Source organism: Pteronotus mesoamericanus, unplaced genomic scaffold (genome assembly GCF_021234165.1).
Source record: "Pteronotus mesoamericanus isolate MK-2021 breed Mesoamerican mustached bat unplaced genomic scaffold, CSHL_Meso_final contig_73, whole genome shotgun sequence".
In the NCBI taxonomy this organism is placed as follows: Eukaryota; Metazoa; Chordata; class Mammalia; order Chiroptera; family Mormoopidae; genus Pteronotus; species Pteronotus mesoamericanus.
This window is the reverse complement of record NW_026555245.1, coordinates 19169977-19242065: the sequence shown is the minus strand read 5'-3', so window position 1 is coordinate 19242065 and position 72089 is coordinate 19169977. Positions and strand designations below refer to the sequence as shown.

At 41.2% G+C, this 72089-nt stretch overlaps 1 protein-coding gene across 2 annotated transcripts; it reads right to left on the bottom strand.

Annotated features, from left to right (window-relative positions):
• Nucleotides 1-22704: 22704 nt before the first annotated feature.
• On the bottom strand, nucleotides 22705-54891 carry VLDLR (very low density lipoprotein receptor). Of its 2 annotated transcripts, XM_054583069.1 has the most exons (20): nucleotides 54839-54891; nucleotides 54245-54368; nucleotides 42649-42768; nucleotides 38667-38789; nucleotides 37180-37302; nucleotides 35131-35502; nucleotides 34907-35029; nucleotides 34698-34820; nucleotides 33965-34084; nucleotides 33735-33860; nucleotides 33060-33231; nucleotides 32255-32473; nucleotides 30992-31110; nucleotides 30260-30399; nucleotides 29768-29909; nucleotides 26911-27057; nucleotides 25908-25991; nucleotides 25449-25529; nucleotides 24430-24599; nucleotides 22705-23548 (listed from the first exon to the last, which is right to left on the bottom strand). In XM_054583069.1, the coding sequence occupies exons 2-20, from the start codon at nucleotides 54324-54326 to the stop codon at nucleotides 23513-23515; spliced, it is 2622 nt and encodes an 873-aa protein (XP_054439044.1). In that variant the 5' UTR covers nucleotides 54327-54368; nucleotides 54839-54891; the 3' UTR covers nucleotides 22705-23512. The 2 variants fall into 2 exon arrangements, with proteins under 2 accessions (XP_054439044.1, XP_054439045.1); XM_054583070.1 differs by lacking the exon at nucleotides 25908-25991.
• Between the last annotated feature and the right edge of the window lie 17198 nt (nucleotides 54892-72089).

Genomic DNA, 72089 nt, shown 5'->3' with positions numbered 1-72089 from the left:
ATTACACATTTCTTTTGTTTTTTTATAGTACTTTATAAACAAACTGCATATTATATGTAATGTTCTTCTCTGAGGTTTTTCTGATAGGGTTTCCTGGTGGTTATTTGATATTAGTTTGCAGAGTTACATCTTTTATTTTATTGGTCACATGATGTTCAGGCACATGCTGTGATATGTTGAGGAACATGAAGATTGTTTCTGAATTTTGTCTTCTGAAAGTAATGTACATTTGTGCACTTCTGTGATTGTGTCTATAGAGTAAATTCACAAAGGAGTAGCCAGAACTAACAATTCAGCATAAATAGTAAAGTTTCCAAGGAGAGATTTGGCCATTTTCATTATAGTTCATTATAGGTTATGTCCAGATCACACTAAAGCCCTGGGTGGTTCTGAAACTTTTTAGAGTTACCTGTTAATAACAGTGAGAGAGGGTGTGGCCTAAACTTTTAGGTACAGATATTACTTAACTACCAATGTGCACAGAAGAAGGGGAAAGTGTACACAATGGACCCATCCCTTGGAGGATTCTGAAGGCTCCAAACGAACCTTAGGGGTGCAGATCAGAGGCTACCTTACCACCTCCAGGGGGTTATTAGCACTGCACAGAGCTGGAGACTAGAGAACGATGGGGTTTGGGATGGGATATGGAAAAAAAAAGTTTGAACTTTCATGGTTTACAAAGAGATCTCCAAAAAAGATTATAAACTAATTATAAATTAAATTTTATTTTAATGGCATATAGATGTCACCTAAATGAATCTTATAGTGGATCATTTCATAGAGTACATAGTTCCCTGTAAAGTGATTTGTTTTGTAGTAAATCATATTTTTAGGTTGGTATATGAGAAGTTGTATTTACACCTATAAAAAACTTTTTCTCCCAGGTTAATTGGTGCCACAAAAAGTGCGAACTACAGATAATCCAAAATCAGTTTATCCCTGGCCCAGCAAATGGCTTAATCACTCCTAGTTTCTGTTTCCTCACCTCTAAAATGAGAAGGTTGAGATATTTTCTCTCTATGGTCCCTTCTAGTTTCAGGGCTATGCAAAATATGAACAATCAAGAAATGCCCAATAGATTATGAGTTCTGTGAGGGCAGGAACTGTGTCTATTTTTTCTTATTATGATATTTAGAATAGTATATTACATATAGTGGGTACCCAGGAAACATTTATTAAATGAGTGAAAAATGAATGTATCAAATGTCCATATTGCAAAAACTTTTGCAATTGTTGAAGACTCCTCCTTCCTCCTTTGTAACAGAACGCTGTCAATGTTTACATGTCTACCCTTCTCTGTGTTGCCATAAGTTTTAAAAAACATGATCTTCAGACCCAGTGCTAAAAGATGACATTGTACCCAGGATTATAGGTGATCATAGTGATTCATTTCTCTTGTATGTGATTGGTTTAAGCATGGTCATGTGATGTAATTCTGGCCAGTGATGTACCAGTGGGAAACTGCTGCAGGGATCTTGGAAAGTTTCTCCACTAATAAGAAGAGACTACTTGAATAAAGCACTCTGCCTGTTGTTGCCCTATCTACTTGACTCCTGGAATTACTGCAGCCGTCTTACAGTCATGAGAGCTAGTTGAGGACAAGCTGAGAAGCCCAGGGTTGCAGAGCAGAAATATGGAAAGAATCTGAGTCCATGATAACAGTTTTGAAGCCCTGAGGAAACCAGCCCTGGAGAAGCCCTTGTGGATTTTGTATTAAATAAAATGATAATTTTTTTTATCATTTAGACAGTCAAGATTTTTTTGTTGCTTGCAGCCAAAATCATTCTAATATTTCATTTTTATAGTTATTATGCAGATGACTTTGGTGAAAATTAAAGTCTTCATTGCTTGTAACTTGATAGGTAGAAAATAAAGAAGAATTTTTCTTTCTCATGCTATGGAAAACTGTAAGCAAAAATTGCTAAAATAGGAAAGAATCTAACATGAATTTTTAAAAAGGCCTATTCATTGAAATTTTACAAACCATGTAGAAATATTACAGATATGGACACTTAAAAATATGATTTGTGGGAATAGATGTAGAAGAATATTTCTACTTTAAAATGGGGTAGAATTTGTAATTGTATCAATAGATTTTTTTTGGCTTTGATTTTTTTTAAGGTTGTAGGCAAAAGCAATTCCATATTTTATGTGAAATTCATGGCAAAAACAAGATGCTGGCATTAATAATTGAGTCAATAAAATATAGGCAAAGCACACAGAGCTGTGTCAGTATCTTTAAAATAGAGACATGTCAGTTCAGTATCTTGGTGTCCCACTCTCAGCAGGAAGCTGGATGCGGAGGCAAGCTTGCTAGGAGTCCAGGCCTCCTGATAATTAGCTATAGTATTATGGGAGCAAATGACAGGATTTGCTGAGGATAAACTATTATTAGACCTGTCAATATTTGTTAATTGTTGGATAATACATACATCTCATCTTTTCTTCAACACAACAGCTCCTTCTCTCTCTTTTGAGCCACCCCCCACCCCTGCTATGGGAAACCTGTTGGACTCTGAATTCCAAGAGTTTATTTTGCTTTTTCTTTTCACACTTCATATCTTCTCCCCTACGTACTTGCCCCACCTCCCTTTCTTGTAAGTTTGAGGAGGTGGAAATTTCATCTTACAAGATCTAGGGTAGAATTCAGATCCAAGGCTGGTATGTTTTCTGTTAGAGCTCATATTTCCTTCGGTTTGGGACCTTAACACAGTGCCCTCCACTTCAGTGCCTGCAGGGGCGCCAATAGTATAAGAGTCTGGATTAGAGAATGTTAAATGTGTAGCCTTAGTCTCCCCTCAAGGTAAGAAGGCACAGGCAGACCCACTGAAGTTTGGCTGAAGGGTCATTGGCAGGTCTGGGCAAAGAAGTCAGGCTATGGCTTTTAAGGCAGGGGGTGTCTGAGATTAAGTGCCCCAGAAGACCAATAGAAAGTCTACTGAAGCCCATCTAAAAGTGAGAGACGACTAAGAATAGAGTAGGATGTGCATGGGTCAAGAAACAGGTAAACACAGGTACAGAGTAGGAAGATAGGAATAAAGATTGCAAAGAAGGAGAAGGATTCAGGACCTTCTTCATAATCAGGGTAACTGAATAAATAACCTAATAAATAATCTCTGGCTGCAGGGTGTGTGCATAAACTAGTCACCCTCATTAAATGTGCACAGTTGGCACAACGAGCAACTTGCAAGTGGGCCCAACTGCTATAACTGATGATCACCTTTACAGTACACCGATTCCTTGCCCCCTTAGGGAACTTTCTACTTCCTTTCAAATCTTAGCATGCGTTTTCACTTCTTGTGTCCTAAGGCTCTTCAAAGGGAAGGTACCACTTAACATTTGTGTTATAAACATTCTTCTGAGGATAGCCTGTCTTTAAAATTAATTTAAAGACTTACTTGTTGAAACTAACTGCCTGAGAACATTTTACTATGTTGGTACCATGAAGAATGTCATTGTTTTAGAAGAATCAGAATAGAGAGAATTTGCATTTAGGGAAAAGTTAGATGGCAGAAAGAAGAAGAAAAAGGAGCCTCGGAAACCACATTCCAGCTTCTTTCTGGGCTAGAGGGCAAATCTAATGCATAATTTCGAGCAGTGTCATGTGGGTTAACCTGTTTCCATTTGTTTTGCGGGGCTTAATTTCCAGGCAAGTTGTTTGGTAATAGAACACGGTGTTCCAACTTAGGCAGTCCTGGCTTGCTTTTGGTAGAAGGATCAATGTTGGTAACGTTACCAAACAAGTGGGTCTGCCCACTTGACATGCAGCAGAGCCGAGCACTGAACAGCAAGTTTTGCAGTGGAGAAATTAAAGCAATTGATTGGTAGGATGCTAAGCCAGGAAAATGGTAAGCTAGTGCTCAAAATCCAAACTCCCTGATGTTTTGAAATTTTTTAATTGAATTTATGGGGGTGACATTGGCTAATAAAATTATATAGATTTTAAGTGTACGATTCTATAATACACCATCTGTGCACTGTATTGTGTGCTCACCACTCCAAGTCACGTCTCCTTCCATCACCATTATCCCCCCCCTTGACCCTCTTCTACCTCCCTTATCTCCCTATCCCTCTGGTAATCACCACACTGTTGTCTGTCTAAGAGACACACACTTCTTTAAGGTCATTTTTCAGTGTCAATAACCATTGCGATCTGGGTTCCGACCTGGAAATACTAAAGTTCACTGAATTATAGGAACCCCATTAAAGGGTCAAGGAGCCCCTGTGCTGCGTTGCCCACACACCAGCTGGGGCTGCACTCATCCAAGGCTTGCTTTTGGGTTGCTGCCAGTTACTGAACTGTAACCCATGCTTTTTGGGAAAAACCTAATACTCTACTTTGCAATGTCACTGATGCTTTTCAAGTTATTTCAGAGCAAGAAAGACATGGCTCTTTATATATAAAATAGTTTGCACATTCAGCAGTGTACTATATCTAGTGATGCCAGAATGTTTTTAAAAATTTAAAAAATAATGTTCGAGGCTGTGCCTTTACATGGAGCAATGTTGCAAAAGGACACATTCTCCTATTTGTTAGAGACTGGAAACTTCCTTTAGAATCTCAATGGACTTTGAGTCCAGCAGAAAATAGTACTTGTCGTGTACTAGGTAGTTCAGTAGAACTGCTTGGGGGAATCTAAACTTTCAGATATCATGATGAAAGGATCCAGACACCCTCAGAACTTGCTCCTGAAAATGGGGCTAATCAAGTGAGAGCTGCCATTGCTGAGAACTAGTGCTCTTGCTTCATCCTCTTGCTTATTTCTCTTCCTTCTTTCCTGCTTTCACCAATTCCTTAGGATGGTGTTTGCGTGCGTGCGTGTGAGGTAATCACTCTCCTCCTTCTGAAGGGGTCTTATATTTTCAGAAGGGCCATGTTTCCCATCATTTCACTCATATTTATGAATTGCATTCTTGAGTGATTAACATTCCTTATCTTTTCTTGTCCTATAAAAATCGTTCTTGTGATTTGGAACTGTTTTGATAAACTTGGGTCAGAAAAACCAAAAGGTGAAATGGAAGCTTAATGAAGGCAGACTTTTTTGTTTTATTAACTGAAGTATCCCAAGCACTTAGAACAATGTCAGGCACAGAATAAGTGCTCAAAATACTTGTTGAATAGTAACTGAATGAATGAATGAACGAAGATACAAGTGTGTTGGTCATTAATTAAGCAGTTCTGGAGAGTAGAAGGAGCTATTGAAAAAGCAAGCTTTCCTCTGTTCTTCTGTCGTGGGTTGAAGCAGTTTGAAGTATGGAGTGGTGGTAGAGAATTGGCTGAGGAGAGGTTTGAGAAAACTTGGAACTTTGAGAGAACAAGGTCAAAGGAGAAGAAAAGGCTTAAAAATAAATAAGCAGTATACATCCTAAAGGATTGAAAGCAGGGGTTTGAACAGATACTTGGGCACCAATGTTTATAGTAGCATTTTTACAGTAGCCAAAAGATGGAAGCAACTCAAATGTCCATTAACAGATGAATGAATAAACAAAATTATCTCATATATACAATGGAAAATTATTTGGCCTTTAAAAAATGAATTTCTGATATATGTCATAACATGGGTGAACCTTGAAAACATTATCTAAGTGAAATGTGCTATAAACAAAACAGCATATGATTCCACTTACATGAGGTAGAGAAATTCATAGAGAAAGAAAGGAAAAATAGAGGTCCCTGGGGGCTGGGGAAAGAGAAGTGGGGGATTGTTTGATGAGTACAATTTCTATTTGGGATGTGAAAAACTTCCCATGGAAATGGATAGTGGTGATGTTTGGACAACATTGTATAATGCATTTACTGCCACTATTTTGTACGCATAGAGATGGTGAAAATGGTAAATTTGTGTTATGTATATTTTGCCATAATTTAAAAGATAAGCAACCACAATACCCCACATTTTAATGTACTCGGGAATCAAATGAAACTCCTTTTTTCTCTCATTTCCTCTGCCAGGGTACAGAGGACTTTGGTATTGGACAGAAATGGCTGAATCTAAGCCCCTCTGCTCACTAAGGTGATAGTCTTGGTCAAAGCAGTTGACCTCTGAGTTCCAGTTCTCTCTTTAGTAAAATGGAGATAATAGAAATAGCAGATTATTATGATGTGAGAATAACTGTTATTGTCTATGTGAAATGCTTTTGCACACTGCCTGACACAAAGAAGACAGGCGATAAAAGGTCAATTCACATCTCTTCTACTCTCTCTCTCTCATTTTTATATTCTCACCCCTGTTCCAAGCATCCTTTTCCATCTCTTTCCATTTTTACCCCATTTTGCAAAATTTGGTGTCCTGATCCAGGGCGTAAATCTCTAACAGATGGCTTTCTTCCTGGCTGGGCTCAGGGAAGGGTTCCCAAAGAGAAAGCAGTTCCTGGTCCAGTATGTGTTTTGAAAACTTCCTGTGCAGCTCTTTCAGCAAGGGATCATGTTCCTTTTGTTGTGCTTTGGCATTGCTGACACAGCCCACACGTTCCTCAGTGAATCATGGAATTCGGAGTCCAACCAGTTTCTCGGAACGTCATCTTATTTTCCTTACACCAAAGCATGAAGGAACTTCCTCAACCCTATGGATCGATGCCATTGAAGCCCTTGCTTTGCTCTATATTTTACAGTTATTTTTATTACAAGATTATATAGGCATAGTTTTAAAAGTAAAAAAGCTCTACTATGAAAAGTGCTTTCCTCCCTCACCCCTGATCCCAACCACGCAGAGACAGGTACCGTTAACTGTTATTGCTCGTACTGCTAATCCTTCACTGCACTTTCCAAATGATAAAACTTTATTGTTATAGCTTTTCCTTGAGCTAGATATTATCCATTGACTTATTACAGTAAAAGGTAAAAATTTTACTCACTTAAAAATCTTTTCCAACTCTTTATCTCCATATCTTCCCTCCCTGAATGCTTTCATTACATGATTTTGGATTATGTTAACTGTTGGTGTTTATATTTTCAGAATCATGTCCATTTTATTTTGAGCTATAGTACCTATTATTTTTCTTGTAGAACTACTTTTTATTTCCTTGGGAATAACAATCATCTAACTTCTTGCTGGGTAAATCTTTTTTTTTAAATTAAAATATTTGCATTAAAGTACAGGTGACATCATATTGTTAGTTTCAGTTGTACAACATACTAATCCTACAGTTGTATGATGTGATCACCACAGTATGTCTAGTAGCCATCTGTCATTGTGCAAAGTTATTACGATATTATTGACTATATTCCCTGTGCTGTACATTACACCACTATGACTTATTTATTTTATAACTGGAAGTTTGTACTTCCTATTTCCCTTCGCCTTTTTCACCCATCTCGGCACCATATTCCCTCTAGCAACCATCAGTTAGTTCTCTAAGAGTCTGTTTCTGGTTTGTTTCATTTGTTCATTTGTTTTATTTATTTATTTATTTATTTATATTCCACATATAAGTGAAATCACATGGTATTTGTCTTTCTCTATCTAACTAATATCACCTAGTATAAACTCTCTAGGTTCACCCATGTTAAGTGGGAAGATTTTATTCTTCTTTATTGCTGAATAATATTTCAGTGTATATATACTACACCTTCTTTATCATTTCATCCTGGTAAATCTTTTTAAGACTGTGCATGCCTGAAAATGTGTTTATTTTATTCCCACATTTGATTAGTAGCATAAGTATAGGATTCTAGGTTAAACTAATATTTTTTTCAGAATATTAAAGCCATTATTACATTTTATATTAGTGTTTGGCATTACTGTTGAGAAGTCCAGTAATACTCTGATGTTAGATCGTTTATTTGTGAACTACTTTTTTTTCTGAAAGTATTCATGATCTTTACTTTGGCCATAGTTTTCTAAAGTGTTGTCGGAGGGTGGGGTGTGCGTGTGTGTGCGTGCGCACGCACGCTGACAGGAGAATCATTCTGGGAACTAACAGGCTCCAAATTCTTAAAATGCACAATGTTAACTCCCAAACTGATTATACTATTTACATCTAAAGTCTTTCTGGGTTATTCCTTCAAGAGTGTAAACTTGCAGATTTTTATCAGGATAAGGGAGAAACTCATCTGGGATATGAGGAAAATCTGTGGGTTTCATATTTGTTGTATGGGTGGAAGGTCATAGGAATATTCTTTAAAATGCCAAGTGTAGAAAAATTGGAGATTAAGTAAATGCTCATCAATAGGAACAAGATTAAGTAAACTGTGGCACAACCCTATCTTAACATACTATATAGCCTATAAAGTGGTGATTTAAACAAGCACTTTACACAGGTAAATGGTCATAAAGTATGGCTAAGTGAAAAAATGCAGGTTATAAGATAGGTGTAATATGATAGTGTTTTTATTAAAACAAAGCCAGAAACTTCCTCACTCTATACTCTCTATCTCTAAATATTTCAGCAGTAAGACAAGGGATGTGTTAAGTTAATCCATGAAATAGAGCTCTTTAAAAATAAGACTAAAAAGTTGCCTTTTCAAGAAGTTTTTGTCCCATCTGATAGAGTGGTAAGGAAATAATTTTCTAATTCATTTTGGCTATTATCTTCTACTTCTAATTTTTAAATCTGCATGGCTTACACAAACTTTGGCGTGACTCTTTGGCCACATTAGGAAGTGGGGTACAAGGCCTGTGACACCAGTTATCTGGTGCTCGGTAGCAACCGTCTCTAACCGGGCCAGGAGGCATATTAAATGAAGAAAGAAAATGGGCAGCTACAGACATATTTGGGGAAAAACAACGTTTTTGTTTTGTTTCTGACCTTAGAAAGAATGCTCCTCTCATCATTAAGTATAAAAATGGCTATTGGTTCAAGACCGCTATATATTTTTATTATTTTAAAGAAGTATCTTTCAAATCCTGGTTTTCAAAGAATTTTTATTTAAAATAATGCTTAATGAATTATTTATTGAATTTTCCAAAGTTTACATTTTTTCAATGACAGTTCATATTTAATATTACTTTGTATTAGTTTCAAGTCTACAGCATAGTGGTGAGACAATCATGTGCTTTACAAAGTATTTCTTCCAGTATTTCTAGTACCCACCTGGCACCATACATAGTTCTTACAATATTAGTGACTGTATTCCTTATGCTGTTCTTTACATCCCCATGACTATTTGGTAACCACCAATCTGCACTTCTTGATCCCATCACTTTTTTCACTTAGTACCTCCAACCCCCCTCCCCTCTGCCAACCATTAGTCTCTTCTCTGACCTATGAGTCTGTTTCTGTTTTGTTTGTTTGTTTATATTGTTTTTCAGATTCCACATATAAGTGAAATCATATGGTATCTGTCTTTCTCTGACTATTTCATTCAAGCTAATATCTTGTAGGTCCATCCACACTGTCACAAATGGTAAGATTTTGTTCTTTTTTATGGCAGAATAATATTCTATGGTATAGATGTACCACCACTTTATAAAAAAATTTTACTAATTTATTTTTAGAGGGGGGGAAGATAGGGAGGAATAGAGGGTGAGAAACATCAATGTGAGAGAGAAAAAAAATTGATCAGTTGCTTCTCATACATGCCCCAACCAGGGACCAAACCTGCAACCCAGGCATGTGCTCTGACTAGGAATCAACTCTGCAACCATTTGCTTTGTGGGATGAAGCCCAACCAACTGAGCCACACCAGTTAGGGCTGTACCACTGTTTTTTTTAATTCACTCACCCGTTGATAGGCATTGGGGTTGCTTCCATATCTTGGCTATTGTAAATAATGCTGCAATGAATTTAAGGTGAATATATTCTTTCAAATTAGCATTTTGGGTTTCTTTACATATATCAGAAATGGAGTCACTAGGTCATAAGGCAGTTTAATTTTAATTTTTTTGAGGAACCTCCATACTGGTTTCCATAAGGACTGTACCAATCTGCATTCCTACCAAAAGTGCATGAGGGTTATCTTTTCTCCACATCCTTGCCAACATTTGCTGTTTGTAGATTTATTGCTAATAGACATTCTGACAGGTGTGTGGTGATTTCTCATTGTGGTTTTAAACTGCATCTCTCTGATGATTAGTGACATTGAGCATCTTTTCACATACCTATTGGTCATCTGTATGTCCTCTTTGGAGAAACCTATTCCAGTTCTTTGCCCATTTAAATTTTTTTTGATTTTTGATGTTGAGTTCTATAAGTTTTTTATACATTTTTGGACATGACCCCTTATCTGGTGTATCATTGGCAAATATCTTCTTTCATTTGGTGAGTTGTCCTTTCATTTTGTTGATGGTTTCCTTTGCTGTGCAAAAGCTTTTGTTTGATGTAGTCTCATTTGTTTATTTTTTCTTTTGTTTCCCTTGCACAAGGAGTTGTATCAGAGTAAATATTGCTAATAGAAATGCTGAAGATTTTACTGACTATGTTTCCTTCTAAGAGTTCTATAGTTTTGAGTATTACATTAGTCTTTAATACATTTTGAGTTTATTCCTGCATATAGTAAAAAAAGGTGGTCTAGTTTCATTTATTTTTACATGTACCTGTCCAATTAAAAATGCATAATGAATTTTACAAAATGCTTTTTGGATGTTATTTATTATAAGACTTGTCTTATTTGATCCATTGACAAGCCATACTCAATTACTTAATCTTAAATTATTCTAACATAGCTTGAGAGTTATGACTTGGTCATGGTTGGTTATGTTCTTTATGAAATTATTGAATTTGATTTACTAGCACTTAATTTGGGATTTTAAAATTTGCATTCCTAAGCGATGATGATAGGGGTGTGTGTGATTGTGTATTTGTGTGCGTGCATACAAATCATCATTGTTCAGTGTAGAACAGGATTATTCTCACTGAAAGCAAAGCATCAAATACACAGACAGAAACAGATACAACTGCAAGAAACAATAGATATATCCATATTTATAGCTCTAGCTTTCAATACCTCTCTCTCAATCATGATAAAACAAGCAAACAGAAAATCTGCAAGGATGTAGGTAATATAAACAGTAGTATCAACCAGTTTGACCTTGCTGATATTATGGAACACTCCACCTAAGAGCAGCAGAATACAAATTCTTTTTAAGTGCACATAAGACATTTATTGAGTTAGACAATGTTCTTGAAATTAGGTCTTCTTACCTCTTGTCAGATTTGTTCCTTAGTATTCATATTTTTGATGATATAAAAAGTCTTGTTAAATTTGAATTTCCAAATGTTGCTAGCATATAGGAAGACAATCATTGTATATTGCATCTGTATTCTGCAACCTTCTAACCACACTTAGTAATTTTAGTAGGTTCTGGGGGTAGACTTTATAGAAATTTGGACACAGATGATCATGTTACCTGTGAATAAAGTTTACTTCTTTCCTTCCCATATTGATGCATTTCATTCATTTTTTTCTTGCCTTATTTCACTGGCTAAAATATCCAATACAATGATGAATAGAAATAGTAAGAGAAAATATCTTGTTTTGTTACTGATTTAGGGGAAAATATTCAGTCTTTCATTATTAAGTATTATGTTAGCTATAAGCATTTTGAGAATGTTCTTTGTGAGGTTTAGGAAATTCCTTTTTTTCCCTACTTTGCTGAGATTTTTTTTCAGGAATAAATGTTGTGTTTTATCAAATGCTATTTCTGTGTCTATTGAGATGATCATGTATTTACAAAACCTCTTACTATCATAAATTCTGTTGATTTATTTTCAAATGGGAAACCAACTTTGCATCTTTAAAATAAACCCCATGTACTCATGATATATTATTCTTTTTTATATATTATTGGGTTTATTTTGCTTATATTTTGTTAAGAACTTTTGCATCAATGTTCATGAGGAGGGGCATTGATTTATTTCATGTAATATCTTTGCCTGGTTTTGGTATCACTATTTTGAAATGAGTTGGAAAATGTTTCTTCCTTTTAAATTTTCTTGAAGACAGTAGGTAGAAATGGCATTTTTTTTTTAAATGTATAGTAGAATTCACTAGAAAATCCATCTGGAGGGCCTTGAACACCAGGCTCAGGCGCTTGGCCTTTGCTCTGAAACGTCCATTGGTTCCCATGGTGGAAAGATGTCTGCGGAGTGTGTTTTGGGACGATGCATCTGGCAGCTGGGGGAGGGTTGTATTGACAGTGAAGGCTTAGCTATAAACACCAAGAAAAACATTACATTTTAATTTCCACAATTTCTACAGATAAAACCTCATTCAATCTTTCACAGGCTTGAAGGAATTACCCCCACCGAAAGGAAAGTGACCCGGTTTGATGAAAACCACACATAGGCTGGAAGAGGCTTTTTCTTTATGGAGAGGCTGTGAGGGGGCTGCAACTATCGTCATGAAAAACTGCTCTTGGTGCCCAGGGTTTCCAGTTCAGCTAAATCAATCCAGCCCGGTTTGACACTTGCTTTATGAAGTGCCAAGACCAGAGTTAGATTGCAGCATTTTTAAAGTGACTGAAATTTTATTTAAAGGAAAGTTTATTACTTGAGGTTTTCTTTTCTATACAGGTTAAAGAATCATAAAACAAACACAAATCTTTAGGACTTGTTCATAACATAACTCTATAAATTTGCTGCCTCCCCACAACACTGAAGAGTTGTCATTTTTATAAGCACCGTCTCCTGCTCTGGACATGGTATTCTTCATATTTCCTTCTACGTGGTTTATTATTTTTTAGGAACAATATTGCAATTTGATCATCTGATTGCAGCAGCTACTTTGAATGAGTTTCACTTCATTGCATCAGCTTTCAGGATAGAATAGGCCCGTGCAAATCAAAAAGCTTAGTAATTCTAACTGCAAAAATCACAATGTGGATTTGTTTTCAAACTGAAACCACCACATATTACAAGCCTGTTTCAGCTCATGAGTGAAAATATTTCCAAAAATACAAGTTTTATGAGAATATCTTTTGGCATTTTCTTCTGTGCTGCAACTCAACGCCTGTGCATTAGTAAAGCAAGCACACCTTTCTAATGATAAAGTGCTGTTAGAGGGAGGAACAATTGACATCAATGGAAAGTACAACAGATTAGGGAATGGCTTTCCCTTGGCACCGGTGTGAATGACTTGGCAATGTCAGCATGAGTGGCATTATTTTAAACACAGAATAACCTGCACAGTGGTTGTCATTGTAAACCAAAAGTCTATGATGTCAAAGTGACTGGGTAATGGTGGTCTTGATTCAGAGCCTAAGGAACTTAGCTTTCCTCCTGTGGGCAACAAGGAGTCATCTAAGACAGGGAGTGACACAGGTACATTTGCACTTTGAAAAGATGATTCTGTCAAATGTTCGGAAATAGTCAAAGTAAAATGGATGAATCACTGAAGTAGTAACTGGAAAAAAACTTGTGCACACACACCAAGAAAACCGTTTGTAAACTGGGAGCACTCAAACCAAAACATGGATGAGACTCTGGGGTATGCTGTTCTTATATAGGGAGAAAGCAGTGTCTTCACAGTGATTGGTAATTAAGCTAAATTCATGACTAAACCGATGTAGTGTGCTCAGGGAAGCCTCAAGGCTGGCCTCTGTTTGCTTTTGATTTTAGCAACGCCACAGTTTGAAATACTCCCAGTCCCTGGAGTTCATTGCTATAATACGTTCTGTACACTGACTAATTAGCAAAATGCTGGGTTCATACCATCTAAAAACCACCAGATTCTACCTAATAAATTTAATAATTTGCGATACCACCTGGAGACTCCTGCCCCTTAAGCTCTGGACAATCAAGGCTTGAATTTCCAATCCCACAGCCTGCAGAAAGTCTATTGGCCCAGCTAAAGAGTCCTGAGTCCTGGGGTGCTTGTGCTTTCTGCATCTAAGCTCTGGCAGCTACTGTGTTAGTTCAGTTCAGTTAATGGATTATTCTTAAGTCCCTTCCCTGTTCTGCTGCCACGTCAACCCAGGTCTAGGACTGGGCTTCTTTCTATAGCTTTCATCAAAAGCCACTCACGTAAGGTGTCCATGTGTGCCATACACTTTACTGAAGGACTGGGGGTGGGATGGGGAAGTGGTGAAAAGGTTTACAGTGAAGAAAATGTAAACAGTCCAGAATTGCACATTGGATGCTCCTGTTGCCTTCGGGCGCAAGCTCCACGCACAGCCCCATCTGCCCACGCACACCATGCGCCCCACAGGCTGCGCCCTCTCGCTGCCTCACAGGGCCACCCCCCGCCTGCCCCTGAGCCCTCGCCTCACAGAATGCAGAGGATTTAGCGATTGGTAGCCCACTCCCCAAACTCAGTCCCAGACCTCCTTTGGCAAATCCAAAGATCTTTCCTTCTCTTATGGCAGTATACAAATTTTATTTCTCTGGGCATTCCCTAGCTCTCCTGCCAAGGGAAAAATTAAAAAAAAAAAAAAAAAAAACCAACGAAAAAAACCCCATCTATGGTAAGCTTTGGTTTTAAATACTCTTTTTCCACTCAGATTCCCTGGATTTCTGAGAGAACTTGAGATTCTGTACAAACTGATGTGCCACTTTTGGTGAGTTGGCACTATTAATGAGGGGCACTGAAATGTTACCTGCCTCAGGGTGCCGGGTCACGGAGTGCCGGGAACCCGGTGCCTGCCGCCGGGGAGCAGAGGCCAGAGGCAGCAGCACGTACATAGTCTCTGTTCTCGGCCTTGTCTCTGGAGGTTACAGGATCCTGTGACACAGGAGGTTTGTTTTCTTTCCTGAATGGAAACAGGTACTGGGGCTAACAGCAGGAAAGAGGCTGCTTTCTGTTTCAAAGCTGTTTGTCAATATTTGGCTTCTATTCTATGACCTGCATGGATACCCTTCAGAGACTTACCTCACTTCTTAGGGCAGTAAAAAAAGAATCCTTTCCTGAAATTTTGGGTCCTAGGAGGTTCTTGTTTTCAAAAACAGTGTCCTTCTCTGTTTTTTCTTTTTTTAAACTTTTTCAATTTTATTTACTCTTTATTGTATTTTTCCATTACCTTTTAGTCCCCTTACCTCCCCCCCCCCAAAAAATCACCACACTGTTGTCCGTGTCCATGAGTCCTTTTTCCTTTTTGCTCAGTTCCTCCACCCTCTAACCTCCCCTCATAGCTGCTTTTTTTCTCATACTAAAGGCTCATTGACTGTTGTTGAATTTCTAGGCTTTTTATGAGAGTAATTGTTAATCTGTGGGTAACTTAAGGCATTGTCTAATGAATTGGGTCTTCTTACTGAGTAACTTTAGGCAGATAGTTCTTGCTTCCCCAACTGGGGCCTGTTATCAACTCTACCAGGCAAGTACTGAGTGATCTTGAGGTTCATTTTAACTCAGAAATACCAGGATCCTAAAAATTTCTTGGGTAAAGAACTCTTGATGATTCTCCAATGCCTCTTGGGCACCAGACACCTAATGGAAAATATACAGAGGTTGGATAGATGGAAAATGCTAGGTACTGTCTAAAGCCATTACATTAAAGAAAAAAAAGTGCCATCCATAGAAAACATGCTTTTAGAAGATATTACTCAAGGGCTAGCACAGAACTCTGTACCCAAATGTCTCTTCCAAGAGATGTACCTGGAAGGGCTTTATCTTGACTACAGGAAAGGACTCCGTTTGAATGGGTGAAACACTTGCACTTCTGTGGACTGGCTTTATGCTCCAGGCTCTTCGGGATTCAGCCTTCCTTTGCCAGGGAGAAGGCTTTCCTTCTAGCTTTCATGCAGCCTTGTTGAGTTTCCCCACCAATGTTGGGCTTGTGCCTGTCATCCCGGCCCAGTCTGGGCACAGCCAAACAGATATCCCACAGGCAAAGGGCACAGCTGAGCGAGGAACCAGCTAGATTTCCCCAGATGAGGGGACCATCTATCATGACACAGACTGTGCACAAAGCCCCTTTCCTATAATGGGCTGGATGTGGAGTAGAGCTTCCTTCCATCTCCGCCAGTCCAGCCTAAGCCAGGACCATTTACTTGCCCTGCTTCCACAGTCTCCTAAAATAGCCCCTGTTTCCACCCCTGCCACCCTGCAGTCTGGTCTCAACAAATGAGCCAGCATGATCCTTTAAAAATGGGATGTCACTCTGCTGTCCCCAAGCCTTCCTGAGTTGTCCCATCACTTAGAAGAAAACCCTAAATTCCAAACACAGCCCTCGAAGTCCACATTTTTTGGTCTTTGCTGCTCCCTTCTCTTCTCCCTCTTTGCCTTGGCCACCTCCAGCTATATGGCTGCTTTTCTGTTGTTGAATCAAGCACGCTCCTGCCTTAGGACTCCTGCCTTTGCTATGAACTCAATGGGCTCACTCCACACACCCTTAAGTTTCTCTGCTCAAGTCACCTCCTTGGAGGGTACCTTGACTACTGTTTCTAAAATAACACATTCTATCATTCTCTATTGTCTACTTTGTTTTGCTTTTCTTTGCAGCACTTATCACTACCTGACATGCTAAATGCCTGTTTTGTGTCTGACTCTCAGCTAGAATGAGCCCATGAAGGAGGGAGCTTTGGCCTGTCTTGTTCTCCACTGGTTTCCCAAAATCCAGAACAAAGTTTGGTACATCGTTGTTGAACAAATGAATGAAATAAGTGTGTGCGTGTGTGTAGGGGAGGTACCTTTTGAAGGAACTGATCCATATATATCCTTCTTCTATTTTGTTAAAAGCTCAGAACTTTTTGCATTTTCCCAAACTTATCATGTTCATGTCAGTTATATGCCAATTATAAAACTATCCTAGAACCTTTTGGAAACTGCCATTTTAGAAACTGAGTTTAGAAACTGAGAAGCAATGCCAACTCTCATCTAATATCAGACTCCAGCATTTATAGGCCCCTCTCAGGAAATCACAATGCTGTTTGCTTGGGGTCAAGTAACAAGGCAAATTTGTTTTTAGTTTTAAAGAACTAATCCTCAGCAAATTTCACATGTAAATAGATGAGTTTAAGGAAAAGTAAATGACTATGGACTTAAAGCATACTCTGTCCTTAATTAACCAATAGGCAAGAAATACCTCTGAACTAGAGACTCCAGGATTTATTAACTGTTCTGAACCAAAATTTAACATTCTTCAACATTTCCTAGGCTATGGGTCCATCAGTTTGCACAGCACAGTAAACTTAAAGAGAGTGCTAACTTTGCCTGCTTTAGTGGCTTCTTCCCCCACTGATTAAATAGATTTCTCTGTATAATTGGTGAACTTAAATCAGCCACCTGTGCTCTTTAATTAGCACAGGGTCATGCACACGAGGCTTTTCCTAAACTTAAGTTGCAGGATGATGAATCTTGATTTCTCGGAGTAAAAAAATATTGTCACATGCTAGTATTTCAAGGGGAGACCCAAAAAGGAACACTTGCAGATGGGATTTCATGAATGCAACCAAAATCAGATCTCCAAATGAACACAAGTAAAGAATTTTCACAATTTTTTAAATGAATCATACTTTTTTTTTGGCCCTAGAGAGGGAAATAGCAGCTATCATTTGAGTAAAACGCTTTGTATGTGTTGCTTTTCTCTCTTATGAGACACCTACATGGGTAGGTGTTATAATTTTTGGAGGAGGACCAAAGCTGGATGGTAAGCAACTTACCTGTGGCCACAGTTAGTTAAATGGTACAGAAAACATCCCAACTTATATCCAATTCACTGCAAAGCTGGTATTCATGCAACATTTTACTCATTAAGTGAATCCTTAAATTCATGAAGAGCCAACCATTAAACCTTTGAAGATTTTTTTTGACAGTTTCTCTTGTCCTCAATTTACTTATTTTTCTCCAACTACTTTTCTGGATTTGCTGAGCCAATTTCAAGGTTTAGCATCCAATATAATTCAAATAATTGGGGGCCATTGACTGGAAAAAGTTTCACATGGAGTATCTCTTAAGGGTCTCAAAAATTCAGCCTTATTGTAAATGAATTGCAATACAGACTACTTAAAAGCTGATGAGGGGACAGTATTGACATGACTTTACTTGCTTGTCAAGGCCTGTCTTGTCCTGCCACTGTGGGGCATAGTCCCTTCACCAGGTACCACGTGTTCTCAATCACTCAAGGGAGGACGCTCTAGCCTAAGCTTCCTTGGTCATAGTAGCTTTGATGTTCATTTATTTCATGGAAGGAATGAAAAGGGAGTGTTTGAGAGAGAAGCACAGTGGCTGCCTATCGTAAGGCACAATACTTCCAAGAATGGCAAGAAAGGGGACATCTCTCAGTCCTTCAACTTGATGAGTCCAGAACTGGGTGGTCCTAGTCCTTGGACAGAGTGGGATGACTGAGCCATCTTCAGTGGTTCAGTTGAGAAAAGGACAAAGATCTAAGTAAACACTTTTTAGAAATAGACCTGCAACAATTATCTCAAAAATAAACTTTTATTTAAGTTTAATGCACAGTTCATTAATAAAAGGAAAATGTTTATCTACAGGTCAGCAGGACTGGATGTGTTCCAACACATACCTCTAGAGTTCTGAAGATCCTGAGCATGCTAATTCAGTTGCATGCACTGGACTCCTAAGGCATTACATACTCTTAAATCACATTTTGGTATCAAGTGGAATTTTTAAAAGGGCAAGAGAGTTTTTCCAAAGCCACTCATTTTCTTCAAAGAATTCCTTCCTCCTGGCGCACACTGAGAAATATTGAGGTCTCTGGGGGTAGATTCCATAATATCTAATACGCAATCCAGGAGTTACAGCATCATCACTCAGCTGACACAAGTCACAGTTCTTCCTGTCTTCTTGGGCAAGTCTTTCTTTATGAAAGTCTTACCGTTTAAGACTTGCCGCATTACAGCATGTTTTCCCCAATATCTTTATACACAGGAATGATGTTGCATGCCTTTCAATTCCTTTAGGGAATCTTTACTTCCTACTTTGCAATCTAGTATTCTATTTCTGCTTCACACAGATGGCAAAGGAAAATGATGCAGGAACCTCTAGCCTTTTGTAAGCATGACATGTAACCACACAAGTTACCCTGTGCTCACCTGATGTAGCATGCTGGCCTTGTACTCGCGGCGCACAGCCACGGTGGAAGCCAGCCACTATGGCACTGAGACACCTGAGGAGCTGCTGAAGCACCCCATGGTTAGCAGTAAAGGGGACTCAGCAAACAGACAATGTGACATCCAACTTAACCTTGACACAGCACTGCCTCTCTTTCTGAGAGGAGATGGCAGTAAGCACATAAGGTGTGAAATCACATGTTATTCATAGTCTCAGTTTTCACATTCGAGATAAATACTTACCTATTCGGGTTCTTGTGAAGATGAAATAAAATACATGAAAGCATTTATTTAGTACATAATTAAACATAATGTAAGAAGTGAAGGGAGACTGAGGAGACCCCCAAATATTTGTTTCCATGCCTCAGGCAGTAAAGTCAAAAGGCTGAGGCAGGACCATGGCACCTTTGTCTCTGTGGTTTAAACCATGCAATCCTTTCAGCCTTTTTAACTATTGGCAGGTGACAGCGCTACTTGAATTTCAGACTTAGATCTCATCAGACAGGTGTAGTGGCAAACACTTGGGACAAGGTCTAATGCATGTTACCCACAGTAATGAGTCAAGTGACCTGTATGTCTCACTGGCAAGGTTGCTTATCAGTTTCTAGGCTATGACACAATAAATACAAAGAGCCGTATCACCGACAGTGACATGTAGCAGTGACATTTGCCTTGCACCTACTGAACGCCAGGCTCTGTGCCGAGCATTTTATCCTCACCATGTCACAGAAGACAGCCCTCATCATCTCCATTTAGAACGAAGATTAGTAACTTGACAAGGCCCCACATGCAAGACCGATGCAGAAGTCAGTGCTGTTAATCTCCTTGCTGCCAACCTCACCTTTTTCTTAAGCACAGTGAAGAAAAAAAGCTGTTTATGATGTGCCACAGGGTCGCCTGCAGAGGCGGCATCCCTACCCTCAGCGCATCTTATCCCGTCTCGGTGGGCATGGATGGAAAGAGAATTACAGGGGACGGTCAGCCAGTTCGTACTTGATCTCTGATGAACCAGCCTCAAAGATGCTGAACAGATTCAGGAGACACAGTAGAGAGATGGGACATTGCTGTAACCTGTTCTTTAGTAGCTGATCTCTAGACCCCCAGATTTCACATTCAGGACCTCCCTGCAAACTCACATTCAGCTTTTCACATGTGAGAGCGCACGGGGATGGGCAATGCGCAGAGGCCAGTGGCCCTTCCCGTGATGCTATTTTGAGCTGGAAAGCTTCCGTGCCTGATTTGAGAGAAATGAGTCCAAAGAATAAGCCATTGTCTCATCTTCATATTCATTCCCTCTGTATTTGGAAACAAGATTAGCAGGTTGTACTTCATTCTTGGACGTAATTTGTGTGGCAAAAGTGTATATGGTTGCTTTTGTTTGTCTGGCAAGTTTCCTCACCATTAAAAGCAAAGCAAGGATTCTAGTTTCTGTTTGGGTACAAAATAATAAACTGCTTCCCTAGGTTAAGAATTCTGGGAAATTATTGCAATTAAACTACCTGATACACGGGTACACCCCACTAGAATTTTTTGGTTGTGGGTGAAGGGAGTTTAAAAAAATTAAGCTTTAGTTAAGTTTCACATTTCTAAGTATTAACTGAAGAGTTAGTCCTTTAAATGTCCTATCACTCTGTTATTTGAGAAGGGGTATCTGGCTTAGATATAAGGAATAGAAGTGAGAGCCAAAGTATAAGCCATTATTATTATTGTTATTATTATTATTATTATTTTGCCCTGTGTTCATCAAGAATAGAAAAACAGAGGCTTGGAAATGATGCCAAAACTTTAAAATGGCTACAAGAATGTTTTAAGGGAGCTTGTTGAACAACTGGGGCTATTTCTCACCAAAGAGATAGCTTGCAAAGGCCAATTAAAAATTTGGACTCAGACACTTGGCTGCATTTTTTTTTACCGGGGCCACACATTTGCTCATTCCTATCATCAGTCTTAGTTGCAATTCCTGAAGTCTCTGGAGCACCCACTTTCAGTGATTTTTGTGTGATAGGAGTCAAACGAACTTTATTGTTAAATAAGCTTCATATTTTACCTCTTAATTCTCATCTCCTACAGTAAACTCCAGACACACAGCAAACTTATGCCAGTATGTTTCACACAGGATTCTTGAAGTTCTTGTTTGCATACTGAAGCCCAAGGTTCTAGTCCCTCATGAACTACTATTGCATGCTGAATTGCCTAGCTATATACTTTCTCTAATTTCAATATATCTAGTTATTTTATTTCTTTACATAAAGTTTGTTCCTCTTAAGGTAGAGTTTCTGTCCTTGGCTACTTACTGGGGTGGGCAAGGTAAGAAGGAGATGGTTTAGATTCTTTGAAGGATGGAAATTGGGACCTAGAACTGCAAGGAACACACTAGGGGCTGGAATCCAAGAGAAGATAATGGAGAATAATACTTGATTTTGTTCCTAAAAAATGACTTTGGATCTTTTAGTGGGCTACTACTATATAATACTTGTAATACTGGTATCATTAAGCTTCCTAGGAGATAATTTGTATTGCTCCAATTAAAAAAAATAAACCAGGGGGTTTCATACCACAGCAGGGTCAAAGTACCAGTCAACCAAATGGTCTTCACAGTTAAGATATGATGAATGCTAACCGGCTAATCAAATAGGCACTTCAGATGCCTCATGTCAACAGGCCACATCATGTGTAGTGTAATGACTATTCGAAGAGGAAACAGCAGGTGGCCAGCATAGAGTCCTACCTGCCTCGACCATAGCCTTTTCCTTCCTTACACTTGGCTTCGACACCTCCCACAAAAGAAAAGGTCCATGCCTATTCTTTCACTTCCATCTATGTGATCAAAAACACAAGAGGTATGTTTTAGACAAGATGATAGAAGTAACTTCTTTGTCTAGGGTTATTGATCTCTTTGCCTAAGCCATAAGCAAGATGTCAACTGTCTTATTTATATTCCAGGTCCAAGTGGAATAGGACTCAACCACCAATCCATTTAGCCACTCAGGACAGCTTCTCTTCATCCTTTTGTTACTGCATTTGTCATTTCATCCCCAGAGAAATCGCTGCACCTTCTGCAGTTGACTCCCCATCTTGTTTGGACTTAGAGCACCTTCCCAGGGCTCCAAGCCTTGAATCTTCTCTTGCTTGATGACATCCTGAGCCTTTAGAGAATGGACGTTATGGCCAATCTGACGGAAAACTTCCTAAATCCCTGTGCTACTTTTTCTTCTACCTAAATTCCTGATCTGTTCTTCACACTAAATGTCTTAGAAATTGTCCATAGAAGGAATCCATCCTATGCCAACAAGACTGAAAAATTAGGAGATATTACAGATTCTTTGTGAAATAACATAAGAACAGTGCTTTTCATACATCAGTTTACATCAGAATCACCTGAAGGGCTTGTGACACATATTCCTGAACCCTATCTTCAGAGTTTCTGATTTAGCATTTTTAACAAGTTTCCAGGTGATATAGCTGCTAACACTAACCCCAGTGAGAATCGAGAACCGCTGCTTTAGATTGTTGAAGAATGACACTATTTGTTATCCTTCTTAGCCCTCTTCATGGTAGATTGTCTAAATTTATAAATGAAGAAAGTCCTTTCACATGCCTTAGAAGTAACTTGTCCTTGAACTATATAAACTATAGAACATGGAAAACTGAGACCTCAGTATGAGGAAGCAGAATTAATAGAAATCTTGACATATGTTTCCTGATTAGAAGACAAATTAATGAGAAAAGAAACATTTCTCTAAACAAGAGGAATTCTAGGTACAGGCTACCCTAGGTGTTTGTTGTTGTTGTTGTTGTTGTTGTTGTTGTTGTTGTGTGTGTGTGTGTGTTTAGGAAAATATACATTTGGAGAAGAAATATTAATTGGTATCTTGTCCTTTTAGTGTTTGGTTATTTTAACAACTAGCAAAATCATAGACTTAGTTATACAACATCAAGGTCTATAGCACATATATTTAGTTAGAATGTTTGATACTACTCAGACTATTTATAGTTTTTCCTAGAGGAATAGGCACAAAACCATGGTTAAGCTGCTTAGTTTAATTTTTTTAGCACTTGAAAAAAATGTACAGTAGTTTTAACACTCAGTCTTTGCAAACCTCCATTGAGGTCAAAGATTTCATTCACAGGTACAAAATTAGTTTACAAATTTTTGGCAATTTCATCTTAGTAACCCGTTTTATCCTATTGCCATTGTCCCAACCATTGAAAAAGTTTACAATAATTTACATAGAAATATTTTCAAAGTGCTTAAGAATAGTGATTGTTCTCTGGGATATTTACAGATGGCCTATACATGTATGTACAGGTGGTATACACTATAGCACAAGTTTCATTGCTGGAATATGGCTTTCTAGGGAAAGTGCATATTTGGCCAGAGATGGCAATACTGTCTAGAAATTCAAGGGTTACAGGTAACCACATCCAAAGCTGAAGCAGAATGTGGACAGGAATATTTATGAAAGTCATATAAAAATGATCAAGTACACAAGCTTGATCCACACAAAGATATCTTGACGTTCTTCCAGTCTGGAGGAAGAAAGAGACTTCAGCTGCTGGCTCGGTTACCATTCCAAATTAGAGTATTATTGGTTTAGATCTCAAAGGTAGGGACTTGTCTCAGAAGTCAAGCTAGATCATCATCTGTGCTTACAATTGATATCTGTGGAAAAGAAAAAAATAGAGAGTGAGCTTGGTGATCACTCACTGGTGGCAGCTCTCGTCTTTACAATGGACCTTGCTTTTGAGTTGGTCATTCAGAAATCAAAGGTGCATAGAAAGGAAGTCAGAGCCAAAACAGTATTGAGTTGTGTCACTAATATATTTTAACTTGAATTTAACTGTATCTCCTTGATAGAGAGAGGAAATAGTGTGACTGATTCTGCCTGTTCTACTTGATAATCTTACATCCTGGAGAAAAATATGAAAAGACACATGTGCTATGAATTGGCTGCTATTCTTTGTTTCACTGGAGAGCTTGAGACGGAGTGCTCAGGACTTGTTTCGTTCAGACTAAGTGAGAGCCAAATACCCGATTTGGGTTTCAACTAAAGGACAAGTGATTGACTCTACTGCTGAAAGAAAAGCTAACTATGTTAGGTGGGATAGGACACTTTCAAACATTTGGTAGTTTTGGCCCAAAGCAGCTTGCTCACTACTCTGACTGGAAGCCAACTTCTCTGTATATGATATACTAATTTACTTTTAAGTACCCAGTAGGCAATTGATTTAACAGTTCAAAAAGGAGCTACTTGGTTCATACAAATATTTATATGTAGTTTCTATGCCAAAAATATCTCAAATAGTATAGTGATGGCCTGCAGTTGACGTTACTTCTCATTCTATATGCGGCAGATGCTTATCAACCGCCTAACTTATGTTCTAACGGGCTAAACTGTCTAATCTCTAGTAGGTGAAGTATTTGGTGGGTCCATGGTCCTACTGGATCTTCCTAACCCAGGCAGACATAGCTTGAGTTTGAAGTCTCCTTTCCAAAAAGCCCTACTGTAAGCCATGGCACAAAAAGACACAAAGCTGACTTACTGCTGGGTATGTGTGTCCAACAGAAGCACTGTGTCTGCCAATGTCTATTGACAGGTCCTCTTCAGTGGTCTTCAAGTACACAGGATTGTCAAAGTTCATGCTTTTCATGTTCTTATGTTGCCAGTTCCGCCACATCAAGTAGCCACCCACTGTTGCCATTGCCAAGAGCACTGAAAAAAGTTAGAAGGGAACTAAGCAAGGTCTAGTCTCAACACACAGAAGAAAGATTATGTTCATGAGTCCATGATAACTGACATTCATAAAATTTTCATGTTTTATGAAGCTGGGATAACTAGAAGTTAGAATATAAATGAGCCAGGAGCTTGAAACAAGTTCAGACCAGTGGTTAAGTGTTGTTCTGTGGACTGGTACTGAGCTCTGCATGCCTGCCTGGGCAAGTGTAGTGTTCTGGGCCCCTCCCCAGGCTGACTGAATTAAAATTGCAGAAGCTTGTGGAGTGCTCTTCAAGTGGTCCTCCTAGTGTGATAACTAAGCTTGGAATCCAGTAATTTAGGACAAAGAGGCCATGTTAGCATAAGGCCTTAGAATTTACATGCCCAATAGTGGTTTTAGAGATTCTTCTCCCTGGGTTTGAAAATGCCTATTTTTAAGTTACTCTCTCCAAGTCCTATAATTCCTCGGGAAAGCATTTAAACATTGTGTATCTCCTCTGGATGAAGCAATATGCATATTGTAACAGGGGCTAGAACAGTGTTCTTTACTGAAAGGGACTTATTGTGAAAGGGGGCTAGCCCCTTGGAAGTAGAAAGCAATAAGCACCTTTCAGGTAAGAGCCACACATTTATCACTGCCAGTCACTGTGCAAAGGGTACCACCGAAGAGAAAGGTATGGACTCTCAGCTCAGTGTGCCCTGCTGGGGAGGGAGCAAATGTAACTCAGTGTCACGAGTGCTGTGACAGTACAAGGGGCCATGGGAGGAGTATCTCTAGATGAGCTATAAATGCCCATCTGGCCTCTAAGAAGTTCGTGGGATTCAGATATATAAAAATTTACTTACAGAGGGGGAGAATGGCCCAGGCAGCAGATGTCCCTTTTGGGGGAACACTGACCTCCGATATTGCTGTGGTCACGTTGATCCCTATAGGGGAATAAAAAGAATCAGTTTAGAAGGATCTAAATTCAGACTTAGAAATGTACACGTCTGGTAGAGGGCCTCATGCCCTTGCATCCATCATTAATATTCAGTATCTACTACAATTGTATACCAGCAACAACTGATCTAGAAGTATTTGAGAGTCACATGCTGTGATAACCATTTCATTAACATTTCTGTAACACAAACCTTAATAAGTCAGGTCAGGCTAAGATTTGCAGGTTCTTAGTCTTTGGAGTTTAAATGGAGGTTACCAACTGAGGCAGAACTAGTAGTTAAAGGCTGTATTAATTATTTAAGCAATAGATACAAAGAGTGTGGCTGTTAGTTGAGATTAACAGTTTGCAGTACTGAACCCAATACCTCCAGGAACTAGTCCACTAGTTGGTGAAATTTCTGTTCTGTTGGTATCTTTTGTCTCAGTGTAAGTCACAGTAGCTGCAGTACCTGAATTACAAAAATCAAGAACCTGGTTAATGCCAAGGTTCCAGAGTGGCCAGCTGTTTAGTCTACACAAGCCTTGAGACAGGTTATTTTAACACCATGGGAAATGGGCAAACCGCTGCTGAACTAAGTTGCAGGGCGGCCATGTCAACACTGGGAGAAACAGCAGTCTTCAGGCCAAACCAGACACGTGAGGCTTTGGGCAGAAGAGTGCGCATCTGAAATTTGACAGTTCAGAAAGATGCACAGCCACACTTCATGGTGGCTCTAAGCAATGTACAGTCTCCTGAAAGTTGCAAGAAATACTCTTGAAAACAGATTACTGGGCATACTACTCTTACTGCCAGTTTGTCTTGCAACTACTTTCTCAGTAAACTGAGCTAGTCTCTGCAGGGACTCAGTATTAAACTAATAAAAAGCACATAATATGAGTTCCTTACTCACAACATGCAAGTTTAATTTGCCACTTAATCAAAAGCTAAGAACAGAAGACTAAAACGCAATTTTAAGCGTGAGTTTAAGATGATGCTACCCACTGGGGTCATGAGGTTTCCTGTAGCCATAACCTTGTTTAAGCACAATTTCAGGCCTCTCTCTTTGGAGGAAAATGTTAAGACCGTTCTATCATCTGCAAGTTGGCTAGCTCAGTGCTGTTATGGGACTGATTGGCACAGATCAGTATGAAGCACATTAAAGCTATGACTAAAGTGTCATCTATAGACTCAACTAATGTTGAAATAAAAAGTCAATTCTAAAGTAATTGTGTCAACACTGGTATGCAACAGTATCAGGTGTGTTCTCAAATCTATTCCAAGAGTTAGTTAAAACAGAATTATTAAAGCCATCCTACTTTTTATAGCTAGTGTCTTATTCTATTGCCTGTTGTATGTCCTGCTTGTTGCTGAAAAGTAAAAAGCCTTACTTCGGCACTCATGGCCGTTTTCTTCTAGATTGTACCCATTGGGACAGGCGCAAGTGTATTTTGGAGAGTGGTCATTAATCTGTGGTGCTGGCAGGCATAAGTATTCACATCCTCCATTCTCCATGTCTTCTTCACACCAATTTTTACCTGGTCAGAAACAAAAGTCCTTTATAAGTACGCCAGTGTCCGTTATGTACATGAAGGCCTGTTCTACTGCTGAAGACATGAGTCCTTGTCCCCAAGGAGCTTACACTTGTCTACTCTGTCAAACCTTCAAGTCAAACCAATACAAATTGGCCATGGCCAGGTAGCTCAGTTAGTCAGAGCATTATCCTGATATGCCAAGGTCGCGGGTTTGATCCTGGTCAGGGCACATACAAGAATAAGCCAATGATTGTGGAAATAAGTGGAATGAAAAAATAGACCTTTCTCTTCTTCTCTCTCTGTACCCCCTCGTTCCCTCCCTCTATAAATCAATAAAAAAACAATACCAATGAAGAGTAAATATAAAGGTATAGGCAGCATGCTCAAAGGACACCGCAAATCCAGAGAAACTTCCTGGAAGTAGAACAAGTGTGATGCCTTAAACAGATGGGTGGTGAAGGAGCGGGCAGAGAATGGAGCTGAGTGATCGGGGTGGCTCTCACTATGGGTCCAAAGCTTATAGTGAAGGCTCAGAGGAAGGAGGTAAGCGTGTTCTCCTCGCTTTGTCTTGACTTGTTCTCACAAAGTGGAAGGAACCCAGTTACATGGAAGTTTAAGGGTTTCCTCCCTCCCTCCCTCCTTCTCATACATACACTCCCCTTACCCACCACACACACACACAGTTTCCCCTCACCTAGCCAGTCTTTCTCTCTCAAGCCCCTGATAACCACTAACCTGTTTACTATTTCTGTAATTTTCCCTTTTCCAAGGTGTCATATAAAAGACCACAGTATGTGGTCCTTTCAAATTCTCCTCTTTCATTTCGCAATATTAAGACTTGGGAAGTGTACCTCACTGTGGCTTAGTAATTGTATTTTCCCAATGGCTAAAGGTTTTGAGCATCTTTTCATGTACTTACTGGACATGCACAGTTTCTTTGGAGAAATGTCTATTAAAATCATTTACCCATTTTAAAATTGAATATTTTTTTTTAATTTTTGAGTTGTAAGAGGCCGTTACATATTATGGGAATAGATTCTTTTTTGGCTTTACGATTTACAAATATTTTCTCCCATTCTTGGTTTGCCTTTTCACTTTTTTGATAGCATGCTTTGAATCGCAAAATTTAAAAGAATTCTGATGAAGTTATTTTCAGCTATTTCATCTGTCATTTGTGCTTTTGGCATCATGTAATAGAAACCATTGACCCAAGGTCATGAAGACTTAATCCTATGTCCTCTCTCTCTCTTTTTTTTTTTTTAAATGAATGTACTTTAGGGCTCTTGAGAAATTGTGAGCATTCGATTCTATGGATTCTAAAGCACTTTTTCAACCTTATATCTCCAGGGCCTGGAAGCATACCTGTAACATAATAGATTAAAAAAAATTCATTCCCATCCCCTACTCCCTCCCCTTCGGCAACCACTCACTTGTTCTCTTCTATATCTATGGGTCTGTTTCTGTTTTTTTCTTTATTTTGTTTTTCAATTCTGTGTATAAGTGAAATCATACAGTATTTGTCTTTCTCTAACTTATTTTACTTATCATAATGCTCTCTAGATCCTTGCAAACAGCAAGATTTCATTCTTATTTATTGCTGAATAAATTCCATTGTGTGTGTATATGTATATATTTATGTGTGTGTGTATCTTCTTTATCCATTCATCTATTGATGGACATCCAGGTTGTTTCCATATTTGGCTATTACTAGAAATGCTGCATTACTAGTCATGCATTTATCTTTTTGAATTATTGTTTTTTGCTTTCTCTGAGTAAATACCCAGAAGTGGAATTGCTGGATCATATGGCAGTTCTATTTTTAGTTTTTTTGAGGAATCTCCATACCATTTTCCATATGGCTGTACTAATTTACAATCCCACCAACAGTATACAACAGTTCACTTTTCTTCACATCCTTGCCAATGCTTGTTTGTTGATTTACTGATGACAGCCATTCAGATAGGTGTGAGGTGATACCTCGTTGTGGTTTTAACTTGCATTTCCCTGATTATTAGTGACGTTGAGCCTTTTTTTCATGTCTGTTGACTATTTGCATGTTGTCTTGGGAGAAATGTCTATTTGGTCCTCTGTCCATTTTTTAATTGGGTTGTTTGATTTTTTTGTGCGTTATGTTGTATAAGTTTTTAAATATATTTTGTATAGTAACCCCTTATTGGATGTATCATTTGCAAGTATTTTCTCCCATTGAGTAGGTTGTCTTTTTGTTTTGTTGATTTTTCTTTTCTGTGTAAAAACTTTTGGGTTTGATGTTAAGGATTTCATTTATATAGAACCAGCCAAGTATTTTTAAGCAGGAGATAATATGATCAGATGTGTCTGAGCATCTACACAATCTTGTAAAAGATGTGTCATATGGGATGGAGGAAGGGGAAGTTTGTGGCTACTCTGGAGGCTAGTTCCATAGTCTTAGCCAAAGGGAATGAAGGCCAAGGGGATGGGGAAAAGACTGAAATAAGGATTGAACATGAAGGGCTGGAAGGGAATATGAGAGCTGAAGTTCTGAAGCTCTATCACTAGTAAGTCAGAAATAAGATATACCAAACACCAAGTTTGAAGTGTTTGGTAGGGCACAGGAGGGAAAGTTCCATTTTAGAGCAAGTTGAATTTCTGAAGAGCTACTGATACCCAGCAGGTACAGGGTCATGCTCCTGCTCTTAAAGTAGCCATGAGGGGCCCTGCTTCCCCAGGTTACCTGATGGCTGTACGAGTTCGTGATAAACAATGATGTCTTGGGCATCATTAAGGTTGTTAACTAGAGTGGCCAGCTCTGTTCCAGTGAATTTATTGGCACCATAGACTGCTTCATTTTCCCCGTCTATCCAGTAGACACGATCCTAAAACAGAACCCCCAAATTAGCACGTACATGTAGGATTAACACAAGTCACTATCTAACTAAGGTCATTATTGTTTACTGGCAATTTAATGGAGCGAGTTTACTGAAGGCTGGTCTGCAACACTGGGATGTCAAACTGCAAGAGAAGCAAGTTCAGGTTTTTTTAAAGTGCTATACACTTTAAAAGTGCTAAAGAGGAACCAATATCTAACTTGGCCCAGGTTTTAAGTGAAAGAAGCTTCTCAAGTCATGCTCCTCTGCCCTCCCTCCTTCCCTGACGCCTGTTCTCTCTCCCCAGGGGGCCACAGTAACTCCAAGGCATGCACTTACACGTGAGGCATGTGTCTTACCTCAAATATCGTTAGTGCGAGAGGATGAGCTAGGAACTCCACAGACTTTAGCACAATCCTACGATCTTGGCCATTCAAGTCCACACTGGATAACATGTGCAACTTGGAATCCAGCCAATAGAGGCGGCTCTTTATCAGGTCTAGGCAGGAAAAGAATTTCATTGTATAGTAAAGCAGTATTGCTCTGGCTTCCATTTAAAATATGTAAGGAATCCAATATTTGACTTTCACAGTTCCGTCTCCAGCAGGGGTTCTTAATGGGATCCCACAAATCTTGTGAGGCAGCACGCCAAAGCTATACATTCATTTTGGGAAACTAAAGGAGTGACTAAGATTTTCAAAGTAACTGACTTAAGAAATGTTATTCACATAATAGAAGTTTTAAAAGAGGCTAGCATTTTGTTGTTCTCCCCTTGTGAGCCAGGAGAAAACTGTTATAAGCATGCAATTTGAGCAATGCTAAGGCACCTATGCCAGGAGGATTTAAGGTGGGAGTTTCCAAGGCCCAAATTCACTGAATTTGTATCATGTATTCGGCCCAAATAGAAAGAAAAGCTAATAATTATGGAGTGGGTAATTTAAATTCACCATTCTGTTTGTATTGCTTAGTTATTTTCATGCAAAATCACTGCTATAGAATTGTGTGCTGTAGTCCAGAATTAACTATAGACATAAATTAAAACTCTGTGAAGACTGTTGAATCGGTGGTCAATGTAGGAAGAACATACATACCAAGTGTAATTCCGTTAGGCCATTGGATATCCACTGTCACCAGTGGCCGTCTGTCAAATCCATTCATTCCTGCTTTTTCTATTTTAGCTGGTTCACCCCAGTCTGACCAGTAAACAAATCTGAGAAGAATTAAATTAGAAATAAGCCTCAGTGATTTAGAAAAAAATAAAGGTGTAGCTTAGGACAAGTGTTCAAAGAGTGAACAGAACACTCTAGGGATTGATTATGACAAACAGTAACACTTCAGGATATAAAGTGTGTTCTGCATAAACAAAAGTTAACACTAAGAATCTACAGCTCATTCACTATATTAATGTATTAAGTCAGCCAAAAGACACAAGTTATATAATTTTGTTTTTAAAAAGCCCATTCTTTCAGAGGAGTGAGATGCTTATATCTGTCAAGTTTCATAGCAAGGGTAGCTGATTGTGTGCTAGTGAGGCTGCACTGGTACAATTCTGATTACCGGAGGCTTAGCTTCCTTAGCTGTTTTTTTGGTGGTTTTTTTTTGTTGTTGTTGTTGTTGTTTAACTTAGTAACAATTTAGGAAACCTCTCAGTGGAATGTTTCTAGAGAGGTCTGTTGATTTCAACTGGACTTTCCACAACTTGCACATTTAGATGAAAGCCATGAGATAACATAGTTACCAAAATCCTCATGACTCATGCTGACACTTAGGTTTGATCACCCAGAACTAACCTGACAAACCATTCAGACAAAAATTAAAAATTGGTTGTATAGAAGCTGGGTGAGTACAAGGGTTCAGACACAAGCTTTGGTGTACGTCAAATCAGAAATGTTGTTTCCGCAATGCCAACCAGCAGGCATACTGCCCGGGGAAGCCCTGTCCTACGGGTGAGGCCCTCCTGGGGTTGCACAATCATGGTGCCATGATGTCTTGAACCACAAAATTCTTTCTTCTTTTTTTATTTTTTAAAAATTTACATATTTTTAGAGAGAGGGGGAGGGAGGGAGAAAGAGAGGGAGAGAAATATCAATGTGTGGTTGCCTCTTGCTTTGTCCCTTCTGGGGACCTTGCCTATAATCCAAGCATGTGCCCTGACTGGGAATTCAACCAGCGACTCTTTGGTTCAAAGGTCAGCACTCAATCCACTGAGCCACACCAGCCAGGGCCAAATAATTCTTTCTTGTGGGCAGCTGATATGTGTTGGTATTTCAGTTCTACTTCAGGCATGAGGAAAGCTCCTGGCCAGTGAAGACAGCATCCAAAAGGCTAGATGATGAAAAACACAGAATACAAACCCGGACAAGGGGTCCACAGCTATGGAGGCAGGCTCTCGCAAGTCAGAATTAAACAGGAACTTCCTCTTGGTTCCGTCTAGGGTAGCTACTGAAATAGTCTTAGAAGCCGCATCAGTCCAGTAGATGGTCTTGTACACCCAATCAACAGCAATGGCTGCAGGATTATAGACATTGTCGATCATTTTAACATGTCTACCAACCTTGTCATCAATTGAGGCACTGAAACAGAATAGGTCACAAGAAATTTAAGAGTTTGACACCATCAGAGCCTAGAGATTGGACTTTCTACTTACAAAATTGGCAACAATTTGGTTCTGAAAGAGCTCACCGCTCAAATTATTTAACCATGCTGCTTACTAAATACTAAATTAACAATAATGTAGGTTATCTAGTTGCTGTATGTAGTTAATATGCAAGAACCACACACTTCTAAGTGAAGCTATTTGTTTCAGTAGCCATCACCTGAATTTCTATAGTTCCCATTAAGAAAAAGCTGCACTACGATTTCTTATTATAGCAACCACAAATAATTCTCAATTAACTGTAGAGAAAGGGGAGAAAATAGGAGAAATTAAGATGTCATCTGTTATAATCTTATAGCTGTAGCCATCTTTTACTTCATAAGTAACTGCTAATTTTTAATGAGGAACTGATAGTAATTTAAAAGTTAAAGAATTAGTATTTAGATTTATTATTTCTAGCTAATTAAGATGCTAGATTAGATGAGAGAAATTCCTCCAAACCTTCCCCAAAGCCAGGTGACAATGAGTTAGGCCAAGATACCAAGAAGGGAACTGAGAGTTACCTGAAGATGGCCTTTTGGCTTAGATCAGCCCAGAACAGCTTCTGAGCAGCAATATCAGCATCGAGAGCTACCGTGTTTCTCAGCTGTTCAACTAGTTGGATATATTCTTTCCTCTCTAAGCCAATCTTTCTGATGTCCCTTCGATTTGTGAAGATAAGACTTGGCTCTTTGCCTGCAAGACACAAGTCAAGTTTATTTAGTTTTGCTGTAAGAAGGTAAGATCCTTCTAAGTTACCTCCTCTAAACAGGAGCACTTAAAAAGTGAAGCCACTGCTGACCACCTCAGGAGAACTCTTGCCTGAGTCCGTGCCCTGGGACCTGCAAGTGTTTCTCACTGTTTAAGAAGGCAGCTCTAAGGTCTCAGCATTCAACAATAGGGTGCTGATGAATAACTTACTTATTTGAATTGCACTCAAGTTCAGAAGCAGAAAGTAAGCAAACCTGGGAGGTATTCATGGTATCATGTGCGAAAGAAATTGACTGAGGCAGGAGTCTGGGGAAATGATCTTTATTTAACCTATTATACCTATTATACTGCATCATGAGCTTAGTAGTATTGCTCTCAAGTACTATTATAATTTCCTATTTAGTCTCACTGTTGTAGTTATTGGCTGTACCTTTCATAAGCACTTACTCATAAAGGTACCAGAGCAACACCAATCCAAGTCCATTTACCTACTGCCTTGCACACGCCAGTGGCAAGATCCATTTGATAGCCACGACTACATTCACACTTGTAACCGCCTTTTAAGTTGATACAAATTTGGCTGCAGATTCCTGGATTTTGGCATTCGTCAATATCTAGGAGGGAAATTAGAATTAGTCTTGCGGTTCCTACATAACTGACAGAGATACACTGTCCTTTCCCATCACCCCCAGGGCTTAGGTTCTCTTCTTTGACTCACCTCCACAGGTTTTCCTATCTATCAGTTCAAACCCAGCTGCACAGTCACATTCATAGCCTATTACTAGGTCTCTGCAGATATGGGAACATCCACCATTATTAACCAAGCATTCATTTACATCTGAAATAAAAATGTAGTTGAGTTACTTGACAGCTTATTCCAAATTGGTATTTGTCCTATTAACATTTAAAATCCAGATGCTCTGTGATAACTTATCTAGTTAGTCTAGTCAAACCTGTGATTTTTCCAAGATCTAATAATTTGTCTTATAGATATGCATCTTAGAGTGTTCTGGGGAAATAAAAGACCCCATCTCCTTGGTCAGTTGATTAAGCAGGATTTGGTCAAGTTTTTCTATTACTTATCATTTATCTTTAAGGAGGTAAATCATGAACTAGTTTGTTACTGGTTGGACTTTTAAGTCATAAAAATTTACTCTAAGTCCAACAATTGAACTTAGTTCCTTAAAAGCAGTTTAGCCAAAGGGGGTTAGTATTGAGGGTGGTAGGAGGAGGTGGATGGGGCAGGGGAGGATGGTGCGGGGGGAAGAGGAGACATCTGTGCTTGCACAACAATAAAAAAAGAAAGAAAATGATGACTGCATCAACAACAAGAACAACAACAACAAAAGTAAACTAGTTTAACCAGACATCGCACAGGTTCCAAACAGCATTAGGCACGCTACATCTAACTAACCTTCCCAACTCTGTCCCTAAGCAACCCCTTCACTTACGACATTCTTTCAGGGGCTCGTCACTCCAGTCCCTGCAGTCCTGTTCCTGGTTACATACTTTAATGATATCTATGCATTCCCCACTTCTGCACTTGAACTTTCCAGGGCCCAAGCACTGATTGACTACAAAAGGAAACACAGAAGAGTGATTTCATGAGTGGGTCTGATCAGAGCAGTCCCTTGACAAACCCACAAGAAGCAGCCTTTACCATTTTTGCAGCTGACTTCATCAGAACCATCGACACAGTCTCTAATACCGTTGCACTGCCTGCTGCCGTGGATGCAGCTACCATCCTCACACTCAAACTGGTCAGGTCGGCAGGTTCGAGAAGCTATAAGGCAGAGAACACCATGGAACAGAGCCAGCCAGACTGTCCCCAGTGGACACATGGAAGAGAACCAAACATGTCCTAGTGATAAGTGTGCTACTTACGACAGTTGACTTCGTCGCTGCCATCCTTGCAGTCAGGATCTCCATCACACCGCCACTTCTTGTGGATACACTCACCGGAGCCACACTGGATCTCACTGGCTGGGCACTTGGTGTGTATTGCTGGCTGGCGGCCACACTGCTCCAGGGATTCATCAGACTGGTCTGAGCAGTCCGCATCATCGTCACACACCCAGCTGATGGGGATGCAGGAGGAGGCGCTGCACTGGAACTCATGGGCGCCGCAGGACGGTGGGGCACAGTTGAGCTCATCGCTGCCATCATTACAGTCATCCTGGCCATTGCATACAAAATTCCGGGAGATGCAGCGGCCACTGGAGCATGTGAACTCATCAGAGCTACAAGTTATGTTGCCTATTGAAAGAGAGGATGCCCCATTGCGAGTGTATCAGGACTGGCCCTTTTATGACTTTTGTCTCAAAAATCTAACATGCAGATCTTTGATCATGAACCCTAACTTTCTAGCTTAACTTAAAAGTTAAAGTGCAATTATATCAATAGCCAAGTTTCTGGAATACTAGGAACAGTCTCACCATGTAAAAGATGCAGGGAAACTTGAATAAGAACAGAAATAAAGGACCAAGAAAAAGGTTGAAGAACAGAAATTAATTTGAGACAAGAGTTACAGTTGACTATTATAGGAGGTGATCAATAATTTAAACAGGGGATTTCATCCTGCAAGGCAGAGACTGTGTTATCTTTTAATGGACATAGTGCTTGTCAGACCAGACTGTATCATTAGCTGAGACTATCATGCATCAGGCATTCAGGCAAACATATATTCAAAATGAGCATTATGGCACTATCACCAAAAAGAAGCCATTACGTTATCCCACCATACATGGCTCCTTCTCTTTAGATCCTTCAAATGAGGATCAGGAATAACAGATCTTAAATACTTACAAGTTTTAGAAAGTCACTTCGAGGGCTAGAATCACAATCTACCAGCCAGGTACACTAATAATGATAAGCTAGTCAGAGTCAAAGATAAGCCAGTTTGTACTTTGATTTGAATTCCGGCCAAATGAATTAAGGTCACAATTTGGTGGTATTTAGGGTAGAGACTACGACTCTCTTGGGAAGCAAAGTCTAAATTTAAGAGGGAAACACTTGGCAGCCCCAGAGCTTACCAATACATAAAGCTCAATGCTAGGATTAAACACCAAAACTCATTGGACTAGGTGCAGTGGCATCAACCTCAGAAGGTAATTTCTACACACATGACTTGTTTCAACTACAAGTATCCTCAGCGCACTTGTATACCACATGTGGAGGACCGTGCTCCTGGGCAGCTGGAGTTATAGAGGCCCTATAAAACGGGCGGTAGCTTGAAAGAACATTCTAAACAATGTTTGTTCAACCTCGAGATTTTCCCAGGGCCTCACCTTTAACGTGTAGCATTTATTACACATTTTCTAAGAACAGAAGCGTGAAAGGTAGGAAAACAAAGTTGGCTTTTACAGGTAGAAACTGTGACAGAAGACCAAGGTACCACTGGTTGGGTAGAGTTTTCTTTGGGTATCTGCTAGCAGGATGTTAATTAATACTTTTGTGCCAGTTGAATTTCTGGAAAAAAGTTAAAATAGAATCTGGTTTTGCGGCTAAGAAATGCTTGTATGATATTCAAGTAATTTATATCAAAAAGAAGATCCAATGTAGACCTAGAAATGTGTTTGCTAGCCCTTCTGGTATTGAGTGAGGAGGACCCATGAATTATTGTCCTAACAGAGATAAAAGCCCACACACTTGGTGCTTCACTAAGCTACTTCTAAATGTAAGTGCCTTGAGTGACTTACCTTTTTTATTTCTATTTGTCTAGAAGAAATACCAAAGCAAGCAATGGTCAATTACCATGTGAGCTTCTTGCAGACTTTTAGGCAGTTAAGAAGGACAAGTAGTTGAGCAGAAAGTGAAGTCACTGAAAAGTGAGTCAACGTAACTGCATCTTCATGCTTAAGTTAGCTTCCCCTGCCCACCCTTCTTTGAGCACAGGGGTCTTTGGGATAAGCCACTCAACACTGATCTTCTTACCACAGTTTTCTTCATCTTCTCCACTGTCACAATCATTTTCACCATCACATCTCCACGACTCTGGGATACACTGAGTAGAATGGGCGCCACAGCTGATTTCATTTGTGCGGCATGTTCTCATATCTGTTGATGATATACAGTCTCAAAAGAGCCTCCAGACTCGTCAGTGCAAAGTCGCTGCTCCTGTGCTGCTTGGAAGTGGTACCCCTGTAACTCAGTGGCCTGGTGAAATTCGACTTACTACTTGAAGCCTGCGTAGATCCTTTGCCAGCTCCATTGCTTAGAAGCCATGCCAAGCTATGCTACCTAGCAGTACACCTGAGAGCCTTGACTGTGTTTCTCCTTCAAGGTTCTGTGGCCTGCCCAGTTCTGGCTTTTGTTTTACTTGGCATAGTTAGGTTTATTGGCTGGCCTCCTCCTTGACTGTTATTTATCTGCTGGATAGCAAGTGGCACACCCAGATATCTAATCCCAACTTCATTGAAGGCCAGTTGGTCTAACACCCATGAAGTCTTCCTTCTAGATTCCTTTACAGGCCTTCTTCACAACCTCCTTTAGAATCACATTTTGCGAAGTAGGGATATCCCGTAAGTCTTGACTTTACTGGGTTATCCTATACTAACTCTTGGGGCTGAATCTTAATGGAACCTGTCTTTACCTGTAGTAGCTCACCTGCCTTGACCAATATTCTTCTTACTCCCTTCACTTCTTGCCTAGAAAATTGATATCATGCATTTATTTTCCTTTGTTTGATTTTCTTTTGTAACCATTTTCCAGACTGAAACTTTGTTCATTATATTCCACCCTAGTGCTTCAACAGGTCTCTACTGCCTTCAATTGAATTCTAAGACTGTCTTCACCTTGACATTCAAATAAACCCAAACCATCCTCCTCTATCATCTCATAGATTTCTTCCTGAAGATCAGCCTAAGAACACTGATATATATTTGAGTAACTGAAATTACTATTAAAAACAAGTCATAATCTCTATAATTTAATAACTTAAGGTTATGAGTTTGTTAAAAATCACTATATCACCCTACTTCTAGCCACTTTACCTCTTCAGAAATAGATTTTTTTCACAACATAAGAAGCTGTGTATCCAAAAGCTCATATTTGGCCTATCAGGACCCTCACATCTTAAATTAGCTTCCAGGAGCAGAGTACCATCTGCTCAGATTCATCATTATTAAATATTTGAAATCTGTGCACCTAGTCAAGGAGTTCTTAATGAAATATGCTGGCTTTAGTCTTAAATATTCAATAGTGAAGCTACCCAAGAGAATGTCAGTCTTGTTAGACTAAGGAGAACATTCCTTAAAGGACACTGATCAACTGTTAATGACTTGACTGACTCTGGAGTCAACTAGGCTATACTTTAAGGGAGTCAGAGGAAAGTAACACCAAGTATTGGATTCAATAATACTTAGAGCTATGAGACACAGAACAGCTTGGAAAAGTTCAAGTCTAAAGCAAGTCACACTCACGGCACTGTTCTGGGCTTTCATCAGAACCATCTTCGCAGTCAGGATCCCCATCGCACTGCCATCGGCTAGGGACACACTGGCCATTGTTGCACACAAAGTCAGACTCAGCACACGTCTTCTTCACTACGAAAGTTTATTTGCTGGGTTAAAGTTGAAGTCACTTAACCCAAGAGCCCTATATTCCCATTGCGGGTAAAACTGTGGTTTGTTATGTTTTATTTGCAAATAAAGCTGGATTAATAAGCACCCAACTTCCAATATCAAGCAGAACCTTAGAAAAATCCCCACCCACCCCAGGGAAGAAAGGTGCTTATTTGAGAGACTTGCTAGATACTGAAGACAAGGTAAGACAAAAGTTTCTCACTGTCTTACAATCTAGGGATTCCTTGCATCTTGTCTATTTTATAATGTTGAGATTAAGTGATAGTTTCATTCTCTTCATGAGTGCCTTCCAACTCATTCAAGTTCTTCATTAGTTTAATAGCCAAATATTCCATCTTATGACTGGGTCATAGTATTACTGTTCTAGGGGATTATCTTAACAACACTTGGGTCCAAATAGACATAGGAGAAGCCCCAGTACTGAATACTGTCACCCCGTTACCCCCTGTAAGGTCTATTGGTGCAGAGGAGCTCACCAAATAAGAAATAGAGAAAGCCTGAGTGCAAGTACAGGAGAGGTCATGTTTAGAATGCAGGGTGGGCTAACATCAACCAGATCAAAGTGACTGAAGCTGCTATGGAAGGTGCCAATATCCATAACTGACTGCTGGAGTTAAATGAGCCTGCCAGGTATCAATTCTGCTAATAATTCTTACCAGGGCAAGCCTTTACTCCTATAATTAGGGTGACCATGCAACTTGTTGTCTTACTTAGAACCTCAGTAGAAAGGGACACTGTCAATTGTACCAGGAGGAAAAGCAAAACCCAGGACTGTCCTAAGTAAACCAGGCAGCTTGGTTACCCTACCCATGAGGAAATCAGAGGGTTAAGAAAAGTCTTAAAAAGTAGCCACATAGGCAATTCTAAGCTCATTCTTCTTAGACTATATTCTTCCTTACCCATGTACCTATACATTCTATCTGAGTTCCTAGTTTAAAACATTTTTCTCTAACAAATATTCTGTAATGGTAAGTCAACTAAAAGCTGACAATGTGCTGAAAATTTGAAAGGGACAACTTCAAGTCAGGGTACTGACTTGATACAACTCTCAGAGTTTAGAGTGTCCTAAATAAGAGGGGCCCTCTGGTTTAGCCTCTGATATTGTAAAGGGGGGAGACAGTGATTACAATCAATTTCTAGAACTCAAAATGAAGAATTACGATGATCTGAAAAGTATTATTTCTTTCCTTGAATTCTGTAGCCAAGGAAACAAGAAAGGTCACATTAGCTCTTTGATTCACACCCGTGTCTAAAAGCACTGAAATAGTGATACCCCAATGTTGATGTTTAAACGACATCCAAGGCCACGTTCTCTTGAGCATGTAGTTGGGGGAGGGGGTTCTATAGAGACAGTTGCTGTAATTAAACCTGTGATATTCCTTAGGAGTTGTAAAAGAGGAAGTAAGGAATGGTTGGTTGTAAAGAGACCACATGATTTAAAAAAGTATAAAATATTACAGGAATAGGAAAGATGGCTGTACTACAAAGTGTTTGAGCAAAAGATAAATAGAGACAAATCGTTTGAGTCCATTTCTCTCCACTCTGTGCATAAACTGGGAGGGTAATAGAAGGCTATTTGAACTGGGCCTTGAGATGGACAGAAATTTAGATGTGTCCAGGGTGAGGGGAGCTCCCAGTTACATACTTAGGGTATTTAAGTTACTGATGAATCGGGACAGCCTAATACAAATGAACGAGTTCCTGGGACCCATAGGAACACATGGCTTGTGGAATCCAAGCTCAGGTTGACTAAATATGCTAGGTGACATGCTTGAAAGAAAGAGCTTGGCTGAAACTGTAATCAAGTTCAGTATCAAGATGTTGGACAGGAAAAACAGGAAGTCGCTTTATAAGTTTCAAGTAAGTGTGTAGCTTTTCCCTTCAGAACATCTCAAAATAAGCATTCAGAGCTTCCCTGGGCACTGCTGCCACTTTCCTTCTCTGCTTTCATACCTGAGAGGCAGAGACAAATTCTGGTCGAGAAATATTTGATTTTTCCTCTTTTGTGATCTTGATTGTATACACATGTTCTTCATCGCCTCTACCAAACCCTCCTGCCATGTGGCTAGAAAAGACTATTTTAGGAAAAGCCACTGATGACCCCTAACATAATCCAGGTTAGTTTCTACTAGAAATTGACTCTAATCACTCCCCCCACCCACCCCTTTATAATATCAGAGGCTAAACCAGAGGGCCCTTCTTGTTTAGGGCACTCTAAACTCCAAGAGTTGTACCTAGTTGAAACCCCTGAGTCGAAGTGGTCCCTTTCAAATTTTCAGCACATTGTTAGCATTTAGCTGACTAACCATTACAGGGTTAGTCAGTTGGTAAAAAACTTTCCAAACATGAAAAGAATAATTATTTTCTAAGAAAAAAACAATGGGTTTTGCCAAACCAATAAGCTTAGACTAGAGGAAGAATTGCTACTTACACCAAGAGAACAGTTGACAAGAGTGGGGTCCTACTAGTGGGATATTTAGTGAGGGAATTATATTTCCTAGGTAACCCAGAAATAACATGGAACTTAATGTCTTATGGAGTAGATGAAAATCTTAAGTGTTAGAATGCAAATGATGAAAAAGAGTTGTACAGCACTATTTTTGTCTTAAGACTGGAGAGGAGTTTCTTCCCTGAGACTGTAGAAGGGACTTCCTATGCTTCCAAATTAGTTACTAATCCACAGATGGGCATGAAAACATCCATGGTATTGCTCTGAGAGCTCAAGCATAGGACAGGGAACCACAATGTTTACACCATAATATTTTAGTAAATGATGAATGAAGGAGCAGGTACCCGTACTTTGCTATGTATAATGAGCACTTTTTTGCCCAAATTTCTGAAGGAAAAATAAGGATGCACATTATACATGGTAGTACTAAACCATGGATGTACATTATACACGGAAAAATACGGTGATGGCATAACAAGATGGCAGTTGATGAAATCTACATTAAGATATTCTTCTGTGTTTCTAGTTTGTATAGTGAGCGGACAGCCCTACATAACATGTTTTAAAAGGCAAAAATGACAAAGTTCTCAGCGGCATTCACACACACCTTTGCTTCAGGATTTTTACAACGTAGAACAAAGGGTCATAAACTCCAGCATTCATTCAAGGTACCTACATGAGAACATGCAATTCTCAGCTGCTCTGACTTGACATGAGCTTACACTGACTGCATAAGCAGGCATTCCTCACAATGATCTTTTGACAGATGCTGATCAATGGGTACTATGGTGTATCCCCATTATCTTGGGAGAGATGTCTTCCACTCTGTTTAATGCTTTAGAACTAGTGTCTATTGTAGGCAGAGAATTAAAAAAAGAATTCTTATCTGATCTTTGATCTGTGCTGGCTTGTGGTTTCTGTGCCAGGAGTTAATTAACTCCCTGAAACGTTAGGCGATTTATTTACTGTTCATGGTTTTCTCTTGGGGGTTGGGGGATCAAAGCCATTTGAAAATTTAAAAAAGAAAGTCTGTTCTAAGCAGTTTCCTTCTGTCTGCCTCCACTTCTGGTCCTCCTCTCCCTTCTCCTAGCTGCATATACCAAATGTTTGCCTGATCTGAGATAGATCAGTTCCTGCCATTTGAAAGGAACTCCTGTTCTCAAGTTGATAACCCCACGTCAAACATTCAATTATATTCCTCTAGACCAGAGAGTATAGAATCTTTGGACTCTGGTTCAAAGGAAGTCTTAGGAGTAGATTCTATTTCAGAATCTTGACACATTTGTAGAAGATAAGATAACATCATTACTTGCCAATAAAATGCATAGGTCTAGTGAGGTGACAAGTGAGACTGTCAAACTCTTTACTCACCACAGTTCTTTTCATCACTGCCATCGGCACAGTCTTCGTCCCCATCACATTTCCACAGCAGCGTGATACAGCGGCCATTTGTGCACTGGAATTGGGATAGTTCACATTTGGCTTTTCTTCCTAAAATCAGGAGGGAACACTTAGCTAAGTCTGGGCTAGAAGGGCAATAATTAGAGATGCACGTTTACATAAAACCATGGGATAGGGGTCCTCTGAGAGAGTCAGCTGCAGACTCTGCAGGCTCACGCATTCTAGGGGGCAGAGTTGGATGGGTCTTGGGGCAGGGATTGGCCGTAATTGAGCTCTTGGCTGGGCACACACAGTCTGAGTAAGACTAGATTTCCCAGCCTTTCTCATGGCAAGGAATAGCCATGGGAATAAATTCTGGCTAATGCAGTGTAAGCAGGATTGGTAGATAAAACTTCTAATAAATATCCTCAAAGGGACAGGAGGTCCATTTTCCTTCCCTTTCTTTCTTTCTGGTCCCTGAAAATTGGGCATGGTGGCGGGAACAGTGATCTCAGGCCAGTGCGGCCACAGCATGGTAGGAGGAGCCTAGGTCGCCCAGAGAACACGGGGGCATTTCCATCTGCCTCCGGACTTGTTTCTTTCATTTGTTTAAAAGTCACCTGTGTGGCTATAATCACAAAGCTAAACTCTAATATTTTAATGGCATTTGTGGTCCACATTCCATACTGTTATTCATAAATGATATTCCTCTTACGAGCAAAGTGAAGGGGATTTAGAAGGAGCAGCAAGCAGAGGGGAGACATAAAGGTTTAATACCATTGTTCCTCATCTTAGAACTTGAGGTCTGATGGCAAAAAGACATGTTTACAAAATGGCTCCAAGATAAGATAAAACATATCAAGAAGTTACAGTTGAGAGGCAAATGGAGATCATTTTTAATTTAGTGGTGGGAGGAGAGCAAAGTAAGGTAAAGCCACCGACTTGGATTCTATTTCTCTGAACCTCAGTTTTCTTATGCTCAATGTGTGGATATTTAACTCACATAATCATATGAACTAATTCTTGTAAGTAGGGCACTTAGGGTTTGGTTTTTTTGTTTTGTTTTTGGTTTTTTTGCCTGTCTCAGGACAGTTAACATCCAGGTGTTTCCTATCATTAGTTGGTCTTCCCTTCTGGAGAATATGATCTCTTTGCAATAAAAGGCAAAGATTTGCTTGCTTCATGCAAATATACTGCAAATATTTGAAAAACCCAAAGGAGCCATATAGTTCATGCAGATTACTCAGGGAGGGAGACCTTCCAAGCAGAGAGCCTTCTGATTTCCTGCCACCTTTCAGCATCTGCAGCTGTGATATGCTGGCAGAAGGACAGATGCTACAGTGACAAGCACAGACTAGAACTCTTGTGTTATGTACACAATACTCTAGTTGGTCCCTCTACTCTCAGCTACTCTTGTCTGTCTGGGAGGATTCTATGCTTTGTGGCAAATTCACAGAGAGACTAAAATTTGGTCCAAGTCAAGTTTACCATATGGGTGTGGTTATCTTCTTAGGTACCCAATGCATTCGTTTAAAAACTGCATGAAACCCATATGTATATCACTCTGCTCCCAAGAGTCTAATTAAGCTACGACCCAAGCACAAAGCAGTATGAATTGACAGTATTTCCTACATACATTTCATACTATTCATTCATTCCACAAATACTTTATTGGGTATAAGATACTAGGGATTTGGAAAGAAAAACAGCGGAGGGTAGAGGTTGCTGTCAGGAAGCATCACCTGCTAGTTTTTATACTGCTAACCAAATACGAAGGACTTGACTGCCTCCCAACTTCCCCCCATCATCGGTCTGGTCTCTACAAATTCTCTATATGCTCAATGCTGGGGCCCTGTTCTAGGGGCCACTGGCTGTGGTTCATTATCACCACTACATCTGTGGGCTGTGGAAGTGATAAGAATCTACTCTGAGTACTTTTTCTACTTTATTTGAAAAATAGAAAAAGAATAATTCATAGTCAGAGTACATAGATATAAATATATCCCAATACTTGTAAAGAACAGTCAGGTTATCGTTAGGTTACTATGCACACTGAAAGGCTCTGAATTTTTTAAGGGTTTTATTTACCAAAGGTTCAGTCAAAGTGAGACAAAAACACTGATGTTGATATCTACACTGTCAAAATGGTAACCATATAACCAGACTTGGACAGATGTCAAATGATGGTATTCCACTTCAGGGTTAGGTACCTGGGAAATCTCCTTAAAAATGAGTAACAGGAAGCTACATGTTTTATAGACACTCAAACTGTCCTGGGATTAAATACAGACACATAATATCCTAAGGGTGATGTTTAGTCCACTATCCCCTTAAGGAGGGTCTCTGAATGTAGCTGTAACATACAAGCTATCAACAGTATCGAATGATATTAAAATTCCAGCAATGGTGCTTCAAGTGTCGATCTTGAGTGGGTGGGCTCAGGACAGAAATAAACATTTTCTTAGTGTTTATTCCAATAGCCTAAGATGAAAAGTTCTTAGTTCTTAAGTTCTACCTTTTCTTATCCGCGATGTTTCCCCTTCACCTCAGGCTTCTGCCTGACTGTCATAAAGCTGTGTTTTACCATGACACACACAACTCTCCATTAAGAAGGAGGGACATAGTGTTAGACGTACAGTATGCTCCTAAATGTCGCCCTGCTGGTTTAAAAAAGGAGCAAAATGGGATGGAGGTGGGTAAGGCTGGAGAGCTTTATAAAGGGCCCTTTAGAGAGTGAGGCAAGTAAAGACCTTAGGCTTATGGCCATGTCGCCTTGTTTCCTAAGTACTTTGTTTCCAGAGGTTGTTACTGGGCAGAAGGCGTTCCCTGGTTCTGTTGACTCCCAGCATCATGCAGAGCGGCAGAGCTCAGACACGAAATCCCACACTGGCCTCAGCCACCGGACTGCAACTGTGCATTTTCTGTCCAAGTTTCAAAAACACTTTACCCTTAGGCCTCGCGTGTTCAACTGGGAACAGGAGAACTGAAAGCACCACACGAGTTAAGAAGCTTTTGGTTTCCAAAGCTTTAGGGATTACAGGCTTGTGGACCTGTAGTCTATTTCCACCCATGGCAGTTAAATCTCAAGTTCAGTGTTGAGCTTGACATCATCTGTACCTGAGGTCCTTTTCATTCTTAGGTTCAGCTAAAGCCAATGATGCCACAAAAAGTAACCTGAGAAGTACACTCTACAGGGTGGGGCAAAAGTAGGTTTACAGTTGTGAGTATGTGAAACACAGTTTATACTTGTCTTATTATTTATTATTATATTATTTTCCATACAAACAACTGCAACCCTCCTTTTGCCCCACCTTGTGTAGTCTAGAGTCTATCCTACCCTGAAAGGTGAAAAGTTGAAGTAAATATGATTTTTAGTGGGTCTCATAGGGTTTCCCAGGGATGCCTGAGAACCAAAGGGGCAGCTGAAGTGGAAGGAAAGGCGTGATAGTGGGCACCTGGGCATCCACCTCTGTTTGAAGCAGGAAGGCTTACTTTTGACCTGAAGTTATATGTCAGAATTTGAAAAGGGTTCTATTGCTTCAAGAAACCGAACTGTTGGGCTGGATCTAGATTTCCTTTTAGCTCTGGCACTTAGAATGAATACCCTACCCCTTGGGGTCAGGGGGTGGTATATCCACTTGTACCCAGTCACACATGCGGCTGTTTAAATATGTAATGAATGAAGGCCGAGAAATGTGGAGGATTACTCGCTTATACTGTCACTTACACAGACGGAATCAGACTACGCAAACTTACTTCAAGGCGCCCATATCCCAGGAGCCTTGCTTACCTAAATAGTTAACGTTGCTACCCAGACATGTTGGCAGATCGCTGGCTCCAAGAAACTCAGGGTTTTTAATGCAAATAGAAGTCAGCCTGCCGTTGTCTAATTGTCCCTGCAAGGGTTACATGGAAGAACAATATGTAAGCTTTAGTGAAAACTGCATAGACCTTACAATAAATACCAAGCCTCCACAGTGGACTACGAATCTCCCTGGAGGGCACCGAGTGGCACCTTTTCAGGAGTGGCCAATAAGGATGCCTGGAATACAGAGATGTGTCTGAGTATCAGGCACAGATGTGAACTTCAGGCTACTCAGAGGGGCTCACGCTGCCACGCCGCTGGGACTAGCAGGGCCAAGTATTCAAATCTCTCACACCCCTCCTCACAGCTTGAGCATGTGGGTATTATCAGCTACTGCAATTTCTTCAGTCCATTTGTTTTGGCACTTCTGGGGCTGCCAAGGGCATTTATTTTTAGTAGGACTCACTTCTGCTTGGCACTTTAATGCCAATCTTTCTATTCATAGGTGAACACTTACTTTTAGACAAGCAGATATCCTAGTCAGCAAAGTTTTCCAACAGGGAAGGTTAGTGAGAGGAACTAAGCTATAGGGCCTGACTGAACAGAGTCAGTCTCTGAAGCACAGGTGAGAGTCAAGTAAAAACTATTGTATACTGAAAGAAGTGAATCTTACAATTCAATTGCCAAATAGTTTTTCCATTTACATCAAATTGAGATGACCTTAGGAATCACAAACCAATAACTTAATTTCTTTTATTTGTTAGCCAAACACTGCAAGATTTCAGTCTCTTAATTCACTTACTTCTCAATCCTACATGGTCACTACTACTATTCCCCTTTTATATATCAGGAAACCTGTTCAAAGAAGGGAGTAAAGTTCTTGCCTAAGATGCCTCTGGGAAGAACTAGAATTTGAACCTGAGCAGTTGGGCTCCAAATACTGTGTTGCTAAGCATGCATACAAACTAGAGCACCTGACTCAGGACTACGCCCTTCTAGAATATTCTGTTGATTTATAATTTGGGCAGTAGAGTCAATTTAAATTAATCCAGGATTAGGTAGTTTTTTATTTGTCATAATGACACAATCCTAACACAACATTGTTACTGAGATAGAGCCCTTTCTCCTGTCCCTATTTTAATTTTTAAAAATGCTGCTAGAGTATTTTCAGTGGGTCTTTTCCTAGAAGGACTAAGTGCTTGGCGTTCTTATCTAGGGCATTTGGTCAAGTCAGAGCCTGATGTCCTTTGGAAGTTATTTGATTTTCTGCGGGTGGTCCTCGAGCTCTCACTTGCAGCAGAATCCCCTGGAGGGCTTATACAACACAATGCTGGGCCCCACCCCCAAGAGATTCTGATGTAGTGGGTCTAGGGTGGGGTCCCCGATTGCATTTGTAATAAATTCCCAGATGATGCTGTCACTGCTGGCCCCTGACTACACATTGAAACCACTGCAGGAAGGTTAGGAGGCTAAGATTCTACCTACTGTGAAAGTGACTATTTCACGTTTAGGGTTGGGAGATATAGCGCTTGACCCCATAAGCCCTCCTGCCCATCACTGGATGGGTATCGGTGTACATTAGGGTGACAATAAAGCCTTTGTGCCCGTTAGGCAGGACAAATGTATCTTGATGCCTTAACCAGCATGCACTGTAAAGAGGTTCTTCTAAAATCTGTCTTCCCCTCTCAGGTGTCCCATCACTGGTTGGCCCCATCACTTACTCTAAATCAGCAGTCCAAACATGAGCCCAGATTCTCCTCCCCTGACATTTTGCCATCAAGCCCTGGCCTGTCCAAGCCCTTATCTTTCACTTGATCTAAATTTGTCTCCTGTCTGTCACCCAAAGGCCGCCACATTCTGTATCCAAATCAAGGTGGTGATTCATGCAACCCAGAATGGCCCGAAGGATGGTATCACTTCCAGGCTTCCCACTGGCTCTAGAATTGAGTCCAATTCACTACCTATTCCTCCCAACTTTTCCCTATTAGTTACCACCTGCCATCTGCTCAAGCTACACCAAGAGGCCCCAGTCACTTCCCCAGGCCTGAGCCCCCACTGTTGCTTCGTCTTGATTTGCTCTTGTTACACCTGTTCCTTATCTACCGGGAATGGGCTCAGAAATCACCCCTTAAAGGAGGCCCTCGATTTCTTTCTTAACAAGTTAGGTGTGGTCTGGCTGCTTTTCCATCGTCTCCTGTGCCTGTCATATACCTGTCATGTACTGACATGCTCTTGTGTACCTGCTCCCATCTCTACAAATGGATTTTCCCCAACGTGGGGCCTGGAATTTATCTTTTTAATTTTGGACCTGCTGTTTGCCATCTACAGATTCTTTTGGCAGCAGTGAGCATTAATGGATGCATTAGTTTATTTGTTAGTTCATTAATATGGCTGGTCTATAGACTCTTCCCAAGCATTCTTTCTGTCTTTTCTGAACTTGAAACCGAGTGTGACCAGTTGTCACTAACTAGGGTACTTTGATAGAATCTAGGTTACAAAGGCTACTGCTCCCTATGCCAATGAGGGTATTTTCCCCTTATCTTTGTGACACTTTAGCATTTAAATGTGTGCTTTTCCACATTTATCTGTCAGAATTAGTGTGTCAGTATGGGTGTGTCTCCATCCCATTCCCATGTGAGGAGAGAGGTTTGACATACAGGGCGAGTTAGCAGTGGCTGACTGGTAAAGTTAGAAATTTGATGCAGGGAACCCGGATTTTACCTCAGAGTGTTCTTTGGTAATGTCTGCAGCAATTTGAATCAAATCACCTTCGTAAGATCATCTGCAGAGATGGAAGAGATTCTGGCTTTGTCACATCAGAGTCTAAGTTCTTGGTGATTCGAGGCGGGGGTGGACTTTGCGAGCGGTAACCAGGTGTCACATGGGAACTCCAGCAATCCTCAGCTGCTGTCAGCCTCTTTTAGGGTTAAGCCTTAAGCACTGGATCTGTTCATTCCCATCCAGTGCTTCTCTTCCAGGCTGCCTTTGGATCACTGATTTCCTGGGTTGACTTCCTCACTAGAGTAAATGCCAGGAAGGAAGGGACCAGCCACCTGGTCACAGTGTCCCCATTCCTGTGCCATATGCCATATGGTAGGTGCTCATACTCTGGTTTCCCTTCAGATCATATAAATCTTTCACTTTTTACCATATGGTAGGTGCTCAGTAGATAGAGGTAGAGTGGGTTCAAGTGGCTGTACAAAGGAGGTCGGCACCAGTCAACCACCTACTTAGTGATCCTACAGATCAGTTAATAACTCAGATCTTGGGAAGGCTTTTAAGGACAACTGAATATCAGAGATAGTTTATAAAATAGAAACTCTATTTAGTCATAGTATTTGGGGGCAGTATTACATGATAGCACATAACATTAGTTTCAAATGTTGTATTTAAGAAACATAGTAAGTCGGAACACATGACATAATTTGTACATGTTTTCTTTTGCCTAAGTGTTATCACCTCCCATGCTTGGCGGCTTGCGAGCCCCACCCCATCCCCCACTGCCAACATCACCTCTACATATATAAAGGCTACTGGCCAGCAGGGCCAACTACATGACCCGAGTTGGTCACAAGATTTACCAGTCTAGCCAGTGGCGCCATCTTATAGTTTCTGGCTCCAAAATTATCCCTTAAATATAAGGCCATGAATACCCTCTCCACCCTCTACTCCATCCACCCATGTAGCATCTCAGAGATAAGAAGTGGCAAAGGATTCCTAAGCAGACATGAACTCACTTTTTAGTAGAACCTGTACTTACTCTCTCAACACCCAGCAGGCATCCTCTTGCTTAATTTAGAGTCCAAAATAGCCCTCAGGCCCAAGCTTTCCTAGGAAATTTCATGTGAAGGGAAAAGTACGCTGACTTTAAGGTACCACCCGCCATCTTATTTAGCTACTGCAGTGCATCTAGTGGATCTAATAGGTGGTATTAGTGATGTCTAGAATTTTTATTGCAAGCCAACAGAAGAGCTTAGGAAAGAGACACTGACTCAAACTGAAAAATGCACAGAGTGAAATAGAGATGATTTTTACTTAGAAAGCCAGATTCTGCTAGAGCCAGGTCTGCCTTAAAGTCCTCTGAAAGCTATCCTCTGATTTCCTAGATAAAAACACTTCAGCTGGACAAAGAAATTGTTCCTGGACCACTTACTTCTGCTCAACAGGTACATCACCTCTGCAGAAGGTATTCGTGGAGTCTTCGCCTTGAATGTAGTTCCCATGCCATGGCTTAGGTACTCTCAGGAGATTAACTTAAAGTAGAAGGGAACATCCTAAGCAATTCTGAGGCTATCAGCTAACCATCTGGAGAACAGCTGTATTAGCCTAACCCTGAAGCTCTCTTAAGGCAGGTGCGTTTATCATAAGCATCATCACAGACCTTATCATCGCCCTCTGAGGCATGTAATTTCTTATAGGCTAGTATGTGAAGGTGGCTTTTCAAAGGAAGGTTAGCATCCAAAGGAAATTTAATTATGACTCAAAGCTCATATAGGAGACTGCCTACACTTGATCACTATTCTGTCTATTGAAAAGGACAGCTTTAGTCACATTCTGTGAGAAATAGAAAATGGTCTAGATATTTAATGAGTTATCTCTATGTTGTGCTCTGAGTCTTCTGGTCTTTGGATCAAAACCTGAAGCCATATGGCTGGGAGCTATCTGTTCCCTTGATCTTATGGCCATGTTCTACTCTAGGAGTTCTTGTTACGTCTTATCAATTTGAGACTCCTCCTGAAACAGAGGGGGCTTGTGACTGCTTTTCATCTTTTTGAGAATTATAAAAACTACTCCAATGAAACTGAGTTTATGGTTATCCAATTTTATAAAAAGCAGAAACACTTCAAACAGGCCTTCACTTCTTTTGAGCATGGATGTTGCCATAATTAAAATATGCATTGTTATTGTACTAAAGTCTTAACATTTGGCAGCTCTACAGAACTTGGCCATTGTATGTGATTTAGGTATCAGGGGAGTCAAGCAATAAAAACAAAGAATCAAAATGACACAGGACAGGTGCATAGTTAAATGTTCCATGAAGTGGCCCACAGGGTGATTTAGGGAACAAAGCTGCTCCAGGCTTCAAGAAGGTGTCACTGCCAATGAGGGCTTGCCTGGTGTCCCTCCTTAAAAGAGCACTGCTTGCATGCTTATTCTTTGGCCTCGATGAGAATTACAAGCATTGCCACACCTTCCCTTGGTGCTACAAGATGAGCCAGGTTGATTTTCCCCCTTGCCCTCCAGCCTCCCAGCCCTGCAGGTCTGTTAGTCCTGCCATTTGACCAACCCACCCCTGCAATAAGAAAAGTCCTGTGTACTGTTCTGCTAGTTCTTAGCCGTATCGGAACAGCTCTCACAAAACCTTTGTTCTTCTAGGCTCTGGCCTTAACAAATATATGGTACCCCAGATCCTAATCTTGACTACCTGGGCTGGAGGAAAAGGTCCTGGAACTCAAGGATTTTTGCAATCGGGTATACTACACTACTGAATTTGAACTTCCCTTGTTAGCCTGCTTTAAGTTCCTTGCCAGGGTCTTAGAGCACACCTCCCCGTTCTAGAGTATTTTAGAAGAGGACCATGAGTGTCGAAGAACAGGGCGCCAAAGTCAGCCTACATGCCCTGGGCCTTTGAACTTCAGACGCGGGCCAGTCTGGGTTGCCTTGGGGCCAATGCCTGTCAGAGCAGACCCCAATTCCCTCCCGTTCAGGATTGCCTCCTTTCCTTTGAAGAATTTAAGTCTTGCATGGGCTTCTGTTTCCATTGTTCATGACATGTCACATATTTCATAAGTGACTTAGGGGAGCAAAGGATCCTCACCTACCTAATTCTGGGTGCACATATGACTTCAACTATTTTCAACAGTTTAGGTACATTTCCTGAAAATCTATAGGATGGAGTTAACCTCCAATGTAAAGCTATGTGTTAAATTAAAAAGAATTACATGCAGCAAGGAGAACATGCAGTAACAGTGAATATTTTCTCCTACCTTCCTGGACAGTTATCAGTAAGTTCTAGTATAGATTAGTCTTTCGAAATGGTGTGAAAAGTATAATGCAAGTCATGGCACTATTCTGAAAAAATCGTTTAATAAGTTAGTACTGCCCATTCATTAATGGCTAGTGTTGGAGTCTGGAAACTTGGAAGCAGGGCTTTTCCAAGCTCTAGGGCTTGTTACACATCAGAGGCCCTCTTCAGGACACTCTCGCTGGTTAGGAGGAATCCTGGCAGGAGAAAGCGTTTGAGAGAACAGTCGGTCTCAGCCTGTCGGGTCTTTTACATTCCCTTGAAGATAACACTTCTTAGGCTGCTGCGAAGCCATGTGACCAGCCTAAACGTGACCCAGCGACCAGCCAATAGCAGAGGGTAGGCAAGTCCGTCCCAGCTTCACAAACAGAGCCAAAGGGCAGGGGGCATTCACGGAGACTTAAAACCACTAAGTATTGCCAGAGAGGCTGCTTGACCACAGACTTTAAAGTTCGCTCTCACTTCAGGGGACACGTGACTGCAGGCAGGCGGGCCTCCTAAACCACCAGGCAACTAGGAGCTAGGGACTCTGAAATGGGTACTTAGGACAGGGGCAGGTTTCTGTTCTAACTCCCCTGGAGCTGGTGAGCAAGCCCCTCCTTGTGTCCTGTCAAGATCACTTCAGGAACCTGCCAGGGTCCTGATCGAATCCGTGTAGAGGGGCTTCCTGTCTGTTGCCCAGGAAAGTTGTGCGGCCCCAAGTGGGAGAGTGGCTGAGGACAGGGGCTCCCGGGCACAGTGCGGCAGACCCTGGCAACTCGACAGGAGCCACCACCGCCCTCCCAACAAGCCACTACCACACACCACACACCACACACCAGCTCTCGACTCCCTTTGATCTATTGTTTAAAATGAAGGCTAATTACAGTCACTAGATTAGGACTCAATTCCTCTCGAGGAAATCTCACCGGAACAAGGATCAGCAAACTAACCTGATTAAGTCTTTGTTCCACTCCCCTCCCCCGTTCAGCTATAGGGAAGACCCACAAGGTTTACAAATACTGCGGGAGAGGTGCGAAGGGGAGACAGGAGAGACACCTAGAGAGGAGTCCTATTTCAAGCCTCTCTCGTCCTCTAACCCGAACTCCAGAGAGATAGCCCAGCAGCGCCAAGGGAGGCACAGGCTGCGCACTTCTCGCAGCTCCGCGGAGACTACCAGCTGCCGCCCACCAAACGAGCACCCCCCCACCCCCGCCCCCGCCCCCGCTCACCGGGGCCACGGTGGGGGGGGGGTGGTTCACAGCACCCAGCACCCTGCATCCGGCATCCCACGCCCGCGTCCCTGAAAACGCCTAGCCTCACCCACGGCCTGCTACCACCCTCCCTGAAGTCCGAGGAGCACGCCCCGGGCTGCCGCGCACGTCTCCGCCCGGCCCTCTGCCTCTTTTCTAACACTCCGCCTGGCAGGGGAGACAGAACCATTGTTCAATGGCTTAGAAGCCCACATTCCCCAGCCTCTGTCACGCGAGGTGAAAAACGAGGCAACGCGTGGCTCTGGGGGAGGGAGTGTAAGGGAATGAAGACTACTTCAGGCAAGGCTTTAGGACACCCCAAACCCCACCGTCCCCCAAGCCCGGCTCCCTGTGGACGCGACGCTGACAGCTCAGAGGCGCCACCAGGGTGGGGAGGGAAAGAGGGCGAGGAGAGCAGAGAGGCGCCTCCTAGGAGGGGGTGGGCAAAAGGAGACCCGCGCCTTGGGGACCCCAGGCGCCCCGGCTAGGTCTGGGCAGCCCGCGGAGGGGCGCGTCCTCACTCACCTGCTCCGGTGGCGTCGCTCTCCCCCGGCAGCGAACACAGGGCGAGCAGCAGCCAGAGCGCCCAGCGCGCGGACGTGCCCATGGTGCCCGGCTGGATGGTGCCGCCGCACAACAAGTTACCAGCCTTTCCGAAAGGAGGAAGGAGGTGGGGGCAGGGGGAGAGGAGGGGGGAGGAGGAGGGGAAGGAGAAGGGGGGAAAGGGAGCGGGGAAGTAGAGGACACCCCCTCTCTTACAACTTGCACAATCCCCACCCCACCTGCCAGCCCACTCACCCACCCACCCACCCGCCCACCCACCTCCCCGGGCTGCAGCAGCCGTGCAAGCCGAGCCTGTGGACAGAAAATAATGCAGGCGCTGCAGAAGAGGGGAGGGCAAAGGAGGGGAGGGTACGGGAGAGGAGGGCAGAGAGAGAGCGGGGGTGGGGAGTCGAGAACCGAGAAGAAGACAGAAGAGATAGGGGCCAGCAGGAAGCACCGACACGGGCAGCGGCTGGAAGAGCGAGTGAGGAGCGAGGAGGGGTCAGGAGGGGGAGTGGTCAGCGGGCGGCTGGGCGAGGGGAGCGGCGGTTTCAGCCCCCTCTCTCATGGACGCACTCCTCATAAGCTCGGGACAGCCAGGTGCCTGCGACGGGGGTGTGTGAGTGTGTGCGCGCCAGCGTGAGCGTGAGGGCGTGAGTGGCCGTGGCGCTGCTGCCGCCACCCGGACTGCTCCTGGGGCCGGCTGCTCCGAGCGTCTGCCGGGCGCTCACGGGGGCCCGGGGCGGCCTCTGGTTGGCTCACGCGCAGCCCTTGCCTCCAATCCTCGGTGCCTGCCCTAATTTCCTGATCCAGGGAACCTGCCGCCGCAGGAGCTGTGCGCTCCCTACAGTCCTTACTGTACCCTCCCGGCAGCCGCCGCCAACAGTAAATGCAGCCGCGGCAGCAGCAGCAGTTAGCGCTGATGCAACTATTGCTATTATTGCCACCGCCTTCCCACTAACAGGGCTTGCAGCCCCGGGAGGGGACTTGCAGCTTCCAGGGGCCACAAGCATCTCTCTACTACCCTCTCCTGCTCCCCAAAGAGAGGCTGGTACTATGAGGCTGGTAGGTAGCATCTTCCTCTGGCCTCCTCTTCCACGAGATGGTGGTGAAGAGAAGGGGGTCCCACATTTGGGCTGCACTGCTGTGGGGTTTGTAATGCCTGTCTCAATTGCACGCTGAGATGCCATTTTTGCTAAAAATTAAATGTGTCTTTAAGTGTGTGAGAGTGTATGTGAGAGCGCGCGTTGTGGCTTGTCTTCTGGAAGGGAACAGGACTAAAATAACTCAGTCTGGGATGAGGAGGAGGGAAATTGCTAGTGCAGCTTTGCATTCTCTCATCAACGATTAGAGTTAATTGCTAATTGCACAAAATGATAGTTTGAGGGCCTGTAATTAAATGCTTAACCTTTTCTTGTTTGGGGGAGGGGAAACCCAGAGGTTTATTCTTCTTGCTATAGTTTGTAATATTTAATTACATGGCCCAAGGGGCAAAAAAGAGAGCAAAGGCATGACTTCTATAAAGGATTGATTCTTGTTTTGTGCCTAGAAGTACAGCCCATAATTTGCTTTTGGTGTACTTCAGTTTTCTTACACATATGCCCCTGCTGTGGTCTGTTAGACATCTAATAGGACAAGGCAGGCATACTGAGCTATTTCACCTTCTTAAATAAAGGGTTTATATGGTTTTAAAAGTTGTTTTTATTGCAAATGCTCAACCTCTGCCCACTTCAATAGGACCATGCCCTGGCGCTCTTCTCTTGGTGATATGGGACGTGGTGGGCACTCCTAGCTGTATTCTCCTTGTCCTCGTTCTCTTGGGTGTGTGTCAAGGCTAGTTATTGAGTGGGATGTTTATTAGGAACTTACTGTATCCAGGAGACAAAGAGGAGAGGAAAATTCCAGGAGGATACGCTTTGGTAGGACCAGAGGCTAGCCAAATTGTGACTGATAAGCATGAAAGGGCATAAGTGTGTGTATTGGTGCAGTCTTGCACAGCACCTTGTTTTGAATGCCGTTTTGCCCACCCTGTGGTTACATGTTTGATACAGACCTACATCGGCATACATGTTGCATGCGAAACTGATTTGCCATTTAGTAGTGAAGATGCATGTAGGTGCTGTTCACTTATCGGCATTAAGGTGTGATGGTCAAACTGTAGGGGAACGGTATCTTCAGTATTCTTGGGGTTCTGAGTGACCATCTGAGAGTGAGCTGGGCCATGACACAGAAGAGGAAAGGTGGGAGAGAGCATGAGTGGCCTTAATGCGAACAGATACAACATTAATAAACAGTCATGTGGCTGGTTTTTAATATTTTACTCAGAGATAAGTGTACATTACAAGTTAAACATTGATATGGTATAATAAGGCTTATCTTTACAAACATGTATTATGCTTTCTATCTCTCCAAGGGATATAAATCAACTGTTGGTGAATTTAGCTGCAGCTCTATGTTCAATCCTGTAGCTTTTTTTGTTGAATCAAAAGAAAGCATAACTTTTGGCTCCAACTCTGACTGGCCGTGTAACTTGGGAAAATCACTGTGCCTCTCTCTGCCTGCCTTTGACTGGTAAACTGAAAACAAAACCAATCCACATACTATGAAAATGCTCTGTGACCTCAGGGACCATCTCTCTGTAAAGCATTGGTTTTTAGAAGAGCAGGTTTATAAAGAGGAATACATTTGATTTATACAGAAAATAACTGAATGACCAAAAAGATACATTTATCATGAGTGGAAACTGGTGTGGTTGAACTAACTGGGCTTAGAGGGGTTTGACACAGCTGGATTCAGAAGCCTCCAGGTAAATGCACCGGCAACCCCATTCTTCCCACAATCCACCATGTTCATTTTTTTTTGTTGGAGGAACACACATTGAGCATCCCCGGGTGGCAGGCAGGCACTGGGCTAGGCAGTAGGCGTACGGGGATGCTTATCCCAGCAAGTTCACTGGGGATCTGGTGGGGGAGGCCGAGAAGTAGCAATTATGGTATCCTCTGCACTGTACATGGGGTGATGGTAGTGCTGTAAGAGAAACTATAAGGTAATGCTACAGGGAAAAAGCAGCTAATCTGGCTGGGGCAAAGGTATCAGAAAAGACTTTCTCGAGCTGTTGTCTTCACGCTGAGCAGAGTGGTCATTTTTACCAAGAAATTCCAATTCTCCTTTCTGCTGGACACATGGTAGGGTTGCACTTCCTGGCATCCTCATGGTTGAGTGGGACTGAAAGAAGATTTTGACCAATTATTTGTGAGCAGAAGTTGTAGGATGCCACTTACAGACTGGAGTATTTAATTACTTGCATGAGACCCTCTCTCAGGGGTGGCCAACCTTTTGGAGTCTCTGGGCCACACTGGAAGAAGAAGAGTTGTCTTGGGCCACACATTACATATACAGACACTAACAAAAACTGACGAACAACAAAAAGGTTTTAAGTAAATTTACAATTTTGTGTTGGGCCACATCCATAGTGACTGGCGATGGGTTGGACATGCCTGTATGATGACAAGAAATGTTCAATGGATGTGGCTGCTCCATTAGCCCAGTGTGTGAATGACTAAAATAGCTCTCTGCTCTGTACCTGTCTCTGTCAATGGTCACATAGAGCAGAGGGCAGCAAAGTTCCAGTGGCCTGTTTTGTATGGTCTATCAATAAGATTAATTTTAATATTTTTAAAAGAGTTGTACCAGAGAGAGAGAGAAGACTATGCAAGAGAAACTACATGTTGCTCACAAAGCCTAACATATTTGCCATCTTAGTCTCTAGAGAAAAAAGCTTGCTGACCCCTAACACAGAGTAAGTGAGAAATAAATCTTTGTTTGTCTTATCTACTGAGCTTTTGTTACCTCAGCATGACCTTGCATTAACCTGACTGATACACAGGATGAAGGGAGAAGGTAGGCCATGGTGATCAGAAGGCAGAAAGGCAAAAGAACATTAAGTGTTCAAGGAAATGCAAGGGATTCAGGAAGGTTCAGGGGTGGGGATCAAGTGAATAATGGTGGGAATTAAGGCAGAAAAAGACAGGCAAGGATTGGATGATGTGGAGATTTGTATGTCATTCTAACACTTTGGACTTCATCCTGTAGGCCATGGTGAGGACTTGTGACAATTTCTTTTAATTTTTTAAAAAGGTATTAAGTTATCTAATTTATTATGGAGTAATTATAAAATACAGAGAAAAATAAAATAATTTTTAAAAAGCATACTTTCAATACCTAGAGCTATTAACATATTTTATTTCTTTACCTTTAAAAATGTATTTAATTTTATCCTCAAGTCAGAGTTGACATTGTTATACTTGACCCACTTATGACTCTTGTTATTTGTTTACTTATTTGTTAATTTACTTTTGTAAATTAAAAACAAACTACCAATGAGCCCACTAATAGAGCCCCAGAAATAGAATATTCACATTAACACACGTCCCCCTAGGTGCTTCTCCACATGCACATCCCCCAGCCTTTGCCCCTGGGGGGAGCCACTGTTGCGGTGGCTTTTGATCAGAGGATGGACTTCCAGTGCGTCTCAGCAAGTTCACTCTGTCAGAGGTATGAAAGATGATTTATTTGGAAAGCAGAGTAGAATTAAGAGCAGAGAAGGACAGTTAGAGACCCGGTGGTGAAGGGGTACATAAAGAAAGGAGGGGAAGAAGCTATTACTGGCAGTCAGAAATGTTCACGTAACTCTTCATGAGTTTTCCTCCCCGGTCCTCTGGATATATCCCTTAGCACAGTGTTTTCCAAACATGCACCGTCCATAAGAATCTCTGGAATGTTTGCTAAAAGCCCAGATTCCCAGGTCCTCCCTCAGAGGTCCTTATTCAGTAGGCCTAGGGCAGTGCCCACAGCGCTGCATCTGCAGCCTCACTGCAGGGCATTCTTAGGGTTTGCCACGCTTAAGAAACTTCCTTAGAGAATTCTTCTTGGATGCAGTTTTAACTGCCATGTAGCTCTCCTTCTCTCAGATATGTATATATTGATTTGTCCAATTTCTCCATAGAAAAAGCTAAGGTTAATGTTGGGCATTTCTTTTTTTTAATTCTGTAAACTGACAAATATGGGCAGCAGAAGTAATCTTCAAACCAAGTTGCTAGCTTGAAGCACTGATTAACACGTTTTCTATACCATAGCCTCACTGTAGCGAACTGTCCCCTTCCGAAGTAGCTGATGGTAACTTTCCAAGACTCCATTGCATCATTTTCTAATTGTGTGACAGCCCAGTGAAATGAGTGGGATTTACCCCATTCTAGAGTCCTTGCATAGGGCCTGATTCCCTAAACCAATGGGTCACAGTCTTTAGCTTTCATAGAATCACCTGGAAAGCTTGTAAAAACACAGACTGTTAGAACCCACCCCAAGAGTTTCTCATGCACCAGGTCTGGAATGGGGCTCAAGAATTAATATGTCTAACAAAGTCCCAGGTGATGCTGATACTGTTGGTCAGGAGGACACTTCGAGAACTGCTCTTCTAAACCTATCAGTGTGACTTCCCCCTTCAGCCACTGTGATTAATTCAAGGGCCTCAACCAGTCTGCCTGTGGCCTTTTCCTGGCCACACTGATGGGACATCTCAGCCCTTAACACATTACACAAGTCGGTACAGTTACAGTGAACCTCCGGACTTTTACTTGATCAGAAAGGCACCTTCTTCTAAGCAATGTGCTGTATGGATATTAGGCTAGAACTGTCATAGCTACTGTGCCCCCCAGGAAGGAAGCCAATTTGAGGACTGACTCATGGGGAAGAGGAGCTGAGAGAATCAGAGGAATGGCATCCAAATGTACCTCGAGCCTGAGTCCACGTTAGCCTGTCCTGAAAGCTGCCATTCTGTAGTGCTTCTCACTTACCTGAGCCAATAAATTCCTTTTATTGCTTAAGCCACTTTGTTTTGAGTTTTCTGTCACTTGCTACCGGACTGACAGAGGTGCCCTCTTAAGAGATGTAGCGTGCTCCCCGTAAATCACTGGGCGAAACTCCACATGCTCAATGAGGACTTGGTACTAATGAACCCCTATAGAGGGTTCTGATCTAATAAGAACGTTTTTTTCTCTTTTAAATCCCATGTCCAAAGACCATTTTTCAGACTACTTTTAAGCACTTTAAGAAAGAAAAATATGGTCAAATATTTGGTAAGCAGTTTATGGCTAGAGTGAAACTTCAAAATGGGTTGAGTATGAGGTTAGACCCGTGGTTCTCAGGTGCGAGCAATTTTTCCCCTCAGGGAATATTTAGCGATGTCTTGAGACATTTTTATTTGCCATGCCTTGGGCAGAAGCATTACTGGCATTTAGGGGGTAGAGGCCAGCGCTGCTGCTGAACATCCTATAGTACACATGACAGCCCCCCACAACAAAGATTTATTTGGTCAAAAGTGTCAGTGCTGCTATAGTTGAGACATCCTGGTGAAGACTTGTGAGAAGTCAGGTGGTTTTTGTAATGTGTGAGCTTTTTTTTTTTCTTCCTGGAGAAGGGTAGGGGAACTCAGATGGCCCAATAAAAAGATGTTCTCTCTCTGAACAAAGAAAGCACAAACTGTGTTTTGTCCAGTGGATGACAGATGTGAATGCGGCATCAGGGCATCAAGCAACCCACAAGTAGTTTGCATTTAAATTGAAGTAGACCCACTAGGACATCTACATTCTGGCTGCCTTGTGAACTCACTGTTGTCCTTGATTTTGCAGTGTTGTGTTTTGTTTGGCTTGTTTTACAGTGCAGTCATGAAGGGCTGGGCTGCTTCTCCTTACTTTCCAGAGACTCTAATAATTACTTCCTATGATTTTGGCCCCAAATTTGATTGTTTTCGTTTGTCATAAATGCAGGTTATGGAAGGTTTTGGAGTGTAGAGCTATAGCATTTAAAACACTCTTATAACAGGAGTTTCTATGGAAATGGAGGCTTTGTGGTCCCTACTGAGCTAGCTAAGTATAGATGCTTTTTAGGACATAACCACTTTAATTTGCAAGTTATGAGTAATGCAGCTAGTTTTTAAATATGTAACATTTAACCATGAAATTTCCACTTTCAAACTTTTAGGAATTTTCTGAGAGTGGATAGTTAATGTATCTAATGTTTTCTTATTTGTTATGTGTGGGGTTTAAATTTGTATTATGCTACTGCTCACACTCCTTGAAGGGCTGAGTTTTTGAATGGATATGCTTCCTTCTCACCTGGCTTTTTGGGAAGATTTTGTCTTAGCATCTCTACATTGTTGTAGAAACATTGATTAGGAGTTGCAATGCTGATAATGGCAGTATCTGGAGTCAGGAGGAGAGTCCTAATTCTCACACCTGCTTTTAGGGTTATACGGTAGGTTGAAGGAGATGCAAGTAATTCAGAACTATTGGAGGGCAGAGTGGCATAAGGTGGGAGGACAAGCAGAGGGTATTTGAATGCGGTTTGGACTTTTATGCCATAGTTAGTAAGCCATTGAAAGTTTTCAATCAAGAGATAATGGGATCAGATGTGTGTATTTACAAGTATGACTATCTGAAAAGGTTATTATATTTGTACAGGATCCAGAAGGCCATCCACGTGGTACCTGCAAGCCTTCATGCCCTGAGTGAACGCAGAGAATGGTTAGGAGAGAAGGTGCTACCCCTGTTTTCATTGCAGCGTTATTTATAATAGCCAAGGTGCAGAAGCAATGCAAGTGTTTATCAATAGATAATTGAGTAAAAAAGCTATGAGATTATATACATAATGGAATATTCCTCAGTCATAAAAAAAATGAAATATTACCATTTGACACAGCATGGATGGACCTCGAGGGTATTATATTAAGTGAAACAAGTCAGAGAAAGACAAATACCACGTAATTTCACTTACAAGTGGAATCTAAAGAACAAAATAAATGAACAAACAAAGTTGAAAGACTCATAGACACAGAGAACAAACTGATGGTTGCCAGAGGGGATGGAGTTTGGGCGACTGAGTGAAAGAGGTGAAGGGATAAAGAATAAGAAGTACAAATTGGTAGTTTCAAAATAGTCACGGGGATGGAAAGTACAGCACAGGGCATATAGTCAAGTCTATGGCAATAACTATGTATGGTGTCAGGTGGGGACTGGAAATATCAGAGGAACCTCTTTGTAAAGTATATAATTGTTTAACCACTGTGTTGTACACCCAAAGCTAATATAAATAATATCAATTGTAAGCTGTAATTGAAAAATAAAATTTAAAACAGAGAGAGAGAAAAGGTGCTGGAACCAGTCTTCCTAGATTCAAAGCCTTGCTCCCTCAATGACTAATTGCAACATTTTAGGAAAATGTTTAAACCTTTCTCTATGCCTCAGTTTTTTCACCTGAAAAATCATCAGAAGTGCATGCACTTCTTTTGAGAATTCAATGCATTCATACCAGTAAAACATAGAACAATGCCTGACATATAATAAATGCTCAAAAATTGTTAGCTCCTATTATTAAGAATGATATTTATTATTATTGTTTTTGTTGTTATTAGCAGGCATCATATAAAAGGATTAGAACAACAGAAGGTAGTGGCTCTGTACCCTGCCTGCAGAACAAAATTCCCAGGAGGGCTTTGAAGAATATCAACACTGGAGTTCTACTCTGACCAATTTAATGACAGTGTCTGAAAATGAGGCTTGGCTGTGAGCATTCTTAAGCTTCCCAGGTGACTGACATTGTAACTGTGACCTACTCGGTGTCATGCCTGAAGCTTGAAATGGACTTCGCTCTTAGGGAGACAGGGAAGTTGGGGTGGCTGCTGCAGAAGAAGCAAGAACAAATCCCCTGCCAGTGTTCCAGAACCGTCTCGCCTTCCTCCCTCTGTGAATCCTGCTCCTGGCCTCGCATCTCAAATCCAGCTAGATTTCCCAGCTGTAAGAGAGCCAAGGACTGTGGGTGGTCAGAAGCTCGGTATGGCCAGACTGTTAGGAACCCAGCTGGCGTCTACCTATCAGTGATGGATTACATATCACCAATCTCATGTCTTTACAAATCAGTCTACCCACAAGGCTTGTGGAGTACCTTTTGAGGAGTACCACATGCCTGGTGACTGGAGGGCAGCAACTAGATAGCAATGTGGTTGCTGTTGGGCAGTGAGTTGTTATTGCTTTGTTTGCTTTTTCTATAGGAGCCAAAATCAGGCTTGTTAAGTGGTAATTGACAGTCCTTTCTTCTAAGGAAGTTTTCTCTTGGATTTGCTGCCAATAGGAAGTGTATTATTCCTCGGAGCACTATAGCATTCATTTATCGAGTGCCCACTCAATTATGAGGCATGACAGAATTTGCCATCTTAAAGAGGAAAGACCACTTAATGATTCCTAAAGTCAGAAGTTTGGAATAAATGGATAGACAGATCAAAGAGTTAAGAGGATTTCATTGTAATTGGAGAAGCACTTTTAGCAGGAACTGGGTCTTCCACTGAAACTTTAAAGGAGCCCTTGAATTTAAGTTGTGTGAGAGAGAAAGTATATTTCTAAATATAAAGGAATAGTGATTTTAGCTGATCGTCTGCTAGGGTAACAAAGTACAGGTTGTGGTTTTGCTAAACCATGGTGGCGATAGACTTAACACCTGGTAGAAACTGGGATTCTGCTTTGGGATCTTAAGGATTATTCCTTTTACCCCTGGAGAAATTGAACTCTCTCAGAAAGTGTGTTTATCACAGCAGTTTTTTAGGTCTGATTGTTTTTCTGGATAGGCAATTTTTGCATGTGAGGGAAATAAAAAACTTCACCCTTTGGGAGAGGTTTCCTCCTGGAGTTGAAGGACAGTTCATGGTTATTGACCTAAAATGAAGGATGACTAATGTTTAATGACCTAAATCAGACCTTGTTCCTAAATTTTTTAAGAATTGCTTTGGGAAGAAGATAATGGAAGGCTATTTGGAAGCACAGATCAGCGGTGTTACATAGTTAGATTTGGAGAGGTGGGGAAGGATTGGGGTTAGGACGAGTGAATTTGAGAAATGAGACATACCTGAGACTTCTACTAAATCTAATACTTGCCTTTTATTTTCCTTCTAAAATTTTTCATATTTAGTTTTGGGAGGGAGAGAGAGAGAGAAATATCAATTTGTTTTTCCTTTTACTTATACATTCATTGGTTGGTTCTAATATGTGCTCTGACTGGGGAATGGAACCCACAACCTTCGTGTGTTGAGATAATGCTCTAACCAACTGAGTTAACCTAGTCTGGGTTGCCTTTTACCTTCTTATCTATAACACGCTACATCATTAATATCCTTTGAAATCAAAACTTACTTTTTTTCCACTTCAAGAAGTGAGCACTTTGAGGGCAAAGATGATGTTTTAAATACTTGTTGAGCCTACCATGTGTATAAAGTTGAATCGGAATATACAAACAGATATTTTGATCAGGTTCTTTCGGTGAATACAGGAAAGGCGCCCCACTGGGAATAAGTCACTACAAGGAGGATGGGTTCTGGTTTAGTCTTCTCTTTACATTCCTTCGTTTGTCTCTTCCTCTCCTTTGCCAGTCATGCCAAGAAAGAACAAAGAGGTGAGGGAGAGAGCGCCGGCTGGCACAAAGACTATTCACAACACTCAACAATCTGTGAAGTTCATTCATGGAAGATCCTCTCCTCCTTTTCTAGTGGTTCCGAGCAGCTCGTCTGGCTGGAGGGACAGTTTTTAAAATATGAAACAAAAAAATAACGACGGCTGTGTCTTATGTAGCGTGAGAGGAATGTCTTGGATTTGCACACTGCCTTTCTGCTGAGGCGGTTCAAAGTGCTCTGGAAACATGACATCATTACTCCCTGGGCGGAGACTGTGGACTGACTCTCAGGAGAATAATTCCTCTGCATATAGCAGTTTGGAGAAGCTCAAGCACATATCAGTGCCCTTACTGAGTTTAAGCCAGCGTCCCCAGATTGTTTGAGTTCTAAATCCCACATACAGAAAGACGGACGTTAATACTCAATTGTAACTAGATGAAGTCAGAAGTGAGGTCTCTTGATGAATTCTACATATCATGCTTTAAAAAGGCACACTGTAAACTTTTATAGTTTCTTATTCTTTTCTCCCAAATGGCCATGCTTAGAGCTGGCCTCCATCTAGCATCTTTTTTTGGAGCAAGGCAAAAAACGAAATCCTAGAACAAAATAAGAGACACCAAGTAGTATTTGTGTTGTTATGACAATACTAAGTTGGCTCATCTCAGGTAAAACCTGGAGTCGTAGACAAAATTCCTTGAAAAGAGAAATGAAAATGTTCTCTCTCTTCCTATTTTGGTTACACCTTACACCTTGTGGCAGAGTACTATAGTTAGGAATTTTGTTAATAATTCAGGTGGGGAGAAAGCGGTAGTTATTTCTTTTTCTGTCTTTGCAAGGATGTTTAAATGACATCTAATAAAGTTGCTTATTTTTCTTTTCTTCATCCCACCCTCTCCCCCCATCCTGCCCTGCCTTCTGCCTGGCTCTCTTAAGAAATATCAGGAGCTTCTGCCCATGGAAAAAAATTCACAGGATATGAAGAGAAATGAAACTGTGCCTTGTAGATCTAATATCATTTCCTCAAATCAAGTCCACTTCAGGGGAAGATTCACCAGAGAAATTATTGGAAATATTGTAACAAGGATTATTTGGAAATTCAAGGCAAAAACAGGAACTGTTTATCATCAGGTCAAATTCTCTTCCCATTTCCTTTGCCTCTGATATGAACTGGCTTATTTCATTTTTTGTACTGACACATCTGATACCTTGATAGAGTAGCTGTTCCATTAGGATCTTTATTTTCATAATCACCAAAGTATCTCTAGAAGGGAACATTATGGTCCTTTAAGTCTTGCTCCACTATAAATTCTTGTTCCGTATCTGGACTTGGCAGTGCGTGTATTGGGTTTACAATCACAGCATCAAGTCAACTACTTTGTCACATGGGTTTTTTTTTCTTTTTCTTTTTTTTTAGGGCTCTTTGTGTTTCTCTCCCAAAATACCCCCCTGTTAATTTTTAAAAATATCTTCTTGAGGATATGGTGGGAGTCTTTGGTTTATTTGCATTGAATGAGAGAGGGCAATGATTCGTTTAATTAATTTATAATTGGACTGCCAAATCCATCGTCCCAACTTTCCCTGCTGTACACATTACTCTTGCTGAGAAATTTCCAGTGTCTCTCTTTCCAAAACTCCCTTAGTATGGACACTTGGAGTCTTCTGCACTGCCCATTTTCTGTGAGTTTGTCAAATCCTCTTCACCTAGAACCCCTGCTATAAATGGTGTTTTCTCACAGCTTACCTCTGATTCACTATCACGTGGGAAGGGGGTCTATGAAACTTTTGCTATTATATATACATATTGTCATATCCAGTGAGATTGGGGATCACAAATCATGACTATTTGTTTGCCATGTAACTTTGCTTTCCTTTTGTTATGTTTAACTTTTTAAGGCTCTGCGCAGATTTTCAACTGCATTGACATTCCTATAATTTTGGGCATCACAACAATTTTGGGAGTCCACACTAGGAGGATCTAGCATGCACACACTTAAAGGGCCCTTTCAGGAATTAATGAGGACAAGTTGTACCCAGCCTGTTCTGGCTGTACCTTCCATAACCTACTGAAATTCTTACTGGAATCAGGGTTCAGACTCGAAGTGTTGGAAGACTTTATAAAGTCCTGTCCTTTGGAGCACGGCGCACGGCCTCTCATAGATGTGACACCTTGCACCAGAATCTCTGTGAACCTTGACAGCACTGAGTCTAGAATTGGACACAAGAGAAAGCTACCTTGTACTAAAGTTGCTTCATGGAAAGCAGTTAACCGTGGGAGTCCACTTTGTGTCATTTAACCACTGAATATGGTCTTTGGTACTTGTTCATTGCTGTAAATTATGCAGAACAAGCACCATTGTTAAGGCGTAAATTCCGATGGGCGGGCATTAAGGGTGCATGCTCCTGTTAGTGGTAGCAAGCACTGGTTTCTGGGTCCCGGAAGCCCGCAGCTCTTCTTCTTCTCAGAGCTGGACGCAGCTCACAGATCCAGATTAGTTCTGAGAGGAGGCGCTCAGGAGGGCTACTCCACTGGAAACTGGCATGTTCTCCCACAGTCCAGGGGTGCCTTCTGAGGAGAAATGGTGAGGTACCCATGTTTGATAAGGGAAAGGCAGAATGGCCCTTGTCCCAAACATGGGATTTCAGAGAAGAAAGAGAGACCTCAGCTTTCCTGCTGTGTGAGGAACTCATACTAAATGTGACACTCTTGAAAATTCCTGCTCTTCCCCAGGCTCTGAAGGACCTCTGAGTTTAGAAACGAAGGGGATAATAAGCAGTGGTATTTGATTAATTCCAATAGGAAGTTTGCAGACTCTAGATACCATTTTAAATTGCCTGGACATGTCCCATGAATAAGCAGCTGAGTAAGTAACAGGTGCAGGATTAGGTGTGAGAGTGCGTGTTAGAAGGATTTCTGGCCCCTATTGGTAACCACAGGGAGACTCTGGTTATCCTGTTTAATAAAGAAAGAATGTATTTTCAAAAGGGTGTGGAGGAGGGGCTTGTTTGACTCTGGGGTGGCTTTGCAAGGTGATGTGGCCCGTGCTGGCATTCAGGTTAAAAACTGGGGGTTGGGTCTAGGCTCTGCTGCTCACAGGCTCTGTGTCCTGGAGAAAGCAGCTGGCCTCCTCCCAAGCCTCACTTCCTTCTGCTGGGCAAGGAGAGAGTTCTTTCCCTACCATTCTGTTACAACATTTTATCTGGTACAAAGAGAGAATGTGCATATATGTGATTGTCAGTGGTTTTCATGGAGTATCCAGTGAGGTTTCTGCTGTGACAGTTGTTTTGATAGTCAGAATCTAAAATAATAGGGAAGGAGAGGGAGGAGGAAGTAAATTTGCATAAGGACTCCAGTGACCCTGCTGAGAAGGAAGGGACCAAAATCTCATTCCACTGCCCTTGTGATTTCAGATTACAGAACCCTTTAGGGCGGGCTGGGTGATCTACCACCATGGACATATACAAGGCCTCTCTAGAAGCGCTCAGAATGGAAAGCTGGGCTGGACGTGAGCAGTGGTGCTGGATGTCACCTTGTCCCCAAAATGCAAAGGGTTCAGCTGTGAGCAAATGGCCTGAGTGGGTGACTCTAAAGAGATGGCAGTTGGGAGCCCAAGTCGCTTTTTACATGGTACACCCTCAGTTGAGATGACATGGAGTCGGGGACCTTCCTTTTTACTTGAAGATCCATGTTGCTTAGGCAGGAGTTTGCACTCTCGTTGGTGGGAGAGTAGAGTGGTTCTCAACACTATGAGTTGCCCCCTTCACATAGAAATATCTTGAAATGCCCCTTCTCTATCCTGACATAAAAATCATAGGTACTATCACATATACATATAATCCACAAAAATAATCAAAATACTGTCCTATGGATACTATAAACAAAAAAGGAAGGGAAAACAATTGGTAATAAAGCAATATGGCCCAACCACACCAGTGGACACAATGCAACAGTCGGCAATAGTCCCAACAGTCAGATAGTGCACATGCAGAAGCTCTGTGAACACGATGACCACACAGGCCAACTCATACAGGTGTAGTGGGCTGGCGACTCATATCCCAGTGGGGTAGCTGTCAATGACGTGACTTTCTGAAATGATGAGCCACAATTAGTGACCTTTTAAACAAAATAAACAATAGTCTTCCCTTTACTGGGCATAGCAACTGCATTCCTAGAAAGTTTGGTGTATGTTAAAACCATGCAAAGATATTTTTTGCTCATATATAAAACAGAATCAGGATCTAGGCTTAGATCATTATAAAGAAGGAAGATATCCTTAATGCCTGGTGGTCACAGGCTCTGACCATTAAGTGTCAGCTACACACCTACAATCATTGTGACAACCAAAATGTGCCCTTCTGGTTCTAAAACACCCTCTGGAGGTGGAACCATCCCCCTGGAGAAGCACTAGGGTGGAGGCCCAGGCTCTCCTCTGCTGCTCTGGACACAGCTGGAAGTGACCATGCCTTCCAATAAAGGCAGTGATACCCACAAAAGACTTTTTCAAACTTCATGGAACACCAGGTATATTACTCAGCTTTGGCTGCCATGAGAAAATACCATAGACCAGGGGGCTTAAACAGCAGGCATTTATTTCTCATAGTGCTGGAAGCTATGCACCAGCTAATTCAGTTTCTGGTGAGTCTATCTTTTTGGCTCATAGATAGCTGTCTTTTCGCGGTGTCCTCACAAGGGAGAAAGAGCGCTCTGGTGTCTCTTTCTCCTCTAAGGACACTGATGTCATCATGGAAGCCCCACCCTCATGTCCTCATCTAAACCTAATTATGCCCCAAAATCTTACCTCCAGGGCTCCAGCATATGAGTTTTTTGTTGAGGGAGGGGAAGGGTGGGTGGAGATACAGACGTTCAGTCTGTAACACCAGGTTTCTGGCCTACCTTTGTTTTCTAAAGCAACCACCTTCTATTGGAAACTTATTTATTTATTTATTTTTAAAAGATTTTATTGATTTATTTTTAAAGAGAGGGGAATGGAGGGAGAAAGAGAAGGAGGGAAACATCAGTGTGTGGTTGCCTCTCTTGCGTCCCCTACTGGGGACCTGGCCCACGGCCCAGGCATATGCCCTGACTGGGAATCAAACCCGTGACCCTTTGGTTCACAGGCCAGCACTCAATCCACTGAGCCACACCAGCCAGGGTGTCGGAAACTGTTACGATATTCTGGGATCAAAGGGGCATATCTGAGTTCTGGCTCTAGGAGCTAACTGGGAGCCAGGACTAACAGACACTCTGTCCATGAGGAAATATCTGGAGAGTTATTAGGTCTATTGAGGTGGGAAGACCCTGGAAAGAGAAATTAGGTTTTTTGTTCCTCTGGACAAGTAGAATTCCAATCAAGTCATGTTTAGGAGCATGTATTTGGGAGTTGGGCAGATCTGGGTTTGAATACTGTTTCTGTCATCTGGTAACCAGCTCTGTGACCCTGGATAAGTTCCTCAGTGGTCTGAACCTCAACAAGAAAATAGGACTAGACTTACCTTGAAGATTGGTGGTAAGGAATAACGAGATCTTTTGTCAAGAGCTTCCCAGAGTTCCAGGCACATGAGAAGAACTCACTCCATTTAACTATAGTTGCTTTTGGTAATACAGTCATCCTTTGAGGACTTTTTTTTTGTGGGGAAGAACATTTGTCAAACTGAGGGTACATAGAACAATCCTGTGACAAGGTACAGCTCTATTTCAGCAAAAAGTGATTCAGGGGGAAACGAACCAGCTCTGAATCATATTCAATGGGATGTTTTAAACATGAAAGCAAACACTTTCCTTCAGACCCTTAATACTTAAGAGTATTCCCTCTTAATACTATATTTCATGTGATTATGACAATCACACAATAATCTTTATACAACTGGAGGTATATTCAATGGCTGCCATGGGATTACAGCTTTGCCGTCTTATGTTGGATTCTCCCCAGCTAATCAGAGTTAACACCTGTGACCAATACTCGCTGCGTTAAGTGTCCTGATGCAGAAATGCATGTGATTCTTCTTTGCACTCTTGTGTACCTAAAAAGTGAGCATGAGTGTGTGCTTATGCTTATGCAAAACAAGCAACCAGGCGCTTCTCCTGCGCCTACAATTTCTGGGACAAACCACAGAGAACAACCGTCTGAATGTATTTAATGAAAACATTTTCCTAGCTCAGAAATTCTTAAAGAGATCCAGCTTTCACATGGAAAATGGCCCAGGATTCTTAGAGGAAATTTTAAAGGTTGGAGAAGTGTTCTTCTTCCCCTTTATCAGTGTCGTTTTGACCAGAGAACATGCTGGCTGTATATTTCACTGAAGAGTGAAAGGAAGTTCTGACCATAGGCTTATATCAATCCAGGGGCACCTTTCCAAATTTGTGTTCCTTTATAACATTAACACAGGTGCTTAAAAGAAAAGCTGTCTTGTTTCATAAGACTTAAGACAGTTAAAAAACAAGAATACAAAATTTAATGAGGACTAAAGAGAAAGAGAAATAAGGCAAAGTTGGGCGTAGAAAATATGTGCCTGTAAAACAAAAAATTGGCTTTGGGCCTCCTAGTGACCAGGGAAAAGGGGGAAATCTCATTGGGTACATAAGTTTTAAAAAATGAAGTTTCTTAGGATGAGCTCAGTTGTCCCTGGCACTGAGAACAAAAGTAAGTTTTCTCACCGGCATTCATAAAGAGGGCATTTTTGAGCTCTGATGATTAATTTCCTCAAATGCCCCTCAGTGACTGCTACTGAATTACGTGGGACTGCTTTATAGAACATCCCTCATTGTTGGTATTTTGCCAAAGTATAATTCTATAAAGGTAGAGAAAGAACCTCCAGGCAATTTTCCATTTATACTATCTATTTTCCACTGAACTTTTGCAAAGAGTTAGAGGTCATCTCTGATAAGTACCTGGAAGGCCATTCTTTAGAAAACGAGAAGTGCAGAGACACAAGCTGGGGCAGAAATGGCACTCCCTTATAAATATAAAAATGAAAACCAAAGATACAAAAGCTGGGAGAGAAGGCCACCCACTTCTGCATGTAGAAGGGCAAGTGAATCAAAGAAGATGTAGAAAATTTGAAGGAAGGGGAAGAAAACAAATGAATGATAATTTTATTACTTTAAGGTAACTGCTATTAACCCTTTTATATACTTCCTTGCATTTTCCCATAACAGGTAATGTTAGGACAATCATAATTTGCATATAATTTTACATCACTTTTTCTTTAAGCAACATAAAATAAGCTAATATATTTTACATTATTTGGTGTGTGGGTGCTGTGATAGAATTCCCATCATGGCTGCAGAATTTCCATAAAGCATGTCATATACCCACATGCCATGAATACACAACATTT

What these genes read in the sequence shown, in the direction of transcription:
- VLDLR (XM_054583069.1), bottom strand. Translation starts at nt 54,326, where the DNA reads ATGGGCACGTCCGCGCGCTGGGCGCTCTGGCTGCTGCTCGCCCTGTGT. An exon ending in GAGCGACGCCACCGGAGCAG is followed by an intron (nt 42,769 to 54,244) that starts GTGAGTGAGGAC and finishes TCCTGATTTTAG; the next exon opens with GAAGAAAAGCCAAATGTGAA. An exon ending in CTGGGCCATTCTCCCCCTCT is followed by an intron (nt 24,600 to 25,448) that starts GTAAGTAAATTT and finishes AACTTTTTTCAG; the next exon opens with TGCTCTTGGCAATGGCAACA.